This window comes from Nicotiana tomentosiformis, chromosome 10 (assembly GCF_000390325.3).
Source record: "Nicotiana tomentosiformis chromosome 10, ASM39032v3, whole genome shotgun sequence".
Lineage (NCBI taxonomy): Eukaryota > Viridiplantae > Streptophyta > Magnoliopsida > Solanales > Solanaceae > Nicotiana > Nicotiana tomentosiformis.
This window is the reverse complement of record NC_090821.1, coordinates 68871690-68943778: the sequence shown is the minus strand read 5'-3', so window position 1 is coordinate 68943778 and position 72089 is coordinate 68871690. Positions and strand designations below refer to the sequence as shown.

The window sequence follows — 72089 nt, the reverse complement described above, 5'->3', positions numbered from 1 at the left end:
TTTCCCTAAAAAGCGCCTCTAGAAAATTAAAACCATATTTTCAGTGTCACCCAATTTGTGAGGTGACTACTTATCCCCTTCGCAATATTTTGCATAAGCCCGAACTTTCGGGCAGATTGGACAAATGGGCCGTCAATATTAGTGGGTATGATATCAAGTATCGACCCCGAACGACCATCAAATCTCAAATCTTAGCGGACTTCGTGGCCGACTTTACGCCAGCCCTCGTACCCGAGGTCGAAAAGGAACTATTATTAAAGTCGGGTACATCATCGAGGGTGTGGACCCTCTTCACAGACGGTGCTTCGAACGTGAAGTGATCCGGGCTAGGCATCATTTTGAAGCCGCCCACAGGTAGTACAATTAGACAAGCTGTCAAAACTTCCAAGTTAACTAACAATGAGGCCGAGTATAAGGCCATGATTGCAGGTCTCGAGCTAGCTAAATGTTTGGGAGCAGAGTTCATCGAGGCGAAATGTGATTCCCTACTTGTGGTAAACCAAGTCAACAGAACCTTCGAGGTTCGAGAAGATTGAACGCAGAGATACTTGGACAAATTACAGGTGACTCTACATCGGTTTAAAGAATGGAACCTACAGCATGTGCCTCGAGAACAAAACAGCGAGGCAGATGCCCTTGCAAATTTGGGCTCATCAGTCAAAGACGACGATATTAGCTCGGGGACTGTCGTACAACTTTCAAGGTCAGTAATCAAAGAAGGCCATCAATTCCACAAGTCTGACCTGATATTGGAGGAACAAATATAGCGAGTACATAAACAATGGGAAGCTTCCATTAGATCTTAAGGAATTGAGAACTCTACGTACGAAGGCCGCACGATTCACATTGGCCGAAGATGGAACACTATATAGAAGGATGTACGACGGACCATTGGCAATATGTATGGGACCAGGAGATACCAACTACGTCCTACGAGAAATCCACGAAGGCACCTGCGAAAATCATTCTGGTATCGAATCATTGGTTCAAAAAGTCATTAGAGCAGGATACTATTGGGCAGATATGGAAAATGATACAAAAACGTTTGTTCGAAAGTGTGACAAATGCCAAAGGTATGCGCCGATGATTCACCAACCCGTAGAGCAACTCCACTTAGTCTTATCCCCATGGTCAATCATAAAATGGGGAATGGATATCGTCGGTCCTCTACCATCTGCCCCAGTTAAATCTAAATTTATTTTGTTTATGACTGTCTATTTCTCTAAGTAGGTTGAAGCATAGGCCTTCAAGAAAATTAGAGAGAAAGAATTCATAGTCTTCATCTGGGACCACATTATATACCGATTCGGGATGCCTTCCTAGATCGTATGCGACAATGGAAAGAAATTCGTAGGAAGAAAAGTGACAAAGTTTCTCAAAGATCACAAAATAAAAAGGATCATGCCAACGTCATATCATCCTAGTGGAAACGGACAGGCCAAATCGACAAACAAGACCATCATTCAAAATCTAAAGAAAAGATTGAATGACGCTAAGGGAAAATGGAGAGAAATATTACCCGAAGTCCTTTGGGCATATCGAACAATGCCAAAATCCAGTACGGGGGCAACACCGTTCTCTTTAGTATATGGCGCCGAAGCTCTAATCCCGGTTGAAGCCGGGGAACCCATCGTCAGGTTTTGATATACAACAGAAGAGTCAAATCACAAGGCTATGCATACAAGCCTCGAATTGCTAGATGAAAAATGAGAAGCTGCCCTCGTTCGAATGGATGCACATAAAAAGTGGATCAAAAGGTACTACAATCGAAGAGCTAATCTTCGACACTTTAAAATCGGAGACTTGGTTCTGAGGAAGGTCACCCTCAATACTCGAGACCCAAATGAAAGAAAACTTGGCCCGAACTGGGAGGGACCATATCAGGTCCTCGTTATCATCGAAAAAGGATCCTACAAACATTGGCATGATGCACGACAAACAATTACCAAATAATTGGAACATATCACTCCTCAAACAATATTACTGCTAAGGTACGACCTTCTCCACTTTCGTTTACATTTTATACTAACCATTTGCATGTGTTTAATCGAAGACATCAAAGGATTCTTCAAACACAAAGTCCTTAGGTCTGAAAGCATGCATTGCACTCTTTTTCCCTTAGATCGGTTTTTGTCCCAAATGGGTTTTTCCAGCGAGGTTTTTAACGAGGTAGCCATTATTCGTGCTAACTTAGAGCAATTAAACAGTATCCGAGGCTCCTTTACAATCAACCTTGAATACTGGGGGGCATCACCCTCGGATAGTTACAAGGAAAATACTTCATGCTGACAGGATCTCGATAGGTAAATTTTGTAAGGGTCAAACGGTCGAACGAACCATGCCCACAGATTACTCGAGCCTTAATGGAAAACATGTACACATGTTAATCTATTGAAAAAGTATGTTTCCTTGACAGATATTTCATGCCTTAAAGAAATTTATACTTTACAATGTCGTTCTTGTGATCTATTGTGGAAAGTGTCTTAAGGGACGGTCACAACTAAAATTCGAACAATTGACCCCGCACTAGGGACTGCCATCCAAAAAATCGACATGATCGAATTACTAAAACCTCAAGATCGTAAGACCTTAAAAAGGCAACCCTTGATTTTATTGGCCACGACCACCCCACTCGGGGAATGATACTTTGAACAAGTTCGAATTATAACAGGGGAACAATCCCAAAAGGCGAATCCCAAACTAAAGGTTACGGACAAAAAAAACATGGTTCAAAGACGTCCGATTTTCATTATAAAACAGGCCTTCGAATATTTTTATAAACCGGTTAAAAAGGTTACCCTCGGCTGAATTACTAAGGGAATCGATAATATCAACCCTCGAAAACCCTAATGGGTACAAAGTCGTTCGAACTCTCGAACAAATTCTCTATTTTATGCTAAGGGTCTCGATAATATCGACCCTTGAAAACCCTAATGGGTACGGAATAGTTCAAACTCTTGAGGAAATCCATTATTTCATGCTAAGGTACACCATATTTTATATGATTAAACAATAAACGTTTCAAGCCGAAAAGGGGAAGAAAGCCATTCTTTTTACTATGTCCGTATTAGCCTAATCCAAGAGCCTAAAGGGCCATTTTATTTTTGAGTCCGAGAAATCATCCTCACTCAATTAAAACCTAAGGGTAACCTTATTATGAGTTCGAGCAAGTACTCGCTCAATTAATATTACACTAGTCCGACTACAATCAAGTTGCCTAAGCCTCGAACTTATGAGCAAAATTTTCATAAAGTATTAATGAAATAGAATTTTCACGAGGCAAGAAATAGAATAAAGATAAGTCAAAGAGAAAAAATATATTTTATATATACGAAGATATTTACAAGGACCGATTAGGGTCTCGCACAAAAAATCAAAAAAGAAAAAGCCTAAGATTCCTAATTTTCCTCAGGGGAAACTTCTTCTCCATCAAGGTCCTCCCCATTCTCGGACCCGCTCTTGCTGCCATCATCATCATCATCAGTGGAAGAGGCCAGCGCTCTAGCATCAGCTTCATGCTCTCTAGACTTTATTATTTCATCAGTAAGATCGAAACCTCGAGCGTGGATCTCCTCAAGGTTTTCCATCCGATATTGGAATTTGGCGAGTTCAGCAATCCAATGCTCTCGAGTTTGAGTAGTCTCGGCTGACTCTCTCGCTTAGACATGAGCAGCTTTAGCATCGGCCTGGTAGACGACCACGATCGCATCTACCTCAGCCTTTGCCTTTTCGACTTCAGATTTGGACTTTGCAAGTTCGAACGTTAACCGAGCCTCGAGATGCTGTATTTTCTTTGCCTGAGCTGAGATCTTCTCCTTCATGCCTCAAAGTTGACTTTCGACCGATGACAATTGGGCTCGAGCAGTCTCTTTTTCTGCAGCAATGTGGTCCATACCTTCTTTCCACCCCAATGCCTCCGCCTTGATCATGTTGACCTCCTCGCGAAACTGCTTGATCCTCTCGACCTTTTGCTGCAACTGTGAGATTGAAATGTTAGCCACCGTTCCCGAATCGAGCCCATGAGATTTTATGATTTTCATTACCTGCTCGATCAGGTCGGTATGATATTTGTGAGCCGTGTCCAACTCGGCTTGGAGGTCCTTGATCTTTTCTTCTTTTTGCCCATCGAGAAGGTTGAAGGGCATTCCTCTCCTCGGTAAGCCTTTGAATGTTAGCCTCGTACCGACTTAGCTCAGCTCGAGACCGAGAAAATACTTCCCGATGAAACACTGAGTCCTACTCAGAAAGAAGAAAAGAAGTTAGACAAGAAGATAAAAATGAACACAAAGGCAATACCAACAAGGGGAGTTAAGGCTTACCCGATTCAAAGCTTGTTGCGATTCGTTGAAAAGGCTTGATGCCTCGCCCGAGTCCTTCCTCTAGACCTCCAAGTCGCTCAGACTGGTAGCATCTTTGACCCTAGTAAAGTAATCACGGAAGGTGTCCTCCCTTCCGTGGGCTCCTTCGATGGAGGGGGTCTTCAAGGCCCGATCCTATTGAATCATCTCCTTAGAAAACGAGGGGAGCAACGGGGAGCCTCCAATTTCTATTTCCCCAAGTGGATAACTTGGTGCATTCTCTGCATCTCGAGGGGCCTCGAGACCAGTCCTTATAGACGTACCCACTATTGGCTCATTATGGTGGGAGGCATCTTTAATCCTCGATAACTCGGGGACTTTGCCCAAGTCTCTTCCCTAGACCCCCTCATCTCGAGATGGAGTCTCTGTAGCCTTCACCGATTCAGTGACCTTTGGGGCCTCGGTGCCCATTCCCACTCCAGCCACCAGCCCAGAGTCTTCTTCTTCCTCCCTTAGACGCCAAACAGAGGCTTCGGTCAGAAGGATGATGTTCTTTTTCGGCTTACGAGCCGCATTCTTCTTAGGTTCTGGATCCTCGGAGGTTGAGGTCTTTTTCCTCTTTTTGTCCTCCGCTGGGTTCAGTGCTAAATTTGGATTTGAAGTTAAAAATAGATGGAGATGATAAGATTTAGCAGTGAAAATCGTAGATTTGCAGATGAAGAACTTAGAAAATGTAAAAGGCTTTGGAGATTAGAAAAGGTTGAAGGTAAAGTTTGAAAGAGTGTAAAAAGAAGCATATTTATGGGATTCACGGCGACGGTTCAAAGGCACTAGTGACCGACCACCAACTGATACACATTAATAACTTGGGGAACTGTACCGACGGGACGTTTCGGTCAGTTCCATCGCTTACGTCACGACGATGATGTCATGGCAGGTTGAGGTTAAAATCGAAGGCTCAATTTGTTTCTTGTCATTACACTCCAAACAATGAGGGGACTATCTGTATACGATTAAAACCGAGCCCACCTAATTTTTCTATCTGACCGGGACCAGGGAGCTGCATCGAAGGTCGGCCCCGTAGTGGATTAGACCAAAGTACGAGGACAAGGTACCGAGTTCGGGATTCGAGGTACCTGTCGAGATCGAGTTAAGCAGCGATCGAGACCGAATGAGACATACATTGAGCAAGATCGAAGATAGCATAATAACGGAAAGACAAAATATACGTGACTAATCGAAGATCATGGCAGAGATCTCGGAACGGATCAAATTAGGAATGGTCAACTAGCTAATCATGAGATTTTCTTCTGTAATTAGAGTTATACCATAAGTAGAATTTCTTTACTATATAAAAGGGAGTATTAACCATTTGTAAGGGAGACACGTTTCTCGCATAAAATAGCCAATATAGTGCTCGCTCTTTATCTTATACCATTTTGTTCATCAACTCGCTTTATTTTTAACTGTTTTGGTATCAATCAGTTCGAGGACACCCTAGCTCTAGGGTTAAATTCTATTTCAATACTGGTTCGCTTTACTTTATAGTTCATTTATATTATTAATCTTCACATTTATTAATTGGTATTAGGTGAAATTACAGGTCCTTAAAACCACATTATAAGTTTAATTGTTATCCAATTTTAAGGGTAAACAATTACTTCATTAACTAAGGGAAGAAACAACAAAATTTAAGTTACTTTTAATCTAGTACAGATAATTGAATTTTATATACATGATTCTTATAGGGCTGAGTAGATATAATTTTGGAATTTTGATTAAGAATTTGAAAGATAAAGTTAAGAAAATTTGGAGAAATTCATGAGTCTTTTTCATGAATTAACTGGGTATATCATATGAATAAGTTGTATTTAATAGATTTTGAAGTATTCTAAACTATCAGTAGCATGAGTAAGTATAAATTGACGAATTAAGAGTCAAACATTAACCCAAGGGTTGGGTATTCTAAATTATCTATGAATTCGATAAAACAAAAAAATTAACACGAGAGCGATTTATGTTTTCATAACTTGCATGATTTATACATGATTTTTAATATGAATATGTTACCGATTATTTTGAGTTGTATGTGGACAAGTATTTTACTCGATATGATACCGAAATAGTTATTTGAGATGATTACCATTGTTTTAACTATTTCCATTGCCATTAGAAATGTTTTACTGTTACTCGAATATACTCTTATCGAAACGAAATTTCATGATTTGATAAGAACCGATATGCCCTACAGTATTTTAGAATATTTTCCTACGAGTATATATGGATTACATAGACAAGTATAAATGAGAGTAGACTTTGAAGGATCCCGTAGCTAATGGCAGGTTCGTTAGAACTGGTGCACCTTGTAATTACCGATTACCGTTATAGCTTTCGCTAGTGGGAAGGTAGAACTAGCATACCGTTATCGATTTCCCTCGAGTTGGGAATACCGTTATATTTAACTTCTTGCGAAGAAGTCCACAGTTATACCGATTACATGATCCATTCATTGAAATCTCCCAAACATGAATATTGATATTACATAGTATTTACCGAGCTTATTACCGAATTGTCAATTGATTTGTATTACATGAAAAACATGATGGTATTGATTATTCTTTATTGTTTCTGAAAGGGCATTCTTATGATATTTTCTGTTTAATATATATACTAGCGACTCATTCTCCGCTAATAATTTTTACAGAGACAACAATTGACGTGGGCGAAGATTTCGTTAATTAGAGCGCACATGTTGATAGTTCTTGGTGATCTTCGCATTTGTTCGCGTGGGCGAAGATTTTATTTATTGTTATGATCTTTTCTTTGAACTCTTAGAGTTGCTCCATAGTCATTCTTTTAGTATCATGAGTACTCTTTTGTTATTATAGAGTTATGTTGAGTATCGCTCTTTATTATCTAAGTTGGAGATAAATTAGTATTTCTAATTGTTAGTGGGGGGACTATTAATGGTAGCTATAGGTTTGAGTTAATTGATAAAGTTATTATTGTTTGGATTGATATTAGGATGTTTGGTTGTTCATTTGAGATAGGAAAAGTTTTGGGATAGTCCAAAAACAGGGGAAACTCTGTCCGATTTTCTGTAAAATACCGACGAGGCTTACTTGGGGGCACTTGCTCCTAAATGCCAGTCATGATCCTAAATTGGGTCGTGACACCTTCCTTGATTAAATTTCTATGGAACCATTGTTATTGTTTATTAGGATTCTAACCAGAGAAAAAGAAGTACAAAATTTTGATGATTACAGTTCATTATTCTAAATATTATACATGCAAGAGATATTGGGTTTTAACTCTAGGCATCAATGTATCTGTCACGATCTAAAATCTAACTAGTCGTGATGGCAACTAACCTCACCCGCTAGGTAAGCCAAATAACAACAATCCGATTCAATTAATATTTAACTCACTCTAATACACTCCCCAAGGACTAGTAGTAAAAATCATGAGCTTCTAAAATTAGAATTTACAAAGCTGATGTGAAATAATAATACGTCATCTGTTTGAAGTATACATGAATAGATTTAAAAATTCTAAAGCTACCGAGAACAAGAGGTAGTTGTGACTGGATCGCAGGTACATCTTCAATGCTAGCTCTCATCATGTACATCAGCATCAACATCCAAAATCTCTACGCAAGGTGCAGAAGTATAGTATGAGTACAACCGACCCCATGTACTCAATAAGTAACAAACCTAACCTTAGGTTGAAAGTAGTGACGAGCTTGTACTAAGGACAAAATTCACACCAATAACCAATAACATCTCATAACAATACAATTTAAAGCCGCACAAATAATAACTCCATAATAAAATGCTCAGCTCGTATACAATTCCGGAAAATAAACATTCTTTTTCAAGTATAACACTAAAACTCAATTTTTTTGCTGAAAATCACCAAAAATATGAGTAAGTCTGAAATCTGTAATATTTCTCAAAAACATTAACCATAGATAAGAAATTTTATTATCAGATGGCAAGAGGAAAAATACTTCTCTATGCTTACATATCAAGTATGCATGTCTAATGCAATGCAGCACGGTGATGAACTCATGTACTCACACTCTCAGAGTACTCAATCTCACTATCTCGCATTTCCACTCATCACGCTCAATATTCTGTACACTCAGTCACTCGACACTGTACATGGTAGATCCAACCCAAATATAACTGTCAATTCTCACACAGTCACTCAGTACTATATATGGCCAATCCATCCTAGGAAAGATCCATCCCAAATATATATACACAATAACTGTCATTCAGTCACTCAATACTGTACATGGCCAATCCAGCCCAGGGAAGATCCATCCCAAATATATATATACATAATAACTAGCATTCAGTCACTCAGTACTGTACATGGCCAATCCAGCCCAGGGAACTCTATCCCAAATATAAATGTATTGTCACGCCCCTAACACAGGAAGCACGATCGATGCTCAACCGAGTGAACCCAGTCAAGCAAGCATGTAAGATACTTTCTACCCAGACTCACTTATGAATAAAGATAATACATATTTTCGTCAATTAGACAATAAAGAGATCACGTGTACAATACCAATTCATTACCATTAGTTACTTCATTTTAAATTCCTCAAAATATTACATTGCACATCCATAGTTTAGAAGTGGAACATGTGATACATTTACAACATCATTAGTTTGACCTTCCCAATACCAATGTACAATCCACACCATGTCTATGGAGCCTCTAACGGGTACAAAAGAGTACAAGGATAATGCCGGGGCACCCCGGCTATACCTCAAACACAATACATGAGAAAACAAAGATACATGGCCCCAGTATGAAATGGGGCTCACCAAGAAACCAAGCATAAGGTATACTGATGTCACTGATCGATGTCGCATGCTATGGAACCACCAACATCCATTAAAAGATGCAGTGCCCCCAGCAAAAAAGGACGTGAGTACATGTAGAATAGTACCCATATGCAAGGCAAACAGAACAACATATGAAAATACGGTAACTCAAATAAGAGGCATTTAAAGTGCACCAATAGACTACGAAACGTCCCATAAAATCAAATATCAAGCCTTATTATACTTGCATCATTCTAAACTTCTTTTAGGATCAACTGAGCCATATGAACCATACGTGGAATACATAGTATAATGTAATTGAAAAAACATGTACAAACAAGGCCAACGAAAGTGGCACCTATTGTATGCATTAATAATGCGTCTCCCTAGACCATCCATATCCCTCTTTTATTTTACGTCCATACATTTCATACACCGTCCTTAGTGTTCACATATCATATTATACACCTATGAGTTTCATAGACCATCCATGGTGTTTATTCATACCGTACACCTATACATTTCATACACAATACACCTATGTATTCATAGACTGTCCATAGGATTCCATATACAATGCACCTATGCATTTCATAGACCGTTCACAGGATTTCGTATCACAATATACCTATGCATTTCATAGACCGTCCATAGAATTCATAACACAATATACCTATGTGTTTCATAGATCGTTCATAAGGTTCATAACACAATATACCTATGCATTTCATAGATTTTCCATAGGGTTCCATATACAATGCACCTATGCGTTTCATAGACCATCCACAAGATTTCATATCACAATATACATATGCATTTCATAGACCGTCCATATGATTCGTAACAAAATATACCTATGTGTTTCATTGTCCGTCCATAGGGTTTCCACAACACATCACTATGCATATAATCATATATAAACTCAAGCGACATGACTAACGCTACTTTTAAGGTCGTAAGTTCCCAGATCATTGTAACACTTCATGTTTATGCTCATCATGGAGAAACATAGTTCTTTACATTAACACATGCATGGAAAATCACTAAGTAGATTTCAATGGTGCATGGACCCAATTTATTTTCTTATGGTTCATCATCATTAAGCATAGGGCGTCTCTTTTACACCACATTGTATACCTTTTTGTCATTTTGGGTCACTAGTTAAGTTCATGATTCTCGTTTTGGCAATGACCACAGCTCACGTTCATACTACCACTTACTTGTTTTAGTCACAATTAATCATAGGAAACTAATGACATTATTATATAAAGGACTTTCAGCTCATTTCATAATCTTTTACGCATCTTTTCATTTTATTAGCACTAGTGGCCACAAATGTAATATCATTCATGGCACGTCGGCCGTATTTCATATTTCATGTTCACCCCTTTCACTTTCATGCTTCATCATGGATTATAAACAACAAAGCATCTCTAAATCATGACTTTTAGTTCACATATGAGCAAATAAGAAATCTTAGGCACATTGCGCTTTCTTCAACAATTGGCGTGATAGCTAGCAATTGAGACATAATTGAATTCATAATATTTCGACACATGGTCACATTTAAATACAAACTAAAAGGATAAGAGCATTCAGAACATATTTTGAGCATATATCTTTCGGTACAGAGTTTGTTTGGAATAGTCAAGCATATAAAGAACAACTCGGTACATGAGATATAAGAGCTTGAGCTAATCATAATTACAACTTACGAGGACATCATGGAATCGATTCTACAAGAGAAATTTAGCCAACATACCTTGCTTCGATCCTTTTAATTTACTACAACGTTCCAGAAATCTTAGCCAATTCAATCTATTTAGAGATATAGCAAAATTGAACACAAATTAGGAAGGAGTTCATAGTTCCAGCTCACTCGATCATTTTATCAAACACTAGATGTGCAAATTACACTACAAGGTTCATCCACAAAATTTCCTTCGCACCACAACTAATTCAACATCAAAACCACCCAAGATTGTTCAACAACTTTACCACAATCCCTACTAGCTCATGCAGATGATAAATAACAATTCCCATACACAAAAATCATATTCCCAAATTACTCATCTCATACCCAAACTCGAAATTGAAGACTAGGGTTTGAATCTTACCTCTTAGATGAAGATCTTGTGGTTGACTCCCTTGATTCTTGAAGATTGGGACAAAAATAGATGATTAGAATATTAGGTTTCCTCTTTCTCTCTATAAATGCTCTTACCTATCTCTAAAATCACAAGATGGATGCCCCAAAATAATCCCCAAAGGCTATTTATCAAAATGGGGTGGGGTATGAAAATCAGAAAAATGAAGCTCTAAAACACAACGGTCGCATAATGCACCACAGACCTATTCTGCAGTCGCACAATGCACGCAGACCTATTATGCGGTCGCATAATGCACCGCAGACTTTCCTCCAAACTTGCCCAATTACTGCTTCACTCTGCGGCCATTATGCGGCCCGCAGAGTGATTCTGCGACCGCATAGTGGGCCGCAAAAATGTCTTTTTCTGTCAAAACATTTTCCTTTACGTAAACCCACCACGATACCTCGAAACCTTAAATTCCTTTACGAAATTTTACGGGGCCTTACATGTATAAAGCAACTCCATGCCCAGGGAACTCCATCCCAAATATAATATATAGGGAAACTCCATACCCAGGGAACTCCATCCCAAATATGAATATATATGGCAACTCCATGCCCAGGGAACTCCATCCCAAATATAATATTCACTGCGCTCAATGTGTGGGGTGCACACTCCAGAGGGACTCCTTCAGCCCAAGCGCTATAATAAGCCAATCTAGCATGTTGCGGCGTGCAGCCCGATCCCATAATCATCACTCACAATCAGGCCCTCGGACTCACTCAGTCATCAAGCTCTCCAGTCTCTTGGGCTCATAATGTCATGAAAATCATCCCAAAATGATGATATGAGGTATCAATAAATAGAAATAGAGATTGAGATATGATATGAAACGAATGAATATGTATGAGTACGAAATTTCAATTTAAACATATATTTCAATAACATAAATGACATCAATGGGTACCAATAATACCAACATATGCCTAAGCGTGATTCTAACATGCGTCACAATTCAGTTTCTCTAACACATAGCAAATATATGGAAAATAACAAGTCATTTCACTTCACAGCTCCACAGAATCAATTGAGTCACAATTTCTACGGTGCATGCCCATATGCCCGTCAACTAGCATGTGTGTCACCTCCAAACCAATCATATAATACGTATAATCAGGGTTCATACCCTCAGCTCCAAGTTTAGAAATGTTGCTTTCCTCGAACAAGCTGAATCTGATGCCGAGCAAGCTAAACAATACTTCAAAAATTCTATTCCGTGCGTATCAACCTCCGAACGCCTTCCTATCTCCTCAATTCCAATCCAAACGATTCGAAACAAGTCAAACAACGTGCAAATTAATCAAAATAAACTCCAATGCTTACAATTAACAATTTATAAAAATTCCCAACACCGCTCGAAAAGTTGACAGTGGGGCCCATATCTCGGAACCCGATGAAATTCACAAAATCCAACAACCCATTCAATTACGAGTCCAACCATACTACTTTCATTCAAATCCGACTCCGAATCGGTATTCAAAACTTGAAAATTCATTTTGTGGAATTATAGAAATTCCTCAGATTTCTCTTGAAAATTCAATAATCATATGCCAAAAATGAAGATTAATCCATGAAATATAATCACAAGTCAGTCAAGAATACTTACCCCAAGTCGTGTGTAAATATTCCTCTCCAAAGTCGCCCAAATTGAGCTCCAAAATCCGAAAATGTGTATAAAACGAACAAAACCTCAATTATAGCTTTTGCCGAGGTCTGCTTACACGTGCGATCCCATTAGATGCTTCTGTGGTGTCGCATTTGCCACTGGAACCTCACATCTGTGAAGTCCACTGCCCACCTGACCCCCTTGCACCTGTAAAAAAAATTGCTTTTGCAACATCGCAGGTGCGATGCAAAACTTCGCGCCTGTGCATACAGTCGCTTCTGCGCTTCATGGCACTGCTTCTGCGATCAGCATCACCGCATTTTCGGCTCCTTCCTAGAAGTGACTATTTCACTTCTGCAGTCGCGTACCAGTGACCAAACCCATCGCAGGTGCAATCGCACCAAAACTGCCAAACCAGACTTAGCCAATAAAATCCGAAACCATCTGAACCTCGTATGAAACCCATCCGAGCCCCCGGAACCTCAACCAAATATACAATACATCCTAAACATGATACGAACAAAGTTGAGACTTCGAATTGCATCAAACAACGTCAAAATTATGAATTGTACCTCGAATCAAACTTATGAATTTTTAAATCTTCCAACTTCTATAATTTTCTCCGAAACATATCAAATCAATCCGGAATAACTTCAAATTTTGCACACGAGTCATAAATGACATAATGGAGCTATTTTAATTTTTGTAATCACATTCCGACCCCGATATTAATAAATTCAATTCCCTGTCAAACTTCCAATTCTTCAATTTTTTTACTTTTGCCATTTCAAGCCAAATTGAAATATGTACTTCAAAATAAATATCCAGACACACTCCTAAGTCCTAAATCATCATACGGAGTTATTGGAACCATCAAAACTATATTCTGAAGTCGTTTGCAAAAAATTCAAACTCCGGTCAACCCTTCTATTTAAGCTTCCAACATGAAATTCATTCTTCTGAACTAATCCCGAAACACCTGAAAATCAAAGCCGACAATACACACTGGTCATAATATATGATATGAAGCTACTCAAGACTTCAAATAGTTGAATGGGATGTAAATTCTCAAATCGACAAGTCGGGTCATTACAGTATCATGGAAAGAGATGATGGGTCCATCCCATGTGAAAGGAAGACAACTTCCTTTGGCAGAGCTGGCTGTACCGTCCAAATCCAAGCTTGTTAAATAAATATTTTCTTGGCATGGAAAGTCAAAAAGGGAAGGAAGACAAGTTTGGTTTGCTAGTATTGATGTCACTCTCACATCTTTGAGAGGTTCTTCACCTCTATAAATAAGGAAGTATTCCTTCAGTTGTTGAACACACAAAAACAGATATAGTAAGAGAGAATTCACAGAGTTAGAAGAAAAATACTCTCTGAAGAAAAATATAAAGATTTTGAATGGTATTGTAGTGAGGTGGAAAAATCAAAAGAGGGTAATTTCTTTTGAGTGTTAGTGGTCTTGGAGTATTTTACTCGGCACCACAAATTGTAAAATCCTTGGTATAGTGAAATTAGTTGCTTCTCTTGGACAGTTCTTTTTCCCTTATTCAGAAGGGTTTTCCACATAAAAGTCAGGTGTCCTTGTTTCTCTTATTATTGTCGTTGGTTACTGTATTTTAGTAATCCACTTTTATTACAGTTGTATACCGTGAATAGTATTTCAGTGGAGGTTATTTTTCCCAACAACTGGTATCAGAGCACAAGTTCTGCTCATTCAAAGAAATATTATTTACAATCAATTTTACTTTATGATAAATAAAATGTCAGGAGTAAAATATGAAGTAAAAGATTCAATGGTAATGACGGTTTCTCAATATGGAAAAGAAGGATGAAAGACCTACTCATCCAATAAGGGTTAGACATTGCACTAGATGGAAAAGAGGCAAAGCCGAAAACCATGAAAGCTAAGGATTGGGCAGACATGGATAAGGAGGCGGCTAGTACAATTAGACTACACTTATTCGATGAAGTACTCAATAAAGTCGGGGATGTAAATAGTGCATGTGATATTTGGAAAAGACTAGAAAGTCTATACAAATCCAAATCCTTAACAAACAAGTTATTTTTGAGAAAGTAGCTTTATGCCATCCGTATGAGAGAAGGTACAAATTTCTTGTCTCATTTAAATATGTTCACTAGATTAATCACGCAGTTGGCAAACCTCGGAGAAACAATCACTGAAGTAGATAAGGTTATCATGCTTCTAAACCATCTTCATAATTTGATAATTTGGCAACAACCATCTTGCATGGTAGAGATTCCACCAATTTAAAGGAGGTCACATCATCCATCCCACTCAATAATAAGATGAGGAAGAAGCCTGAAAATCAAGGGGCAGACTCTTATCATGGAAAACAAAAGAAGAAGTTTTTTATAGAGCATCGAGTAGCCGTGATAAATCCAAAGCTCGTGGAAAGTCCAAGAACCGATCAAAGGGAAGGAATTGCTACAGTTGCAGTCAACCCACCCAAAGAAAGGTCGTGGCTAGAGTAGTGACCAGAAGAATGATAATAACACAACTGATGCAGTGCACAACGATGATTCAGTGGTTCTCTTTGTTCACGAGGAGGAAGAATGCATGCACTTAGAAAGCCAAGAGTCAGAATGGGTGGTTGCCACACCAACATCCTACCATGGAAACCGGTAAGAGAATTCTTCTATAGGTATAAAGCAGGAGACTTTGGGATGATCAATATGGGAAATACCAGTCACTCAAAGATTGTGGGGATTGACGACATTTGTATCAAGACAAATGTCGAATGCACATTAGTTTTAAAAGATGTGTGGCACGTACCAGATCTACGAATAAATTTGATTTCAGGAATCGCTCTAGATCGAGACGGGTACAAGACTCACTTCGCCAATAGGAAATAGAGACTCACCAAGGGATCATTGGTGATTGCTAAAGGAGTTTCTCCATACACGTACAAGATAACTACTGAGATATCTTAAGGTGGATTACATGCGGCTCTAGATGATATGCCTTGGCATTGGATATTGGGCCATATGAGTGAGTAGGGACTGCAGATCCTATCCAAGAAGTTACTCATCTCATTTGCAAAAGGTACAACTGTGAAATGTTGTGATTATTGTTTATTTGGAAAACAACATATGGTATCGTTTCAAGCTACTCTTGGAAGAAAATCGAATATACTTGATTTAGTATATTATGATATTTGTGGTCCAATGGATGTAGAATCAATGAGAGGTAACAAATATTTTCTCACATTTATTGATGATGCTTCATGGAAATTGTGGGTTTATTTCTTGAGAACAAAAGACCAGGTATTTCAAGTTTTTCAGAAATTCCATGCTCTAGTGGAAAGGGAGACATGTCAAAATTAAAGCGTCTCAGGACAGACAATGGAGGAGAGTATACTTCAAAGGAGTTTGAAGACTACTGCTCAAGCCATGGAATCAGACATGAGAAGACAGTTCCTGGAACCCTACAATACAATGGTGTAGCTGAAAGGATAAATCGCACTATTGTCGAAAAAGTGAGAAATACGCTCAAAATGGAAAAACTATCTAAGTCATTTTGGGGGTGAAGAAGCTCGCACAACTTGTTACTTTATTAACTGATGTCCATTAGTTTCATTGGAGTTTGACATTCTAGAGAAAGTCTGGACCAACAAAGAGGTGTCCTACTCCTATTTGAAAGTGTTTGGATGTAATGCTTTTGCACATGTGCCGAAGGAGCAGAGAACGAAGCTGGATGGCAAAGTTATTACCTGCATCTTTATCAGTTATGGAGATGAAGAGTTCTTCTAAAGATTTTGGGGCCCAGAAATGAAAAATATCATTAGAAGCATAGATGTGATCTTCAGAGAAGATGTGGTCAGGATTGATAGTGATCAATCAACAATGACAAAAAATGATAATGGTACAGTTACTAACTTTGTTAGTGCTCCTACTGTACATGTATGTAATCCTTCCACAGGCGAAGAATGGCACACAGAAGGCGTAGTTGAATAGGTTACTGAGTAGGGGGAGCACCCTAGTTCACAAGAGGAAGAAGAAAAGCAACAACAACAAGAATAAGGACAATAACCTTTGAGAATATATGAAAGAGAGAAGGTAGAGTCCATGAGGTATCCTTGTTCAGAGTATATCCTCACCACTGATGAGGGGGAGTAAGAGAATTTCAAGGAGGTGCTATCTCATTCGGAACAAATCCAGTGGATGGAAGCCATACAAGAAGAGATGATATCTCTACAGAAGAATGGCACGTACGAACTGGTTGAACTTCCAAAAGGCAAAAGACCACTTAAGTGAAAGTGGGCCTTTGAGCTCAAGAAAGATGGAAATGGCAAGCTGGTCAGATACAAAGCTCGATTGGTTGTAAAAGGTTTTGAACAGAAGAAATGTATTGATTTTGATGAAATTTTCTCACCTATTGCCAAAATGACTTCTATTAGAACTATCTTGAGCTTGGCAGCTAGCCTAAATCTTGAAGTGGAGTAGTTAGATGTGAAAACTGTGTTTCTGCATGAAGATTTGAAAGAAGAGATCTATATAGAGCAACCAGAAGGCTTTGAAGTAAAGGCGAAGAAACACATGGTGTGCAAGTTAAAAAAGAGTGTTTATGGGTTGAAACAAGCTAAGGCAATAGTACAAGAAATTTGACTCATTCATGAGAAGTCAAACATACACAAAGACTTTTTCAGATCCCTCATTCATGAGAAGTCAAACATACACAAAGACTTTTTCAGATCCATGTGTATACTATAAGAAATTATCTAACAATAAATTTATCATCTTGTTATTATATGTGGATGACATGCTAATTGTAGGACAATACAAGAAGTTGATTGCCACGTTGAAGGAAGATTTGCCCAAGTCATTTGACATGAAAGACTTGGGTCCAGTATGACAAATTATAGGAATGGAGATTGTCTGAGATAGGACAAATTGTAAGTTATTGTTGTCACAACAGAAGTACATTAAACGTGTACTTAAACGATTCAACATGATGAGTGCTACACCAGCTAGCACGTCTCTTGCTGGTTATATGAAGTTGAACAAGACAATGTGTCCTACAATAAAGGAGGATAAAGAAATTATGGCTAAAGTTCCATTTTTCTCTGCCGTCGGGAGCTTGATATATGTAATGGTATATACCAAACCTGATATTGCTCATGCTGTCGGTATTGTTAGGAGGTTTCTTGACAATCACGGTAAAGAACATTGGAAAGTTGTGAAGTGGATACTCAGGTATCTAAAAGGAACCTCGGATGAATGCTTGTGTTTTAGGGGGATCAGATCCAGTCTTGAAGGGCTATACATATGCTGATATGGCCGGTGATACTGATAATAGAAAATCCACTACTGGATATCTATTTACCTTTTCAGGGAGAGTAATATTATGGTAGTCTAAATTGCAGAAGTGTGTTGCACTTTCAATAACTAAAGCAGAGTACATTTCTGCTACAGAAGTCGACAAGGAGATGGTATGGCTCAAGCAGTTTCTTCAAGAGCTTGAATTGCATCAAAAGAAGTATGTTGTATATTGTGACAGTCATAGTGCAATAGACTTGAGCAAGAACTCCATATACCATGCAAGAACAAAATATATCAATGTGAGATATCATTGGATTCGTGAGCAAATGGAGAACGAAACCTTGCATGTCAAAATGATTTACACGAGTGAAAATCTCGCGGATATGCTGAATAAGGTGATACCATGAGACAAGTTCAACCTATGTAAAGAACTTGTTGGCATGAGTTCTATATGAAAAACTGGAGATACCTCTTACAGGTGCATGGGGTTGGAGGGGGAGATTTGATGGGTCCATCCCATGTGAAAGGAAGACAACTTTCTTAGGCAAAGGCTGCACCGTCAAAATCCAAGCTTGTCAAATAAATATTTGTCTAGCAAGGAAAAATCAAAAAGGAAAGGAAGACAAGTTTGGTTTACTATTATTGATGTTACCTCTGACATCTTTAAGGGGTTATTCACCTCTATAAATAAGGAAGTATTCTTTCAGTTGTTGGACACAAAAAAAACCCAGATAGAGTAAGAGAGAATTCACAGAGTAAGAAGAAAAATACTCCGTGAGAAAAAATATAAAAAGTTTGAGCGGTATTATAGTGAGGTGGAAAAATTAAAAGATGATTATTTATTTTGAGTGTTAGTGGTCTTGAAGTATTCTACTTGGTACCATAAATTATAAAATTCTTGCTATAGTGAAATCAATTGCTCCTCTTGGGCCGTGATGTTTTCCTTATTCAGAAGGGTTTTCACGTAAAAAATTGGTGTCCTTGTTTCTCCTATTATTGTCGTTGGTTACTGTATTTTAGTAATCCGTATTTATTACTGTCGTATACCGTGAATATTATTTTTGTGGGGGTTATTTTTCCCATAAGAAATGGAACGTGCACCCTCTTAAAATTCCATTACTAAAGGGAGGAGTTTCCCTGATGGAGCTATATATCTCTGCGGGTACAACTACGAAAAAACATAATGGAATTTAATGTTTGAACCGAAAATTTCAAAATTATCTCGTTGTGGGAGGATCTAGAGTATATTTCCGCAAAATATTCTTATATAGATTTTAGAGAGGAAAAATTAGCAACCATATGTATTGATCGGCCGGAGATGGGAGATATGGGATTATGGATTTTAGAGAGGTCGGAAAGTAGTTAAGAATAGGTGAATCATACTACTGCCTTTCCCCGGACTCTTTGTTCAAGCATGGAATATTTAAAGTTTTGCTATTGTAGTAGTACTCCTGATGGTGAGATCATATTGATTACTAACTCCACGCTCACTACAAATAGGATATTCTATTATAATTGGAAGAAAAAGAGTTGGAGATCAACTTTTATGAGTTTATCTATCCTTCATTGTGATCCTGCCTAAGCCCAAAAAACCAACTGCATTTTTATGTAATTCACTTCTGATGACAAGTAAGAGTCCACTAAATTATATAGAGAAACTGGTTCTCTATCAGTACCCCCAGAACACACACACAATGGTAAGTAAATAACACAACAATATTTTACGTGGAAAAATCCCAACTCACGGGATTAAAAACCACGACCTACGCTCGTAGGATTTCAACTTCACAAACCGAGCAACTTTAGATTACAACCTATTGTAACCTAGGAATTAAAATCTTCATTCCTCACCTACTTGCAATAACTATATTCCAAGCCTCTTTGTAATAACTCTATTTCAAAGCAACAAATATTGACTAATTCTGGTCAAGAAACTAAACCAAACAGTGGTTTAAATCTGTCCTACAAAGACACTTCTTGAAAGTAGTGTAGGATTACAAATGAAGAACAAATAACAAAGACTCAACAAACCTAAGGACTTAAGATATCCTCAATCTTTCAATCTGGTCCTTGAGGTTGCAACTGCTTTGTTCTTGAGAGAGATGGTGGCTAGCACTTGAGAGAATATGATTTTTGGATTTGCAAGTGTTAGGCAATGAAATCTCTTGCCTCATGTTGATAATATGTGTGTGTGAGGTCATTGGGATGATGTAAACAAAAATTTGGAACAAGGCATGCTTCATAAAGTGAATGATGCACTATTGTGTGTGCAGTGCAATAGTGCAGTGACTTTAACAGTTGTAAGGAGTTGAATTGTAATGTGATCGGAGGAACAGATCTCTATATGTTCCCTCTATAGTTCCCTCTACTGTTCCCTTAACTGATTTCATTGAGAGTTGAACCAGACATCTGACTAGTTACTCTGAATGCAAAGGAACTAATTGTGTTAGGTTCCTTATCTAGTTCTCTCATGAAGTTTGTCAAATCATCAAAATAAAAGACACATAACTTATCAATTTCCCACTTTTTTATGATGACATACTTAGAGTTGATATTCCCCCTGAGAACCAGATCTGCACATTATCTCCCATACGAATCATCCATATTCCCCTTGATAGCTTGTTTCCTCTCTTTTAATTTTCAAGTAACATATATGTTGTCAATTGATACAGTGCAACGACTTTTACAACTGTAGAGTTGACTGTACGACGATCAAGGGAACTGATCACATCTGGTCCATATGTGGTTCCTCGAGAGCGTTTGGCAAATCATCAAAACATGAAATAGCATAACTAATCAATTTTTCCTTTTTTGATGATGACAAACTAAGAATTGTTATTCTCATTGTTCAAACCAGATCTCCCATATTGTTCCCCCTGCAGAATAGCAATATTCCCCTTGAGAATTTTTCCCTATCTGGTTCTCATATGAAGTTTGTTAAATCATCAAAACACAAAGGCACATAACTTATCAATTTTCTACTTTTTGATGATGACAAACTTAGAATTGAAGTTCCCCTTGAGAACCAGATTTTCATATTGTTCCCCCTGCAGAATAGCCATATTCCTCTTGAGAACATGTTTCTCCCCTTCAATTCCCCCCCCCCCTTTTTGGCATCATAAAAAAGGAATTAGCCAAGTAAATGCAAAAGGAACTCCAGCAAAGTTAACTCATGCCATTTGTGTGCACACAACATAGCTAAAAACAGAACGCAAGAGTATAACATACAATAATAGACGACGATGCTCATTAAGTTAGGGAAAATATTTTGTAGCAGTACCATAATTACAAACATACAGAAGTCAGACAAAACTAGAGTACCACAGTCGAAAGGGAAGGACAACAAAAATACACAGTAATATTAAACAGGAGCTGACAAAGGGTTTGATAGGGGACACTTGATGGAGAAGGGAAGTATTAGGAAGCTCTGGATTTTCTGTAGGTACGGTGTCGAAGGTACACCCCAGGACCCACAGAAGCGAAAATCGTTAGGGCAATGGGGTTCATTTAATGTCGAGACTTAGGCTATTTTGGTTCATTTCTTTCACTTCTTGGACGATTTTGGAGCTCTTGAAGAGGGGTTTTCACCTAGGACTTTGAGGTAAGTAATTTCTATACAAGATGAGTTTAATACATGCACTTTTGGGGAGACTCTTAACACATAAATTGTAGAAATTGTGAGTTTAGTTGAAAAACCTAAGTTTTGATAAAAATGGGATTTAACAACGAAAATGATTATGGAATTGGTTGAAAATTATATATTTGAGTTCGTGAGGTTATGGGTAATATTTATCTTCGAAAGTTTTTAGAATTCGGGTACGTGGGTCCGGGGGTAAACTTTATGAATCTGCCAATTTAGGTTGGGTAATTACTCTAATAGCTAAATTACGAACTTGTGAGTGTATATTGATTAATTTATATAATATTTGACTAGATTCGGATTTTTCGGCACCAAGTTAAGACTTTAGAGTGAGTTCGTGGGCCGGAAAGTGAGCTTTGAGACGAGGTAAGTCTCTTGACAAACCTTGTAAGAGGGAATTTACCCCATGGATGTTTTAAATTTCTATCTGCTTATAATTGTGGGGGCTATGCACGCACGAGGTGACGAGAGTCCGTGCGTAGCTACTAATTATGCTTAATTCCAGGTAGTTTTAGGATCCAAATCATGAAATACTTGTATTGTTTGCACTCTACTTGTTAATTTAAGTGCCTAAATTATATTGAAACTTGATAAAGGATTCGTAAAGATCGAATTTCACTTACTTTGAGTTTTGGCGGGTTACTTGACCGTTAATGGAAATTGTGCTTCCTTGTGTATTAGTCTTGTAATAGCTTTTAAATCGGATGTTTATAGAGTATTCTCTCTTCTTGTGGAGCGGGTCGAACACCTCGGCAGTATAATAGATGCATCTATGGTTTGTACCTCTCGACCCTCGGCAGTATACACATTATTATGGATCGGGTCGTACGAACTCAGCATAAATCGTGTGTGTTAATGCTTGGGGCCGAATACACTTGATATTATTTTTTTATGAAATTAGGGGTTATAATTCATTTATTGGACCGAATTTTATCTGGAGTTAGTATTTGTTAGTTGAAGATTTTTGGAATTTACTATCCGTTAAAGAATCATTTATTCAGTGCTTGTTATCGTGTTATTATTATTATTAACATATCTCATGCCTATTTAGAATTCCTGTATTTTATTTTTGTCCCATAGTAAGTATCGATGTCAACCCCTTATCACTACTTCTTCGAGGTTAGACCGGATACTTATTGGATATATGTTGTTTATGTACTCATGCTACACTTTTGCACTAATCGTGCAGGATCTGAGGCAGGTGCATCTAGCAGTCAGTGAGGTGCACAACCCCGTTACCCCGAGGCTTAGTGGTGAGCTAATTTCTGAGTCCGTTCTGCAGCACTTGGAGTCTCTCTTTTGTATTTACGTTTTGTCTACTCTATTTCATACAGTAGCTTAGTATTTTATATATTCTACTAGTTGCTCATTCACTTGTGACACCGGGTCTTGTTTGATAGTTTTTGGATATTTTATATCACTGTACTTGCTCCTTTGTGAGCTTACGCTTAAATTATTAAATTTTTCACTTCTCATTTACTTAATAAATACAAATCCACTACTTTGAAATTTTTAAAAAGAATAAATACATGCCTAGTTCACCGTTGGCTTGCCTAGCGGCGACGTTGGGCGCCATCACGATCTATAGGAGAAATTGGGTCATGACAACATGGTATCAGAGCGCTAGGTTCATGTAGGTCTCACAAGTTATGAGCAGGCCTAATACAGTCTTGCGGATTGGTGCGGAGACGTCCTTACTTATCTTTGAGAGGCTATAGGGTGTTAGTAAACTACTCTTTCTTCATCTCCTATCGTGCAGTTGATGTTGTGTTAAGTATCTTTATCTTATTCGCTCATAGGTGGTGAGAACGCGCGAGACAGATGTACCCGACCATGGAAGAGTTGCTCCCTCTATTGCTAGAGGCCGAGGTAGAAGCCGAGGGAGGGCTCCAGCTCGTGGTAGAGGATGAGGGCGTCCTAGAGTTGCTCCAGTTGTTTCACCAGTGGATCCAATGGAGGATCATGTTATTGAGGAGCAAGGTAAGGTGCCTACAGCGGAGCCAGCCCCAATGGATTTCATGTCCGCACCAGGACTCCAGGAGGTCATGGGTCGTATGCTACGATTCATAGATTCAATGACTCGGGCTGATTTATTTCTAGTAAACCCAGCCACATCTCAAGTGGTAGGGGAAGCACAGACCCCTACCGCTCAAGCTCCAGGGCATGCAGCTTCCGTATATTAGACCCCGGGCGCACTACCCGTGGGCGGAGCTCAGCCAATTGCAGTGGCTATATTATAGCCTAGACCAGCTTTGGATGTTAGGGAAGAAGTGTCACCCTTCTTTTGGTTTTTAGGACTGAATTTCTTGGTCTGCTTGAAACACCATGTTTGTGACTTCTTCTCCCCATACGCCTTATTTTTTATTTCAATAGCCATTGTTGTGGTGCTTGCGCTAGATAAATCCTAAACTGGAAACAGACTTAGTTAAGCCCGAATCCGCTCATGTAAACCAGATAGATACTTTATGCAGGTTAACGCGTCATTCAAGGATACTCCCAAGGTTAGTGCGTGTCATCTAAACTCAGTGGTGTAGTCATGTACTGTTTGATCTTTCTTTGTTCGTAGTCGATGCCACATGTTCCACCGCTTGTAACACCCCATACATTCAGACTAGGTGTGGATATGTTAAATGGGTATTAATTTTATATTTTAGACATGTTAAGTCCTATCAGGATGAGTATGGGTGGAAATAGTCGATTGGAATCAAGAAGGAGAGTAAGGTGCATAAGATTCGATAAAATCAACTAAGTTTATGGAAAGTCTGTCTTTCAGCCTTCTTTCATGAAATTGTATTAGGAATTGGACAAACCTCAAAACATAAAAGTTGTAGCCCTCTGAAATATCTTTCCAACGATATATTGTGGAGCCCGAACGGAAATCAAGTTAAAATGTTATGTGCGTTTTGCAGATCAATGTGCAATATGTGCGCAGGTGCGCGATTAGGACCTTCAAGTGCGCGAGCGCGCACCTGGCCATTTTTAAAGCCCTACTTAGTCCCCCACACCCCAAAATACAAAAACATGCTCTAGAAAGGGAAGCTCTCAAGAACCTAACTCCTCAAAGGTCCCTCCACCATCCAAGGTAAGTTCTAATGGTGATTCTAAATTAATTTTAATTCTTTAACACCTTATTAACATGTATAAACCCTTCAAATCATTAGATATTGGATTGGGATATCATTGTTGAGAGAAGAAAGCCTAGAACTCAAATTCAATAGGATTGAACGTCAAAAAAGTAATATCTTCGCCCTCTAATTGATTATAGCATTGGCTAAATGATTATAGACTCTAAGTTCATGAGATATGAGTTGATGGGTTTTATAGAAAAGCATGAACGGTTATGGATTTGGGTTGTTGGTTGTTGATTATTGATTAAGGGTGTTGTTTATCTTATGGGTGATGAACAATGATATTGATTATAACAATTTGAAGTTTTAGAATTTATCTAGGAGCAAGAGAATGGGTTGTTGGGTGTAGAAACACCATTAATGAGGGCTATGAAGCTTTATATCCACAGAGGGTTTGATAAAATACCTAAGTGACCAAAACATGAGTATTATTGCTAATATGGAATCCCTTTGACTTGTATTGATATAAATTAAAGTTGAAAAGGTTGGCGAATGTTGTATTATGCTCAAGAGCAGGAAGTTAAGGTATGTGAGGCTAACTCTCTATGTTTGAGAATGTTAATGACTCTCCCTACACTACGTTTCTTTTACGTCGTTAGTAATTGCCTCAGAAATATTGTTAAGCCTAGTTCCTTGAATAGTTGCAGAACTTCTATTCTCTAGCTTCATAATTCGTTCATGACTTTTATTCCGAATGTTGTGAGATCAGTGCGTAATCAATATAGACTTATGTTTAATTCACATGAGTCTCGATCTAGATTACCAGCATGTCATAAATAGTTGAAGCATAAGTTCTCATAATCAGTTCATGAATACATGTCTAAGTTCAGTTCTATTCAGCATTCAAGTATCATGTAACTTAATATAGTTCAGTATTTTAGTATCATGTATTATAGTATGATTCTCAGTTCCTGTTTTTAAATCCCTGGATGTTGAACACTTGTATTTGGGGCCGAGGCCGCAGTATATGCTTTATGCATGTTTGGGCCTGAGGCCGTAGTTAATATTTTATGCATCTTTGGGCCTGAGGCCGCAGTTATATATATGTATACTTAGGCCCGAGGCCACAGTTTGTGCACATATATATTGGGCCTTAAGCCGCAGTTTATTTATTAAGATAAACAGGTTCTTCATCATTCAGAAGAGGGAGTATTCATATCCTTACTTCCTTTGTTCAGTTCAGTTATCAGTTATCATTTCAGTTTCAGTTTTCAGTTTCAATAGTTATCATTTCAGTTATCGATTATCAGCTTAGTTTCAGTTTCAGCATTTATAATTCTTTCTTTCAGTTTCTTTACATACCAGTGCAATTCAAATGTACTGACGTCCTTTTTTCCTGAGGCTTGTATCTCACGATGTAGGTAATAATTTACAGGTTGACGATTCAGAGCGCTAGGATTCTCGTACCAGCTATTTGGTGATCCCCAGTTCTTTCGGGACATTATCATTACCTTATAGTCTTCAGTATTTTCAGACAGTTAGTGTTTTCAGTACTTCATTAGAGGCTTTATAGACTAGAGTAACAGTTAGACAGGGTCACAGGCTTTTCATGTTAAGCAATGTTTGATACAAATATACTTCAGACTTATGTTAGTGTTCCCACACATTAATTTATATCATTCAGACTTTCAGTGTATCAACATGTGTTAGTTTATCTTCCGTTTTCATTATGTTATGATATCACATGTTGATTCAGCTAGCTAGTTGGTTCGCTCGGTCACAGTAGTCAGGCACCGGGTGTCGTGTTATATCCAGGCCCAGGTTCGGGGCGTGACACCTCTCCTCTAAGTACCCCATAGGATAGAATTCCTTTCGTACTAGGTGCTTGAATTGACTCTATGTAAGGTCATCAACTTCTCTCGTTTTAGTAATAGCCTTCCACCAAGTTTTTGTATGTCTCGTTATTTTTAACGGTGTGTAGGTGACCTTTTGGGCATTGCTAAACCTCTGAAGAGTGAAATATGTCTCCAACTGGTCTAGCCATGGATCTAGTTTCTCTGGATCAACCACTCTGTCATACACAGGGATTTCAACCTTATCTTCCCCCTTAAAGATTTCTGGGACTAAGGTGGCTGTGTTTGTACCAGCATTACTAGCATCAGCAACGTCGCCAAGTTCTCGCCTTCCCAGGGTGCTGGCCACTTCCCTAGAAGTAGAATTGACATTCTCTCCTTCTCTTAGAGGCATGGATGTTTGATTTTTTATCCAATTAAGGACAATATCCATATCATATGTAAGCTTTGAAACTTTCTCAGGTAGATTAGAAGATGGAGCCTCGTCGTCACTGGCCATTGGAGGGACTGGTTGCTGCACTGAACGTCGATGTATGTGCAATTCAGAAAGTTGTTCACTTTTTGCTTTGTACGAGGACTTCATTTGCACCATCCACAGGCAGGATCTATTTTCTCTGATACCAAAAGTGAGCTGCTTACTACAGAGTTTACAAAGAGGAAAGACTTTCACACAAATTTTATGTTTCAAAGAAGGAAAGAAGATAAGAAGAGATAGCAGTAAAAACAGAAATTGAAATTCAGTCAACTCTTGGTTCTAGAATTGAAATGAATACATAAGAAATGTCTCCTATCTTCTCTGCCTTTCTCCTGTCAACCCTAAGCCCCATTTATACAAATCATAACTGATTCTGTTCCTAAAAACCTGCAAGTTTGTTGCTGAAAATCAGGACCGCTCAAGGAACTGATTCTGTTCCTAAAAGTGTAGCCATTAACCCTAGTTGTAATTACTTACAAACGATGAAGACTGCTCAAGGAAAATCTTCAATACCTGATGGAATTTCCTACGATATATTATCAAGACTTCCTATCAAGTCTTTAACGCATTTCAAATGCATTTCAAAAAGTTGTAACTCTCTTTTCACGGATCTATACTTAATTTGTAGACATCCATCAAAGCCACTCTATGTGTCGCTCTGATAAAACCAAATTTCTTGTACGATCAAGGGACCAAGAAAATTTTTACACCATGGATCTGAAGTTGGAACTGGCAAAAGCCTATATTTCTCGTATTGAGGAATTGGACGATTTTATAAACTGGGCTAGATTTGTTTACATTAAAGGTTTGATCTGCTTATGGAATACAAAAATATAGCGCGACCCTGTTATTTATAGTCCCAATACAAGAAAAGTAAGATCTCTTCCTCACCCAAAATTATATGCAACCGTTGATTACTGTTCGTTAGGTTTCGACCCAGACAAAAAGTACAATATTTTGATGATTACAGATACTTATGATTATTATCGTAGTCCCAAGAGATACTAGGTTTTAACTCGAGACACTGACGAATTATGGAGAGAGATTAAAGGCGAACCCTTTTTAGATTTCTTTACTATAGGGAGGAGTTGCACAAACGGAGCTATATATCTCCTAGGTAAAAACTGTAAAGACATAATAAAATTTCAGAAATATCTCGTTTCGGAAAGATATACCATATATTTCCTTAGGAAAGTTTTTTAACTTGATAGAAGTGGAGGAAAAATTGGTAGCCATACATATTAGTACTTGGAAGATGGGAGAGATGAATTTATGGATTTTAGAGAGGTCGGAAAGTAGTGAAGAATCCACGATTAAGCTATATTGGATATTCTTTTATAATTGGAAGAAAAAGAGTTGGAGATCAGAAATATTGGAGCTTAAAGAAAAAGTTACAATTACTGGTATCTATAGTTATGTAGATAGCCTCTTGCACTTGGGATGTATCTGATGTTAGTTTCTAACTCCAACGCTTTATTATGTAGTTATGAGCATAGCCTTTATTTCTTAGGACAAATTAGATTTTAAGATTAATTGAACTTTGAAGAAGATCAGATGCATTAAACTCTGTGAAGTCTTGTATATGCATTAGTCTTGTTTTCGTGGATTCATGCACCTTTTCTTACCCAAAAAAAAAAAGGTATGTGAATTTTCGACGTTTTTTATCTTTAACATTTTGTGCTTATGCTTCACTGAACCGAAAATTAATTGGAAACAGTCTCTCTAACTCCACGAGATAGGGATAAGTTATGCGTACACACTACCCTCCTCAGACCTCATTATGTGGTCAAATAATTGTGGCTTTTTATAAACTTGTTTTTAGTTTTATAACCCTACCTCTTTTTTTACACATAGGAGATTTACTTTACATATAATAGATTTGTATTTTACAAATAAGAGATCTAAAAAGGTTATTTTTTAAATTTTAAAATTATAAAGGGGCATAATACTCCATTTCCTCTTGAATTACATTGGGATTGTTGTTTTTATTTATGTTGGTGTAACATAATGTAAATTATTTTTGCACATGATCAACGACTTCCTCAACTCCTAGTACGGCAGAAAGACAAGTATATCACCACCACTTGGTGTTATATCTGCAAAATAAAGTATACATACATACCAAAATAATTTTGATTTGACTAATTAATTCACTCTTACTAATATGCCTTTTATTTTATTATGTCAAAATCTTTTTTTTTCAAAATAATTCAAATAATCATTATCTAACGACAAACAAGAACAACTAAATTGACCGGAAGAGGAAAGAGCCACAGATTTGGATTAATTGTGGATTATTTAGCCTCGAATATATACATCTAAAGCCTGATCAGTAGATCTGGTCAACAAAGACAGGATGCCTATTTTTTTCACATGGATTGATTTGCACTATTTTTTGTGTTAATTGAGAATGGATGCGAAAATTAATACTCCATCCGTTTCAGAAAGAATGAACCTATTACTATTTGGGAGTCAAACACGGTTCTTTGACCATAATTTTACAAATAGTTTTTAAATATTTTTAATTATTAACTATTGTGGCTTAGAGCTTGTTTGCACGGTGTTACATATTGTATCGTATTGTATTGTTACTTTAAATATAATTTTTGTTTTGATTGTTACTTAAATTATATTGTATTGTATCGTTAAATTTGTCGTTACGTAACGACGAAAAGTGTCACTTTATTTAACGACCGATTTAGTGTGATCGTGTCGTTACCTTATTTTTCTCTCTCATCTCGCCCTTCATTATTAATAAATAATCTTATTTTATCATTTCCCCTATCTTTTTATATAATGATTTTACCTCGTATCCTAATTTTGCTTTATAATATTGCAAGTTTATTCTTCATATTGTTGGTACGTGATATCATGAAACGATGGCAAACGATACAGCCTATACAAATATTGTATTCATCAAACGATATACTACAATACAATACGATACATATGAAATGATATGCAACAACCATCCAAACAAGTTGTTATAGTACTTTTTATGCTGTTCTAAACATGAAAATGTTATTTCAAAAACCTTAAAGATTCTAGGTTCAAATTCACACCAAAGATTAGTCAATTTGACCCTTATATCCCGAAAAATTTCAAACAAATTGATGTAGACGGAGTAGGAAAACTTCTGCAAATGGGGAAAAATGGAAGTGAGAAGAAAAATCGTCTCTCTCAGTTTTCACCTCTATCTCAATTTTCATCCTCAATTTACCAAAAAAACAAGTTTCCAGTATTCTTAGGTCTGTCTACTTGTGTTGAATTGTTTTTTTTTTCAAGGTGAATTCAATGGTTAGATAACGAATTTTTGAAAGTTTCTTTAAAAAAATGTTTACAAAAATAATTTTAAAAAATTATATTAGAAGAGAAAAATTAGTCAGATCACAATCTTTTTACACTAATGTTAAATAGGTTACAAGAATTATAACAAATATAAGGTATTTATACTCTTATACATCCTAATTAAATTTAAAAAATTTAAAAACAAAGTTTTTACTCCCCCTGTTTTAATTAATTTGTACCTTTTCGGAGTACAAAGGTTAAATTGATTAATTTTCTGTGCAAATTCAGACATAGATTCTTTAAGTTTTTTGAAATAAATTTTACATATTTTGAAACTATATTAAAAAGTAGGATAAACCACAATAGTTAACAATTCAAAAAAATCAATCATTTGCAATAAAGAGATTATTCATGATATATTCTCCAGGCTTCCTATCAAGTCTTTAATGTGTTATAAGTGCGTCTCTAATATTGTAATTGTCTTTTATTAGTACTCTAAATGGGGAGATAGTACTAATTAACTACACAATCAACACAAATTGGATATTCTTATAATTTGAAGAAAAATAGTTGGAGAGAATTGAAAGAGAAAAGGATAAGATTGCTGGTATTGTAGATATGAGGATAATAGCCTCTACTCCTTAGGACAAATTTGATGTTAATTTTGAACTTTAATAATTAAGTTTCCTAATCTAAACAACAATGGAGTATTATTTAGGTTCTTTACTTCCAAACGAATAATAGCAGTTCTCTATATAATCATATGTCTTCATTTTAATTAACGCTAACATCTTGTTTTATAAGGATATAAAAACATGAATTTTCTAAACTGCAAAATAACAATCATTTCACATTTCCAGTATTTTCAAAATATTCAGAAAAAGTCATTACGAGTTTCATCACAAATCAATGTTGACGTTCATTCAAACGCTTCAAAATAAAACATAAGTTTCTAAACTGCAAGTTGTTTTGTAGGCAATAACAACCACTAAAATTACTCTCTTAGCAAACCTATAATACTAACAAATCAATATGTTCAGGTTGAAAGAACAACAGCAGCAACAACAACAACAACATACCCACTATTATCCCACACCGTGGGGTCTGGGAGGGTAGTGTGTACGCAAACCTTACCCCTACCTTGTGAGGATGTTCAGGTTGAAAGAAGAATGAATAAGTAAAAATGTACTCGGGGCAAGAAAATACCAGATAAAATTAGAGTCAAGGAGATGATCTTGTAGCTCAATGTGGAGGCTGTATAGTAACTGTCAACGCATTATTTCCCATGGTATCATGATGCGTTGTTCGAATTTCCACGGCCGATTTGGCAACAGACCAGCAACACCTGTTTACCTCAATGCTTTTTAGAGATATAGCATCACCAAAATGAGAAGGGATTTCCTCAAGCCGCTCACACTTGGTTAAAACCAAATGTTCAATCATAGGAAAAGCATCATCGTAGACAGACCACTGTGAAATGTTGATATTGTCCAAATTTAAGTATTTGAGTTTAGGGAACTCTGAATCTTTCACTTCCCATTGATTCCCTTCAAAATCTCTGAAAAGTAAATTCAGAATCTCCAAGTTAGGCAATTCTCCAATGGTAGAAATTGCGGACCAAGGTAGACGAAACTTGGACAAAGTCAATTCCCTTAGTTTTGAGGGGAAACTAAACTCATGAGGAAGTTTAGCTGGATAGCTATTGGAAACCAGCTTGAGGGATTCAAGATGAATTAGAAACTCTAGTCTGGGAAAAAGAACACACCTTCCTTTCACTTTATCTGAATAACCAAATGTCCCCGAAAATATACAGCTCAACTTTCTCAAATTTGGCATCTGTCTCAAAATCATCTCTGCCTCTTCACCATAAGAGAGACGTGGAGTGGAAAAGGTTTCCAGGTCATTTAATTGACAGTTAGAAAGTGATTCCCTCATGTTCTCGTGCAAACTAAATGAAACACGACGCTTTACAAGAATATGCCTCAATTTGACCATCTTCAGAAGAGAATAAGGTAATATCACCTCTCCTCCCAATCCCCTTACCACAAAAGTTTCAAGATTCCATAGCTTAGCAATAAATGAAGGAATTGAATTTGCATCAGTTTGAACAGCAAAGTACCTCAAATGAATTAGAAACTGTACTTCACTGGGAAATGTACCACCAATGTTGAGGGAATCCAAATCCAACACCTTAACAAGCTTGAAGCTTTCAAAGATGAAGGAGATGTCACGTGGCCATAACAAGTTATCTGGATCTGTCACTTTGAACTGTAAAGAGCGGGCGTTCGAGCGACATGGCCGCCATAAATCAATCTCATCCTGGTAAGAATGAATGAACAACCGGTAGTCCTCGGGCTTTTCAGGAAGAATATCCTCTCGTCTGAATTAGATACAAAGGAACGAAACAAAAAAACATGTGACAATGAGAGTTGGTATAAGCATAATAAGATGAAATCAGTATAATTCTATGTACCTATTTATTTGGTTGAGGAAATTTTCTTGTTTGGCCTTTTCCAAGCAGAAATTGTGCAAGAGATCATGAATGCGGCACTTTTTCACCTTGTCGTTGGGTCTCTTCTCCATGGCAATTATTAGATTTCTACTAATAAGATCTTCAAAAAAATATTGTGCGGCATCTTCTGTTCTTTTTTCCTTGTTTGCTTGTACAAACCCTTCAGCTTGCCACAGCCGAGTCAACTTGGAGGCATGAATATCCTTGCCCTTCAAAAATCCTCCAAAATAGAGAAAACAGGGCTTTAGGTGTTGTGGTAAATTCTTATAACTGAATCCAATTAAAGACATGCTCTCTTCCGAGCTACCACTGTTATGTGAACCTAGAGTTTTCTCTACTTCTTTCCACATATCTTGTTTGTTCTCTTTCTCTTTCAGAACACCAGCAACTATCACAATGAAGAGAGGCAACCCTCCACAACATTTTGATATTCGAGATCCCACATCTACAAGTTCAGGTGGACAGCTCTCCCCTTGAAACACCTCTTCCTGTAATAATGTCCAACTCTCGTCATCTCTGAATAAACGAAGATGATGGGGATTGCTTTGACATTTAGCATAATTGGCAATCTCAGTCAGCCGGGTCGTTAGAATAATTCTACTCCCACTATGAGCATCTCTAAAGCACATGTATAAATTGTCCCATGCGGTTTTATCCCACACATCGTCAATGAGAATTAAGAATCTCTTGGTTAACAAAACTTGACGCAGCTCGGTAGCTAATTCACTGTCTTCTTTTTCAGAACGATCAGCAGGGTGAAGAACATCACTCAAGATGGTAAGCAGCAATTCTTTCCATGAATATACCTGAGTCACACGACACTTACCGTGAACATCAAAGTGAGAGGTAACTATGAGATCATGGTAAATCTTCTCGGCAAGTGTGGTCTTCCCAATTCCAGCCATACCAACTATGGAGATAATATCTAGCTGAGATGATCCTCCAAGAAGCTGCTTCTTTATTTTGTCCATTGCCTCCTGAAAACCTTCCATTTCTTCATTTGTTCTTGGGGTATTAGCTGATAAAGATGGTGTAAGATTTATGGGGCTCTTTGCAACTTTGTGCATTGTCACATCTATCTTATTTCTTCCACAAGTCTCACTAACAACTTGATATTCAAGCTTAATATTCTCAGCAACTTCAGAAATCCAAAGAACTTTGTACCAGAGTGGATGAGAACAGGCCAAGCATGAGTCAATGACATACTCTGCCATGTATGCCATTTCAGTAACGCTTGTTATAAGACCACAACGTTCATAACGCTCATCTAAGCTTTCTACAAGATGGTCAGTCAATGATCTTAGACACAATAAACCCTCCTGGACTGATTCAATCTGACGCTTTAAGTCGATAACTGAATCAAGCTTAGAACGTAGCAAATCCTCCAATTTTCCCAAGAAACAATTGACAAATCCTAACTCATTTGTCTTTGGGAAGCTATAACCTAACGAATATGGAACTTTTAGACAAATCGTTTTGACCTCTACATCAATATACTTAAGCAATTGCTTGACATCAGAGGTATATAACATGTAATACCAAGTGGGTCTATGACCCTTGACGGGGAAGAAACAGACATACTTTATATCTAGAACACGTTTCATGAGGTCTTTGAGTTCTTGATGCATATCGCGGTACTGTACAATATCGGCAAGAAAAGAGCCCAAGTGCTCTGATTTGTCTTTGACTACTAGGATCTGGTTCTTGAGAAAAGAGATTGAACAAGCATCATAGTTGAGAAACATGTCCTGGTGATTTAATAAGAAATTAATAAGGCCTTCTCCATCTGTCATGTTGCAAGGTGATGTATCCAGAAGATGAAAGCATATTTTTCTGAATTCTACCTTGACAGACTCAATCTCTTGTAGCGAATCAGATAATGAAAAGCTCATTTTCTGAGTGCTGCTCCCATCCTTGAAACTTTCATAACAAGAACCAATGATTTGTCCTAACTTGTGGGCAGTCCCTTCAGCATGCATTAAGAGATCATGCAATTCATTAAGCTCTGTGTGTTGCGTGAGAACATCCATGAGAAAAGCTCTGAGGAAAATATGCTCTTCATGAGCACTTTCAATCAGATCAAGAATTTCAGCTTTCAAAGTGGCTTTGTGCTTTAGTAAATCCATCAACCTTCCCTCCGACTTGATAAGCTTTAAAGTTAGCGTCAAAAACTGAAGAACAAGATTGACCTTCCTACTTTTGTTGTTGTCCACAGCATCCTCATAAATTAAACAGATAGCAGATTCAGCATCAATTGCAGTAGTTCCAAATCCTGTCAAGAAATCATTCTGCTTCATGCATCCAATGCTCTGAACTGGAGGGTCAACAAGATACATTACCAGGAGCAACAACCCATAGTAATATTTTTTAATCTTATTTGCAACAGTAAACGTCAAATAAGTTTCATCCTTCAGTAGTAGAGTATCAAGAATATATTCACGAAACCCCATCAAAATCTCATCCATCTTGGGGCTCTGAGAGGATGGTGCCTTTGAGGATTTTAGCATGCTGAAATAAGTATCAATGACCTCAAAGTTAAGAGGAAGAAAGTTCAGCAGATTTATTGTAGGATGGTTCAGTGTCGACGATGCAGAAATGTCGAGACACATCTGCCTACTCGCTGCCCTAATAAACTTGAACTTAAGAAGCAATTCAAAATGCAGGCGATTAATTTTCCAGGCCAAGTCTTCTTGCATCGAGTAATGAGAAAGAGAATCAACGACTGACCATGCTTGGTCAGTCACAGACTGAATGAGGGTCAAAAAATCAGTTATCTTAGGTTGCTCTTTGCACTGGTCCAATAAAACCATGAGAAAAGTTCCCAAGAGTGCCAGCTCTTCTCGAACATAGTCAATCAAATTTCCCAGAGGAGCTATTATGGCAGCTTCACTGTTTAGTAGCTTAATCAGATGGACATCTACTGTGACATGGTTAAACTTCAGTTGCAAAAGAAAAAGCACATGGTCTATTTCAGTAGTTTTCAGGTCCATATCCTCATTGTAGCAGGAGGAGTAGATCACAATTGCTGCCTCAATGGCCAGAGCTTCGATATGTGGTTGAAGAGAATTGAATTCCCCGAGTGGAATGCGTTCTGATACAATGTCGAGGAGAAATCGAAAAAGGTAAGAAAGTCCTTGTTGGAGCCATGGAATTCGATCATCAAAGGTAACTTTTAAGCTGGCATCACGGCTTAGCAGCTCTTCCAGATCCTCTTTGAGACCATAAACAAAATCAGATATAAAATTGACACTCATTGTAGTCTCGGATTGTGATGACTTTGACCCTATCAAGAGGCTCAGATAAATCTGCCTCAGTTCAGGCCTAAAAGGACTTATCCTTTCCCGCAATTTAGAGAACTCACAATCTAACACACGTGCCTGCAGGTCATCATCCTCCTCCATATTGTAGGCTGCCACAAAGAAACATAGGTGTAGGGCACTGTAAGCTACATCCTCAGCATGAGTGAAGAGATCCTTCATCCTCTCATGCTCAATGCACCGCTTTGCAGCTAACGTGACGAAAGCTTTTAGATAACTCAGCTTCTTTTGAAGCACAAATGTGGAAGGAGCATTATGATGCTTTAAAAGAAGTAAGCACAGTATAATACCAAAACAATCAAGCAAAGCTACGACAGACCCCACCATTTCGATTATGATTAGGCTAGATGATCTTGATGGCTTTGAAGCTTTAATTCGTTCAGCAATATTCTCCAGTTGAATCATGTTCAGCAACTTTGAAATCATTCCAATGGTGTCACTTGTCTCGCCAGCTTGATCATTCATGTGAGAACATATTGTACCAATTTCATGAAGAGCCTCCATAAATAGGGCCCTAAGTTGTACAGATATCCCATTTTCAGGGTGAGCCTTCTCCACAGCTACAAGAGAGGGAAATACATGTTTTAGCTGATCCGCAACATTTTTAAATTGATTATCCGTCGAACTATCTAAATGCTTGTCCCTCACAAGGTCTAAGGCAACTTGCACATAGAAACACTCCTTGGCCATCTATTTTCCACCTTTTTAGTTTTCTCTAACTGTTGACTCCTGATAAAATCCAAGTAATAAAATCAATATCTTCAGATAGCTTGACACAAACATATTCATGCATATTAAAAAGAGCCCATGATTTACGATTACTAGGCTTTGCTTATATTAAAATGACCCCCCCCCCCACCCACACACACACACACAAAAAAACAAAAAAAAAAACCTCCTCTCTCCGAAGAATGCATGCAAAGGCAAATGATCTTAATGTAGATATACATATATTTATGAGTGTGATATTTTAACTTTTATTTTTCTTCTAAGGCTGCGGTACATAAGACTCAGTGTAGTCCAACTCTTCCTCGGACCTCGCCACAGCAGAAGATTAGTGCATTAGACTGACCTGTTATTCTTCTTCTAAAACCCCTCCTTTTAGTTCCAGTATCAAGACTCAAAATCATGCATGTGCGATCATATTCTTTTTTTTAAAAACGAATTGGTAAAACCATTTTGCATCCAGTACCCAGTGTTCCGATTAATCCAGGTTCGCCAAGTAAGGCTCATTACATAAAGAAAAACTTCCTATTAGGAATTTTCCATTTCAAATACTCGAACCCGTAACCTCTAGTTAAGGATTGAGGGATCAGTCCGTCTCACCACACCTCTCGGTGTTTCTCTTTTGGTCCTTAACCCATTTGTCCATAGATTTATTTTTTATTTTTTCCAAATTTTTTTTAAACAACGTGTTTGTCCATGAAATTTAGTAAGATTTTTGAAATTTTTCGAAAAATGAGTTTTAAAAAAAAAATATCATTCAAATTCCAAATATCACTCCAAATACTACTTCTTTTCAAAAATTACAATTTTTATATCCAAACGCCTACTTAATTAATGCACTTCTACACACCTGTTTGATAGTAATTGTTGTTAACTAGTTCTAACTGATTAATAACATGAATTTCTTTTTAGAATAGCCACAGCTTAACTAGGTTCACCCGGATTTAAATATTCTTTTTTAACGATATGCAGTCGCATTTAAAATAATAATTTTCAATCTGGAAGAATTTTTTATGACTTCATAGCAGATGAAATTTCCTCACAGAGACTTTTCTTTAAGCTAACAAAAAGAAAAGATAAGATTTTGAGTAAAAAAGAAAGATCAATTGACTTGTATTCAACACTCAAGCTGTTGATTCAAACACCCTTTTCAGTTTCAAGCTTTGGACCAAGAAAAAAGAAATAAAATAAACAAAAAAATTAAAGAAAGACAGTAAGTACAACTTACTTTCGTACTGGTGGAAATTTAACTTCAAAACCCCAACAGAAAATACCTTTTGTAAAGTGATTGAAGTACTCAAACGTACAAGAAATAAAAATCAGCTAGCGTCCCAGCAACTAAAAAGCAAAAATTAATTGATTTCAATTTGCTGTTTTCTTTCTTTCTTTTTCTTCAAAAATAGAAGAAAAAGGCTCACCTCTTAGCAGAGCTCATCCACTGTTTAATTTGAAGGAAGAAAGTTGATCTGTTTGGCTTCTGCCTAGTTTCTTGTGAATTACTAAATGGTTTTATTCATTTCTAAGTGCATTCCTTTCAATGTGAAAGATAATAAAGTGGAGTAATAAACAATAATGATTAATTGATTAGTAATATTATCTTACTACCTCTAATAATGGTCTTTTATTCATTTTTAATTGCACTTCTTTTCATGTGAAAGATAAAAGTAGGTATAGGTAGTATAAACAATGATTATAGGGCGCCAAAATACATAAACAAAAATTCAAACTTCGCCCCAACTGTCAGTTTCACAATTAAATTTACTCAATAATCAAGTAGACATTGCACATGTGTCTCGTAGACACTCGGATCTAACCTGGCACAGTGCGTATGATGTCTTCACGTTTGAGCGCGTGAGATGTTATTCCAAAACTTTTTCCAGTTGAAAGAGTTAGTGATATTTCATTTTTACCCTTATAATCTACCTCAATTTCATTCCTAATGTCCCTCTCCCATCCTTCTACATTTTTTATTATTTTCTCTCGACACCCTCTTCCTTTTAAAGATTTCCACTTCTTAGACTCGTTTGGTACAAGAGACTAGATATAATTAATTTCGTAATTAAATTTGAGATGAGTTTATTTTATATTTGGTTGAGATAAAATTATGTTATAACTAATTTTGGGATTAGTTATTCCGAGATTATAGTGTTTTATCTCAATAGTGTGAGATAACTAATACCGAAATAATTAATTATGAGATAACTTATTTCTCAACCAAACGATATCTTAGATTCTTCATCACCATTAAACTCCTCTTTAACCAGACAAAGGCAAAATTTCTTCACTTTCTGATAATTGCTTCTTCTTTTTTCTGCTTAACCCACTATTATTCTATCTCCCTCCATTTATTTATATTTGTTACATCATTGATCGGAATAAAGAACTGAAAAAATTCATTAGTTAATTTTAAAAAGCAAATTATATAAGACGCGGAAAGCTGGAATCTGTGGGGGTGGGCATCCTATGTAGTATGTACCACAAACTTGGAGCAAAATCAGCCTGGGAAGAAATTTGAGGTTGAATTTAGGTAATCTATTTGCTAAGAATCATGAGCGAAAATACATAGGAGGGTGCGGGGGTAGGGTTTCTGATCGGAGTAAATGGGAAAATCAGAAATGTTAGGCAAATAATAAGTAGTATTCAACAGCGCTTATAAGTCGGATTTACTAATTACGATTATAGATCGCTTTACTAATTACGATTTATAAGTCGTATTCTAGGATTGCGATTATAAGTCGCATACTATAATTGCGATTATTTTGCTGCCCACTCTACTCCCTTAAGTGGCATGCTGCCAATGCATTTTGCATATTTTATGTTATTTTTATCTAGACAAGAGTGAGTTGCTCTAGTGGTGAGCATCCCAATTTCCAATCAAGATGTTGTGAGTTCGAGTCACCCCAAGAGCAAGGCGGAGAGTCCTTGGAGAGAGAGAGCCGAGGGTCTATCGAGAACAGTCTCTCTACCACAAGGTAGGTGTAAGGTCTGCGTACACACTACCCTACACAGGTTTCACTAGTGAAATTATACTGAGTTGTTGTTGTTGTTTGTATGTTATTTCTATCTATTATTATTTATTATATAGAAAAGCCAAAGAGGTCGACCAAGTGTAAAAGAGCAATTTAGATATTTCTATTAAAACTAGATGAGTGTTTGCACGGGCCCAATAATTTCTGTCAACCTCTAGTTGCATCCACAGAAGACATAGAGAAATCTAAACTTAAAACAGCAATAAATATTTCAGAATAACCATAATATTACACACACATAAGCACAGTTCTAATTTTTATAGATTATGACATAGAAGACTACATATTACATCTGAGTATATAATACAACTTCACAATCTGTGAATTTAAGAACAATGAATTTTGCTCCCATCTTCAAATCACATTCCCTAAGATAACCGTACAAATGACATTCCTATCGAATTGTTCATACGCACCTTCTCCAAAAGAGTTCCATTTTCAAATTACTCCAACAAAATTAGGATTGAGACATGCTCCAGTGTGTTAAATTTTAACACATCTACCTGAGATGTATAAATGAGACGTGTAAATAACAATAATTCGTTGAAGAGAAAGTCTAGTAATATACAGGCACAAAAGTGAAGCACAGTCCCATCACTAAATAGCCAATTTAACATATAGAAACAAAAGAAGTAATTTCATAACATATGAATTCAAGCATAGAAAAATTTGCTCCCTTCTATAAAACTATTCCTTGAATACTTATTCATCCACACTATCCCGGAAAAGCTACATCCTGAAATCAATCTACAACAATTTAAGGATGAGACATATCATATCAAAAGTGGAAACTTGAGAAAACCTGTTAGAGTTGATCCAAAAATTCACTGACCATGAGTCCCGGATTTCTGACATGACTAAAAGCTGTTACCTATAGACATGACTTGATTTTCCATTTCTGTTGTGTCTACCTCTCTGTTTCTCTGCCATGTAACACAAAATGTAAGTAATTACAGGCCGGCATTCAAATCAAACATATACCAAAAATATATATAAGCCCTTAGATTCTTTTGCAGTACGTCAATAGATATCCATCGTCTCTTTAATAATGCATATCTGAACCCCTATGAGCAGATAGTAACACAAACAATACATTAGAAAGTTCATCTAACTTAAGGACATAATCAAGACCTGTAAGTTCTTTTGAGTTAACGGCTCACAAGGCTTGTATGAACAAATACAAAAGGCTTTTTAGCACTAATGGTCAAAGCATTTGCATCTGGTACAAGACTTTGACATGCATAACTCAGGAGCTTCAACATGAAATATTTTAGCGCCCTCAACTATGAGCTAAAAAATGCTAAATCAGTTATAGATTCGAGAACAATCGTCACCTTTTAATCTTTAATGCAAAGTACATTCTAAAATAGTAGCAAGTCCATGTACTAATAAACATAAGATGCTAGTCCCAACGAGTAATGCAAGCTCAAAGTAGAATTCAAAGTAACTGAGAGCGATAATTTAAAATGGGAAATCCCCTTAGAAATACATCTCGAAGAACAAATTCTCTTCCTTCCAAATGCATATCTAATACTGTTTTTTTATTTAAAAAGGAATTAGAGATACATATGAGGGAAGAGCATTGTATTCCTCAAGGCCATACTATTTATTTATCTAGGAAGTACGTAAGAAGCCAAACTATCAAAACCTTTATAACAAACCAATTACAAGCATATGAGCAACCGAAGAAAAAAAAAAGGAATAGTCACTTGAATAAACATAACTTGGCATGTTAATCAGTATATAAAAGGGTGGAGACACAAGTCATTTAAAAGATAATAAAACCAATATGTTGCCTAGATTACCTGTCAGCGATTTATCATCGTCTATAAAAGCAGTCCTATCAATTCTTATTTCATAGAACTTGATGCTGAAAGTTTGATAGAAAACAAAGCCATCATGCACATGAAAAAGGATGCAGCAAATATAAGGAGAGATAAAAAGTTCACATTAGGAAGTTAATGAAAATGGCATTCAATTTGGGCAAGAGACAAAGTATATCTAAGTATTTAATGAGAACTCCCCCCATGAATACATTACAATGTGAAAGGATTTAATAACTTACAAATTTCAATCAGGCTCTATGTAAAAACCATCAAGTAGATTTATAAAGCAGTTCAAGTAGCAGCTCTCTGTAATTCCTTCAACCTATTAGCCTACAACCGAGCTCTCATTTTTCTGAGATTTGAATAACCAAGAACTTATTGTTGCGTTAGCTGGAATTTGATTTGTTTTCTCTCTTCCTCCAAAAGACATATCAACTGCAACAAACTTTTGATGGGATAGTTGGTAGGTCCTGCCAAATATGCAACATAATATGGTCAAAGATATGGTGTAGTAGGTAAGTAAAGATGCTAATATTCAATCCAGTTGAAGTTGCATGCAAATATTTTTACCAGTGTGGCACATGAGACAAAAAGTTATCAGTTTGATTAAAAGTTCATCTAACAGATAGGTCGCATTTTAGTTTTTCTGCTCTTAAATAATCCTATCCAATCAAATACATTTAGTTTTTCAAAAGTAATTTTACAATAACAATCCTCCAAACAAGAATTGTTTTCAGAAACATTCTTACAAAACTTTTCCACAAACTTCTCCAAGAATTATTTTCGAAAAACTCTTCAAACGCTGAATATAGAAAGCAGTATCTTTTTCCATTGCAAATCTCTAAGATCCTAAGAGTAAAGTAAGAATATCAAGTTCTAACAGCACTCCCTTGGATGCATTGCAGAGATTTAATTATTCTCCATAAGTTTAAAGGAAATCACTTTTAAAAGAGAACCTTAAAAGTATTGTCTCAAATCCACCAATCAATCAATATTACACAAAAGTAGTTATCAGTTATATCAGAGTCTACTGTCCACACCCTCAAATATAGGAAGTAGCACGCTATCATCATTCACTCATATTAAAGGAGATGCAAAATTCAATACATCTAAGGTGCAAGCTTGATGGGAATAAATTCTCTCTTATTTTTTTTCTTCTTCTTCTTGTCCGTTAAGCTGTAAAACGATTAAATAATAAAGCCACCTATTTGTCACCTTAATGATCTTAAAACCTCATACTACTCATTAACAACCAATTAAGCACATTATGCAACTCCTGAGAATGTTTTAATAGTTGAATATTAAAATTTACTAAATAAGATCGGTGAGAGAAAGAAGAGGACTTCAAGAGCATAGATGAGGAATCTAATGCGCGGAGCAGTCAGGCAATGTAAACAAAAAATTCAAAGGGGTTATGCCTCAAAACAAAGGGTTAATACCTAAAAATTAGGAGAGAATCGGCCTTTAACTTAATAATAAATAAATAAATAAATAAATAAATAAAGGAAATAAAAATACAAAACTTTTCAAAAAAATAGTAATTTCAAGGGGTAATACCTCAATACTCCCATTCAGCAACTTTCAAGAGTGCTTACATTCTGCAGGAACAGTTTGAGGATTTTCTCTGTTTGAATAGGAAACTGAAAGATAACAATCAAAATCTAGAAATGTATCCGACAATCTACAATGAAAAACCAAAGAACAAAGCATAACCTTAGAAACAAAGAAAACCTTATATTAAAGAATTAATTGTAAGAGAGAGAAAAGAATATATCACAAGATCTAGACGGAAAGATGAGTAGCTAACCTGAAGATTGTATCAATCCGAGTAGAAGGATAAGAACAAAAAGTATAGAATTGGGAAAAGTATCTAAAGCAAAGGAAGATGGAGAACCCCATGCAGTGGAATTAAACTACACTAATATGCTACATCAGCTAAATCAGATGACCAAACTGCCCTCAATTTGAATCTTAGTGCCAAAAAACAAACTGGTCAAACGGAATAAAGTAGTTGAAGCACAATAACCTGACAGACTTTTCTCTATGACTCGACAATAAGACATTGCTCCAGTTGAGCCTTATCACAAATGTTGTCTTCTAAACTACACAAAAATATTTGAAACGACAAACCAAGCCAGCTCTTAGTAGTTCCAACAACTAACCTCAATTACATGGAGAATTATTGACGATCACAAGATTATCGGTCTCATAATAACGACACACAATATAGTTTTAAATGGTGGTATACAAACACATATATTAAAATAAAAATGAGAAGTATTATTGTCTTTAAAGGTTACATTAGTAATAAGAAGGTAAATTGCACTGCTTTTCTACGGTCTATTTAAATTAAAAGGAATTGTAAGCCTCATAAATAAGAGGTGAAAGTCACAAAGGATTAGTAGGTAGATTCCTTTTTTCTATAAATTTTTATCTAAAAGTAAATTCGCAATAGCTTAAAATAATAGAAGTCAAAGAGCCATTCATACAAATTCAAGAAAATGATAGGTATGCATGATATTCTCACTCTGATATTCTTTCTTGAAAAGCAAGAAGAGATTCAATTTAATGCTTTTGGCAAGTCATAATAATACCAGTTTATAATAATTTGACACAAATGGGGCAAGAAAAAAGGTGAAAAACTTTGTCACCTATATCATAAATTTATCATATCAGAAGAGATCACCAACCCAGAAACAGTAATCCATGATTCACTCAGCACCCAAAAATTCACAATAACAACCAAATTATTTTTTGAAAAGTTAAACTAATTAAGTAATGCACAAAGTTTTCAATGAAACTTCCTCAATTATGTTTCTTGAAGAAAACATCAGTTGTGATGAGGTAAAATTCAAACTTATATGTAACTGCAAATACTTCATTATCAACTGACTGTGTGAAAGTATACAATCAGAGTTCCCAACTGAGACTTAGAGTAAGCTCCATCGGAGTTCTCAATCGACACTTAGAGTAAGCTCCATTAGAAAATCTGTAAGATTGAAAGCAAAGCATTTTGAGGTTGGTGCAACTTGTTGAGTATGGAAATGCATTACGAACCCAAATTTCTTTCTTATCGTGTAAAAAAGGGAGATGAAGCACATTGACTCCTCTCTCTACCTAGATGATTACTCTTAGGTCAAAGAATACTGAAGTAACATCAACTAAAATGCACTCATTTGAAAAGAACTAATGTGATCATAAGAAATAGAATATTTTAAAAATATGCTCATCTATAATTACAAAATTTTCGATCAATCCATAGAAGCTTTTATGAAATATAGTAACAGAGAAGAGGACACCGAAGAATTGACGGGAGATGGAAACAGAAAGTTACCTTTTTAATCAATGGAAACAAAAAATTAAAATTAAAAAAGAAGTCAAAAGCAAATGAAATTACTACTATAATCTTTTTTGTCCATCGTTTCTACCCCAATCTCCCAACTACATTTTACGCATAGCAAACCTTCCGAAACTCTACCTCTTTCTCTATTAAAGACATCAACCACGAATTCCAGTTATGAAATTTGGAAGTTTGAAGAGAAATTAGAAGAAAGTGGGCAAAAATTGAGACAAATCATAGCTGAATTTAGAACAGCCCATCTGAAAAGATGTAAAGAACTGAAAAAAAGTAGTCTGAAGAAAAATAAAGAAATCATGCAAAAGGAACATTTTAATAATGAAAGAGAAAAATAAAAGGAAGGAGATGAACAGATGAAATTGAGAAATTTGAAAAGAATTGGAAGAAGATTAAAGCAAAAATTGAGATATGAAATTGAAAGACCACGAAGAGAATTCAAATGAAACAACCGAGGGTAAATTCTTCTAGAATTGTTTGGGTATGTGCTGAACCAGATTACTACTCCTATTAAAGATTTACCCTTGATCAACCAATAGAAATAAAAATAGGAAAAATAAAATAAAATGGCAAGGCAAAATGCCCTTGGTCGACCAATTTCTCTTTTCTATATAATAAAAATAATCACTTTTATCGTTAGGTGTTTATTTCTTGTAGTTTTCGGGTTTGGCTCTAGAAGCATCCTTGTTCAATCTTTCTCATCCCCAAAATCAGACGTAAAACTACTCTTTTTCCAACATCAATTTCATTTTATTCTTTCACTTCTCTTCATCTTCGCATCTGGCGTTGTCGTTTCAGGTATGCTTTTCTGTTAGTAATTTTTTGCCCAAATCTTCTTCTAATTCTCTTAGAATTTTCCAAATTCATGGCTAATGTTGTTATTTTTCTGCCTCTCTTTTCAATGTTCTTCGGCATTTCATTTTCTTTTTGTTTCTCTTTTCACCCTTAATCTGTTATTTTTGCATGATTTTTTATTTTTTCTTTAGTTTTTCAAAGACTACACTTTCAGTTCGTTTCGTCTACTCGGCTTGGGGATATAATTAATTTCAGGTATGATTTTCTTATTTTTTGCCAAAATTTCGTCCATTTCTCTTTTGTCTTCCCAGTTTTATGGCTGGAATTAGTAACAATCTCTTCGATCTTCCCCATTTTTATTAATTCATATTCTTGGAAGATAATATGAATTTTCAAGTTGGTAATTAGTTGAATTTGTCATCAGCTAAAACGATCTCTTGATTTTAGCACATTTCTGACACAGGATCTATGCATGTTATGTGTCAAGACAACAACTTAAATTAATTCGCAGACTTTTGAGTATAATTCTTCTTTTGCTACTTGAAATTATTGTACGGGTCCTCATTTTTTTTGTTTTTTTTATTCGGTGTATTCTGTATTTTGGAAATTTATGCATTGCTACTGTGAAGGATTACCTACAAAATGTCATCATTGGAATTTGATTTCTTTTTTTATGATGCCCCTCTTTTGGAACTCCGAGCTTAGGCCTTTAGATATATAGCAGAGTACACATTAAAAAGGAGATAGAATGGATGTCGAATTGTCGATGTCAATTTGTTGTGTATTTCTCTCTTTATTATTTGTCGATCAAATGGACTGCTGTGACAGAATCATATTCCTGGGTAATGTACTTTTTCTGAGTGTTTAATAAATTAATAAAAGGTGATTGTATGTGCTTTGTCGTATAGAGATGAAATGTTGTTGCATTCAATGTTTTATGAACTACTAAGTTGTATTGATTAAAATTAACCGTTTATTACACCTAGCTTTGTAACTTCCTATCTGAACATGTTACTGCAAATTTTTTTATTCATGATTACAGATAAACTGTTGTCAAAATAAAATTATTTGTTGTCGTTATTTTCAGGAACTCTGAATTATAGTCAGAGGCATCGTCATCCTAAAAAGGTAAGTTTATGCTATTTTACTTGACGTATACATAACTGATAGAAACTATTATTTTGTATGTCTCATTAGAATGAATGAAGTGTACTTTGTGTTATTGTTAAGAAATTTATGCTCTTCGTATTAGTAATACCATAATATAATTTATTTCGTTTATGTTTACTTTGTCGTTCAAAGAGACTGTACTTTTCATTGTCTCTATCTGGTGTTAGAATTAAATAAACAATAAACAAAACTTCCTTGTGAAAAGTTTGTAAACCATACTAGCTCTTTGAGCTTAGCATTATTAAGGTCAAAGTATATATGAATTCTGGGATGAATTTAAGACAATGTGAGACATCTATATCGTCGTCTTTTTGAACATTCTATTGTTAATAAATTCAAGTGGTATTTCATCGTCATTTTATTGTCATAAGAGACTCATCTTTCTCTCTTCAAAGAGGTTATAAAGTATCGTTTCTTATTTTCAATATAGTCTATAGCACTATGTTTAATCGTGACTATGCGAACATTTGCCTAGGCTTCTGGCTCATCTCAGTTGGTAATTAATTTAGTTAGACAAATTTGTCAAATACATAAGAGCTTGAATTTATAATGCAATAATAGATACCAACTATCATTAATCTACTTGAGTACAACTTCTTATAATTGAAAATTGGATAATCGCATTAGAGAAACTACTGCCATGTACTAAATTTAGGGCAAACAAACTACTTTTTCTTGGCCATATTGATGTATTCCTCTGTCGCCTTTACAAGTATACAAGGCATCGCTATTAGTAGCAGGCCTTGAAAGAATTCGTTTCTTGACTAAGAAGTGAAAATGACAAGGACCAGATACTTTTAGCAGTTGGAATAAGTTCACTTAATAATTTTTAGTTTAGTTTTTTTAAGGGTAAATTTCCTTCTTTTTCTTGCCTCTTTTCAGTTTACCGCACTTACAACTAAATCTTATCTTTTTCATTTACCTTGTGTGATTTTTAAGAACCTACTTTGTGCTTAAACTTTTTCAAATTAGACCCTTACTCCGTTTAAAGAAGGTTAAATAATACTCCCCTGAGATATCATATGATGTCGGAAATATTTGTGGTACTACCTTAATAGGAATTTTGATATGCTCTTGGGTTACTTTAATTATATTGGTCAATTTAGCCGTTTGAAACTTTAGATTGTGATTTCGAGTATATCATTCGAACAGAATAAATGCAAGAGTTCCATTTTGTTTTGCTGTAGAGTTTTTAAGTATCAGTATAGTATGTAAAATACTGAAGGAAGATCATGATTCAACCTTATCATGACAGATTAGTTTGTGTGAATGAGATTCTATATAGTATAAGATTTCACCATCCATTTGCTATATGAATTCCCTTCTACCAAAAGATCTTCAGTACAAAAACAAAACTTTTATATCTATTCTCTTAAATTATACTATAAAAGTAATCTAGGTGAAATAGATATGGTTTGCTTAAAAACCTCCAACATGTATTTAAAGTTGCATATGATTTTGCTAGAAATTATAGAGTATTGTTTAGGGTGCTCAAAGCGGAGGCGTGTTATAGTGAATACTGAGACTTTTCATGATGGGATTTCTCTGTCGTCCAATATGGGACAATATCTCATTGTCAAGAGGGAAAAACTTAAAATTTTACTAAAAAATTTCATTTTTCCTCCATTTTCCATTCACCCTCATTTTAAGATTATTTCGTCTTAAAAACAAAAAATCTCAACAATTTGTCCTCAAGATAATCTCATCTAGTAGTGATATTATGACAATTTATTTGATTACATCAGAAAAGTAATTGCACGAAAATAATAGTGACAGTTGCTACCATTAAGTGAACATCTCTGGATCAATTTGATAAAACAAGAATTTTACTTTCTCTAAGAAAATTAATAATAAATTACTTTGCAAATTGGAGTGTTGGGTAGCACGGGCTTGCATCATCTGTTATTCCTTAAAAACAACAAACCCCTTTACAACAGTGTCATGTAAATTTAAGGTTACACCAACGTGAGCACCTAATTTTTTACCGTGCTTGAATATTTATCGCTTCCCAGACATGTCCCCACTCAACTTTTCTTTGTCCCACATACTTGTCCTCCATGCTTTGTTCCCCCATGCTTGTCCCACATGCTTTGTCCCCCCCACACTTTGCTCCCTACTCTCTCCATTGTTCCCCACTCCTTGTCCCCCATGCTTGTCTCCTATCACAAATCTCATACCCCATTTTCAGCTATAAAACACACACATAACACACATAAAAAAAAAAAGAAAACCCAAAAAAAAGCTCTAAGAGTAGGAGAAAAATCAGCTACCTTCCGCTTCTTCTTCTTGCTCATCACATATTCATCTTCTTCCTAAACATTACCTCCATTAAACCACCCTTAACACCCCCCAAAGAGCTCATATTTCAACCATGAAAGTCAGTCCCTAAAGCTCCTTTAATCAATTGAAAATCAGCTGCAACATATATAAAAACGCAGGAGCAGTTCGGCTATAAAACCAGTTCAAATTCCAGCCCGAAATTACCCCAAAACAGCTGCGAAAATGACCCCAAAACAGCTCTTTATCACACAAAAAACCGCAACAAAAACGCAGCAGCAATAGTAGCGAGAAACCACCAAAATTGCTGCCCGTTTTGACCCTCGAAATCAGCACTAAACAGTTTTGAAACCTCCATTGGAATCATCTTGAACCACCGTTTAAAACCCGGCAGGTGTTGACCTCGTCCGTTCATTGTTGGCTGAGTTCGAAGAGGTTGGGTTCAAAGTTTGTTGTGAGGTCGAGGTCTGCACCTTGTCCGACGAAGTTTCTAGTTCGTCAAGGTCATGTTTGGAGTTATTATTTACTTTTGGAGTCCCCTGCTGTAAACCTCTCAAAGTCAGATTCTTCTTAAGATTCATCTCTTAATTGCATCACTATTTTTAATATATACACCATGAATGATCTTTATATATTTTAAGTTTTGAGCATCCTATTTTAGTTGGCTTTGAATCGTTCCTTGAAGAATATTAGCATGTTGGCTTCGTTTTAGTGTGATTAATTATCCATTTGATATAATTAACTAATTGATGGCTAGCGTGATAATTGAAATTCAAGTGAGTAAGAAGTGAAATGCATAGTGCTTTAAAATTTTGACATCTTCAAATTTTAAGTCTTAAGTATCTGCTTATTTGTTCTTAAATGGGATAAATGTTGGCTCATAAATCTAATCAAGAAATAAAAGCGTACATAGATAAAACATGAAAATCAATAAATCACAGTTTGTCCAAAATTAATTCAAGCCAATTTTAGTCAATAAAGCGACCGTGCTAGAACCACGGGACTCGGGGAATGCCTTACACTTTCTCCCCGGTCAACGGAATTCCTTACCCGGATTTTGTTTTGCAGACTAATAATAAAAGAGTCAAATCTTCCTTTGACTAGGGATTCAAATAAAAGGTGACTTGGAACACCCAAAAATCAATTCCAAGTGGCGACTCTGTAAATAAAATAATCCATATTTAAGTTTGTCATTTTAATTTGAGAAACTCTTTAACCCACCATCCACAATCAATAACACATTTATCTTTTGGGGGTAAAAAATGGGTGTGACAACCAAAATACCACATTTGCTAAGCATCTAGCCTACAGCACAATCAGGCTAGAGCTTCAACTTGAAAAGTTAGAGCATAACCAAGAAAAGAATGGGGGCCGGGGTTGTTTCCTTGTTGACATAATAGTCAAAAGATTTAATTTAGTGTAATAAAAGTGCAGCTGCAGGTCAAAATACATAGGGGTATGCTCTAATTATTATAAGTTATAATTAATATCTTACTCCAAAAAAAAAAAAAAAAACTACTAGGAGGGGTTCATAGGAAGAGCAATATTATTAGCAAAAGTAAAACAGTCATGACGCTGTTTTTAAACAACAGAATAAATAATGTTGTTACTCAAATCCTGAAGTTAACAAATTAAATCCTAAAGTTAACAATAATTTTTAAAAAAATCAAATATACAATCAAACTAATGAGTTAACACTCCCCACAAGACATAGTACAACATTATTCCGCTCTTCAAAACTTGGACCATAAACTCCACTTATCTCAAATATTTCCCATTTTTAAATACCTGGTACATGGAATCAATACAATGTTAAATGTTTCCCTTAGGGTTGGAAGTGAATAGGAGTTTACGACATATATTTACTAAATGTTTGAACTGTGATGATAGCTCAATTGTATGCTTCACCCATGTCTGAGTACATTCATTGGAAGTGAGAATATACATAAAAACCTTGCCACTATCGTCTCGAAAAGTTGTATGATCTAGAAGTGCAACTTGTCCCTTTATATCTACTATTGTTGGTGAACAATGTCGAATGCTCGACGATACTCCACGAGGGAATGCGATCATTCTAAAACTTTCATCTCCAACGTTGAATGCAGCCATCTCACTTCCTAATGTATATACATTTACGAAATAAATGACCCCGTTAATATAAATACAAATGTTCTTATCAGGAAAAACAAGTTATCCCAACCTTGAGAGATATAGATTTCAGGATTGTGGTCGGTTTATCAATCCTATTGAGTTCGTAATTACACATGTTAATTCGAATTATATATGGTTGCTAGTTGACCATATTGTTTATATACATAGCATGTTTTCACAATATTATCTGTCTATCCACAATATATCAATCATATATTCCTATGATATTGAATCTATCATAAACGAATATAATACAATATTCAACTAAGCAAGACTGTTAGGTATATTCCTATCCTAACCGCGAATTCTTTCCTCGAGCTACGGGTTAAGAAACAAGTTCTCTCTAATTCTACTCTAATCTAAACATGGATTTTCCGGGCATAACATAGATATTATCCCAACCACGAATTTTTCTCCATGATTTGTCTATGCCGAGAGTGAAAATCCAATGTCTCACATTATAATTTCCCTTTTTATCCGAAACATAGTGTGCCTTCAAAACTTTATGTTTCTTGGTCGTGGGATAAAAACCTAAGGAGCATCGAATATACGTAGTGCAACTAGGAAATTTTATAGTGGATTTAGGAAGGAAGACATATTGTTTTGTGAAAGGATTGCAAATTGCAACATCTTCATTATTGTTCCATAGGCAAACTAGGCCGTTGATAGATTCCAGAGAGTCAAATTTAGAGAAACATGGCTCATTCAAGTACTGGAAGGGTAAAGCTTGGAATCGGCCATCTTCTATTTTCTGTACTAACTTATAAATAATAGTTGTGATATAAGGGAACGAAAAGATTTAGAAACGCACCTAAAACGTAGCAGAGACTTGGCGGAAACCCTTATGAGAATATCAAACACAATCTCTTGGGGGATATGTGATTTATTACTAATGGTAACAATCTTGTTCTCCTCCATTGTGTACTTGGTTGTGCAATTCCAAGTAAGAGACAATGGAATAAATAACAAGTGTAATAGAGAGGTGTGTTTGAGTCGGACTGGGTTTTGCCGCAACTATAACAGTATAGGGCTTGAAAATTCGTTAGGTTATCCTCTTTTCTTTTTTTCGTATTAATACTTAGTTGTGGGGAGTTCTTAGAGGGAAGGATGCCGATGGTCTATTAGAAACAGTCTCTCTATCCCAGGGTAGGGGTAAGGTCTGCGTACACACTACCCTTCCCAAACTTCACTAGTGAATTATACTGGGTTGTTGTTGTTGTTGTAATACTTAGTTCATAAGTTCTAAATATTGAAAAATATTTCTAAATGTTGAAACTAATTCCTTTTATAAGATAACCAATTATATATTTGAATAGAAACACTGAAAACGATAATAAGCAATTAATATATCTACTAAAAAAAGTATTATTCCTTTGGACTATTGACTAATTGGTAGTATTTGTGATTTAGTTGAATACTCTTTCTTTTATATAAAAATGTTCCTATTATGGTGTAGGGTAAGGTCGAAATTGCGATTGATTATGTCGCACAATTACGCGAAAAATACCTTGAAAATATTTTTTATGGTTTGCGACTGAATCAATCGCAAAAATTAAAATTAAAAAAAATTAAATTAAATGCTTCGACCGATTTGGTCGGAATTTGCAATGAAAAAGAGGTCTGACTGGTCAACGGAATTTGCGATCGATTCGGTCGCAAATCTATTTTTAATTATAGCCCTAACTCGTTTTTTCTTCTTTCTTCTCTAGTTTTTCCCCTCTCCTCCCATCTCCTTTTCCCGCTATATTTCTTGATTCTTCCCTCTAATTCTTCCCTCTAATCTAAACATATAAGGTATGATTTCCTCCCTCTCACTCTCCCTCTCCCTCTCTCTCTCCGTCCCCCCCTCCCCCCCCCCCAACTAGGAATTGGTGTAGGAATCTGGCGGCTCATCTCCCCTCCGGTGGTGATTCGGCAGCAAATCCGTTGGTCATTTTTCAAGTATTTCTTTTGCATTAATTTAGCAAAATAGTATGTAGCTATATAATTTTCAATATAGTATAGATAAATTAGCAATAATATTTGTAATATAATATGTATATCGTGACTGTAAGCACGTAATTTTTGACCCGTCACATTTTTGAGCTATTTTTAGTGTTTAAAATATTTATTTAACTTAACTTTTATTTTTTATGGAGTTTTAGTCAATTTTTACTTCAAATTACAATTTTAAAACACAAAAATATCTTCTTTAGTTTAAGGTCAATTAGTATATTTATGTTTATAGTATTTTAATTTTACCATGACTTTAGCCTATTTTCTCTACTTTTTTACTTTATTATAACATTTAAAAATAAAAAAATAGTTTCACTTTTAATATTTAGTTTTATTTTAGTCGTTTATTTTAATTAACGTCCCTTTTGGCACATACAACTTTGGCACATTTAGCGTGACTTTCCTCTACTCAAATCTTTTGGGAGTGTTCAACATGGAAAACGGAGGTGTGACAGTGACTTGTTAAAAATTTACTTGTTTAGATTAATTAGCTGTTTTTTTCTTTTTAGTTAGATGTTCTTGTGAAAATGGCTAGTATACTTGTATGTATCTAATAGTAAATCAAGAAAAATTTAAAATAATTTGGGTATGTTCTATAAGTATGGAATTCTTCTTGTTTATATAAAAAATAACTAAAGAACACAAGTTAAGTTCTAATACTTTTCTGTTTCGGTTTTTCGTTTGGAAATTCTCCATGCCCTATCTATGTGTTAATTATATTATTTATTATTGGAAAGAAATGAAGAAAATGCAATCAATTAAGTATTAGAGCACATTATGTGCTAATTTGAAATAAATTAAATTAATTTAATGACATCATTATTTTTTATGTTTATATTGTTATATTTATTATGTATACTTAATGTTTATATTTGTTATGTTAAATATTTTTAAGGTATAAATATTATGTAATTATCTATTTTGATATTAATTTGAAAGTTGCTTGTTTGTTTTCTTACTTCTTTTACTTTCTTTTCTTTATTTCTCGTAAAAATAATAAATAAAAGTCGAGTCTACGGGATTAGAGTACAACCATCCTTCAGTCATCCACCAACAATATTATTCATTGGGGCATCAGTTTCCCAAGGAGACATAGAAGCTATGTGTCAAAAGGTAGATCAAATGTCGCAAGAATTTCAAGCAACTCAGGCTTTGGTCCAAAAATTGTTTAAAAAGCAAGAAAGGAGCTGCAATGGAGTCTGAGAAAGAGACTGATTCTGAATAGGCTATTTGAATGTTTTAGAGTTGAAGTTAGAAACATGTTTAATTTATGTTGTTTGATAGTTGGTTGTTTGATTAATTGGTTGAATTGTCGCAAATTTACTGTTTTTTTAGTAGTGGTCTAAAGCTTGGAAATTGAAACGTGTCTCCGTAATGAACCAAGTATTTTATAGCTCCTTCTCTAACCAAGAAATCTGCGATGTGATGCATCATTAATTAACCAAATATTTCATAACTTCTGAAATTATTATTGTGGCTTTCCCATTATTAAGTGAAGCAACTACAACTAATCATGACAAGTTATCCTTTAATTTGATGTGCAATTACTTAATCGGATTAAAAAATGGATAGCGGGCATCGAGTAAGAAAAAAAAATCATATTTCATGCCGAAACAAATTTAAGATTTAAATTCTGTGAGTTCAATCTTTAAATTTTTTTAATATTGAACACATCCTACTTTTAGAATAATTGGCTCATATATACTCTTTGTTGCAAATTTAATAATTTTTACATATAAATGCATGTTCCGTGTTAAAAGTTATAGGTTCAATTGAATCTGATACTATTATGTTGGATTCACCCCTAATTTCAAAACTCACTATATTCACTATATTATTATTATTATTATTAGGATTATTTTCTTATTATTTCTCTGTAATTGGATTAATGATTGATGCAATAAATACTGTATTATTAGATAATTTCTTGTAAGAGTAATTATTGAACACTTGGGTGGTGTTGTCCTCAGTGATAATGCTATTTGGTTGAGTTGGTATTATAATTCAAAACAGTACCCTAAAACTCAATCATGGGTTCCTTTGTATATTCCACTAATTACATCAATCATCCTCCATCAGATACAGATTTATATGGGCTGAAACATTACACCCCAAAGAAATGGGAAGTCATAAGGGCAAACAAAGAAATTTTGAAGTGTGACCAATGGTAAAAGCTAAAGCCTTTATAATACTGTCTATTTGCAAAAGTATTTGTGTTAATTAGTGTTACATATCTTTCTTTTCCTTTTGTTTTTTTCTATTTGTTTTGGTTCGAGAAGCTATCTCGATAAAAGATAATCGCATTATCACAATTTGAGTCCTTCGCATTTTGCACCCCTAATGTGTATTCTTTTTTTGTGATTTGCACCCTGTTCTATTTTGTTTTACGATTTCAACCCTAATCTCTTTATCCGTCGCATTTTGCACCCCTAATGTGTATTCTTTTTTGTGATTTGCATCCTGTCCTTTTTTTGTTTTTACGATTTCAACCCTAACCTCTTCATTCCCTTGCAAAACAATAAAAACACCATTTATATAAATTTTTCATGAGGGCAAAAGAGGAAGGCGATACTTATCCCAGGATACCATTTATATAATTCTGAGATAACTTATCTCTGGATTAATAACCAACCAAGGGATAAAGCGATACTAAATTTTTATCTCATGATTATTTTTTCTTATCCATCATACCAAACAACCCCTAAGAGATAACGCTATAGAAAAGGGGAAAAATCTATTAAGAAACAATTTTTTAATTAATTTTACGTGGTGCGAATAATTAGTCAGGGTTCAATATAAGAATCAAGCATGGGTGAAAAACAAACAATAATTTAATATAAGATAGAACGTATTTAGAGAGAAAAAAATAAATATGTAATCAATTTCAAATAAAAAATCTTAAATTTATTTTTGGTTTATTTGGTTTTTAAAAGAATACGAAAATTGTCATTTACTTAATTTATTAACTCGACTTATTATGAAGTTAAGAGTATATCTCTCTTTTATTTTTCTACTAAGACCAATTCTTATTGTTTCTCGTTCTCTTTATTTGTCGCTTAAGGTTTTGGCATACTTATTAAAATATTATTTAATAACATCAATTATAAGAAGTTTTTAACTAAATCGTTTCCTTTATCTCTTTTTTAAATGGATAATTAATGACTATATGCCTTGTTTAAGCAGTAAGGGTGAAAGTAAAAATGAAATTAATATCTCCTTAATTATTTAGAGCGAGAAATATTTTGGATTAACATTTTTCGCTAAAAGTAAAAGGTGACCATGGATAAAGAAATCTGGTTCTAAGGTTTGTATTTCCTTTTTTTCCCTCATGAAAAATTTATATAAATGGTGGTTTTATTGTTTTGCAAGGGAATAAAAAGGTTAGGGTTGAAATCGTAAAAAATAAAAATAGGACAGGGTGCAAATCACAAAAAAAGGATACACATTAGGGGTGCAAAATGCGACGGATAAAGAGGTTAGGGTTGAAATCTGTCACGACCCTAAATTTTTCTTTGTAGGGTGTCGTGATGGCACCTAATCTCTAAGACTAGGTAAGCCTATCAATGCAGAATAATCATAAATATCTGAAAATAAGTAATCTACAATTCAAATGATTACAACTCCCAAAACCCGATAGAAATAAGTCACAAGCTTCTAAGAATTTATTCTTAATGTCTCTATATGTCAAGGTCTAAATAAAATATAAGGAAGCAACATTAAATGATAGAAGGGGACTTCGGAGTCTACGGACGCTAGCAGATATACCTCGAATTCTCCGTGCGCAGGTAACTCACTGATGTCTAGGCTGGTAAAATGTACCTGGATCTGTACAAAAAGATATGCAGAAGTGTAGTATGAGTACACCACAGCGGTACCCAGTAAGTGCCAAGCCTAACCTCGGCAGAGTAGTGACGAGGTCAGGTAAGGCCCTACTGAAATATAATAATGGCATGGTAAAATGTTTATCAATGTAGTAAAATAAAATGACATTGGAAATAAATCAAATAGTATGTCACATTTAATGACACCAAATAATTGTAAAATAATATCTCGTGGAATCAAAACAGAATTTCTTTCAACTTTATGAAAATCACAACAATTAATCAAAAGCAACTATGGCCATAAATCAATATCAACAAGGGCACTACCGAGGTACCGCCTCGTAGTCCCAAGTTATAAATAATTTCATAATATCTCATTTCCTTATATCACCGCGGGAGCCTTCACAATTTATTTTTAAAAAAATATTTTTTACCGAAATAGCATCCCGCGTTTTAGCCACCCTTATCACACCGCATGACTTCTAGTAGTCACCCCTACTAGCCACGTGTATCAAGCCACCCTTATCTCACCGCATGCGTTTCAACACCCATATCTTATACCACCGCATGCGTATCAATATCACAATATATCACAATTTGCACCTCAAGTGCTCAAATAATTTAACTTGCCAAAATAATTCAACAACAATATTTTTCCACAATAAAGAGCTCACGGTTCATGCCAAAATAAATCATCAATAATAGTTTGCCACAATAAAGAGCTCACGGCTCATGTCAAAATAATTCATCAATAATATTTTTTCTAAATAAAGAGCTCACGGCTCATGTCAAAATAATTCAACAATAATATTCTAGAGTAGATAATTTAGGAAAATAATATTTCAAAATCTTTACTACGTTCCTTCAATATCAAGTTTTAAAATGTCAAATACTTCATATTAATAATATTTAATTTAAAGAAAATCAACCTTCAAATAATGCACAGAATAAAAAAAACCAAGTTTCAACTAAACAGGTAAAACAATTAGTAAGAAAAGATCAAACAAATTTGAAGTATATATCTAAGATCAATGATCAAGAATATAACAAGATAAAATAATTTAAAAAAGGCGCAACAATGATCTACACAATTTAAAAATATAATCTTTCACAATTTAGCCCGTGTACACACTCGTCACCTCGTGCACACGACTTTCAACACATTTCAATAATCATATCGCAACAGAAATTTCCAGCACTCTTTGTCCGAAATCCATTCCGTTTACCTTCCGAAATCCACCCGAGACCCTCGGGACCTTAACCAATTATTCCAACATGTCCCAAAATACCATACGAACTTAGTCGAGGCTTCAAACTACATCAAACAACATCAAAACAACGAATCGCACCTCAAATCAAAATCAATGAACTTGGAACTTTCAAATTCTATATCTTGTGTCGAAACACATCAAATCTATTCGGAATGACTTCAAATTTTTCACACAAGTCATAAATGACATAACTGAGCTATGAAAACTTTCAGAATCGGATTTCCACCCCGATATCAAAAAGTCAACCCCTCGGTCAAACTTCCCAAAAATTCAACTTTCGGCATTTCAAGCCTAATTCACTACGGACTTCCAAATAACATTCCGATCACGCTCCTAAGTCCAAAATCACCATACGGAGCTGTTGGAATCATCAAAATTCTATTTTGGGGTCGTTTGCACATAATTTGACATCCGGTCACTATTTAAATATAAACTTTTAATTTTTCATCAAAATTCCATATCTCGGGCTAAGGACCTCGAAAATTTGATTCCGGGCATACGCCTAAGTCCCAAATCACGATACAGACCTACCAAAATTGTCAAAACACAGATCCAAGTCTGTTTGCTCAAAATGTTGACCAAAGTCAACTTAGTTGAGTTTTAAAGCTCTAATTCACATTTAAATTCATTTTTCACCTGAAAACTTTCCGAAATTTTTTTACGGACTGCACACGCAAGTCGAGTAATGGTAAATAGTGCTTAGATCATATAATTAATTATTAAATTTAAAGATGACATTTTGGGTCATCACATTCTCCACCGCTAAAACAAACATTCGTCCTCGAACGGAGTTAAAAAAAGTACCTGAGCTGGTGAATAAGTGTGGATAACAGCTGCGTAAATCATTCTCGACCTCCCAAGTCGCCTCCTCGACCGGATGACCCCTTCACTGAACCTTTATGGAAGCAATGTTCTTTGACCTCAGCTTTCGAACCTGCCTATCTAAAATAGCCACTGGTTCCTCAACATAAGATAGATCCTTGTCCAACTGAACTGAACTGAAGTCTAACACATGAGACAAATCGCCGTGATATTTTCGAAGCATAGAAACATGGAATACTGGATGAACCGTAGAAAGACTAGGTGGTAGTGCAAGTCTGTAAGCCACCTCTCCAACTCTCTCAAAAATCTCAAAAGGCCCAATATACCTAGGGCTCAACTTGACCTTCTTCCCGAACCTCATCACACCCTTCATAGGCGAAACCCGGAGCAATACCCGCTCACCAACCATGAATGCAACATCACGAACCTTCTAATCCGCATAACTCTTCTGTCTAGATTGGGTTGTACGAAGTCGATCCTGAATCAACTTAACCTTTTCCAAGGCATCCTGAACCATGTTTGTACCCAAAAGTCTAGCCTCGCCTGGTTTGAACCAACCCATTGGAGACCGGCACCGCCTACCATACAAAGCCTCATACGGAGCCATCTGGATGCTTGACTGGTAACTGTTATTGTAAGCAAACTCCGCAAGTGGTAAGAACTGATCCCAACCACCCCCAAAATCTATCACGCACGCACGAAACATATCCTCTAGTATCTGAATAGTGCGTTCGGACTGCCCGTCCGTCTGAGGGTGAAATGTTGTACTCAACTCTACCCGAGTACCCAATTCACGTTGAACTGCCCTCCAAAACCGTGAGGTAAACTGTGTACCCCGGTCAGAGATGATAGATACTGGTACACCGTGAAGTCTGACAATCTCGCGAATATATACTTGAGCCAGCTGCTCTGAGGAGTAAGTAGTAATCACAGGAATGAAATGAGCTGATTTGGTCAGCCTATCCACAATCACCCAAACTGCGTCAAACTTCCGCTGAGCCCGTGGGAGCCCAACAACGAAATCCATAGTGATCCGCTTCTATTTCCATTCTGGAATCTCTAACTTTTAAAGTAATCGACCCAGTCGTTGATGCTCATATTTTACCTGTTGACAATTTAAACACTGGGATACATACCCCACTATGTCCTTATTCATCCGCCTCCACCAATAGTGTTGTCTCAAGTCTTGATAGATCTTCGCAGCATCTGGATAAATCGAGTACCGCGAACTGTGAGCCTCCTGGAGAATCAACTCACGCAAGTCGTCCACATTAGGTACACATATCCTGCCCTACATCCGTAGTACATCGTATTCTCCAATAGTGACTTCCTTGGCATCACCGTGCTGAACTGTATCCTTAAGGACAAGCAGATGAGGGTCATCATATTGACGTTCCCTGATACGATCATAAAGTGAAGACTGGGAAACCACGCAAACCAAAATCCAACTCGGCTCGGAAACATCAAATCTAACAAATTGGTTGGCCAAGGCCTAAACATCCATGGCTAAAGGCATCTCTGCTACCGGTAAATATGCTAAGCTGCCCAAACTCTCCGCCTTACGACTCAAGGTATCGGCCACCACATTGGCCTTCCCCAGGATGAAAGAGAATGGTGATATCATAATCCTTAAGCAACTCAAACCATCTCCGCTGCCGCAAATTAAGATCCTTCTGTTTAAACAGATGCTGTAGACTCCGGTGATCGGTGTAGATTTCATAATGGACACCATACAAATAATGCCGCCAAATTTTTAAGGCATGAACAATAGCTGCTAATTCCAGGTCATGTACATGATAATTCTTTTCATGCACCTTTAACTGTCTGGACGCGTAAGTAATCACCCTACCGTCTTACATCAACACTGCGCCGAGACCAATACGCGACGCGTCACAATACATAGTATAAGATCCTGTACCTGTAGGTAATACCAATACTGGGGCTATAGTCAAAGCTGTCTTGAGCTTTTGGAAGCTTTCCTCACATTCCTCGGTCCACCTGAACGGAGCACCCTTCTGGGTCAATTTGGTCATAGATGCAGTAATAGAAGAGAAACCCTTTACAAATCGGCGATAATACCCAGCCAAACCAAGGAAATTCCGGATTTCCGTAACTGAGGACGGTCTAGACCAACTCTGCACTGCTTCAATTTTCTTTGGATCTACCTTGATCCCCTCGCATGAAACTATATGACCCAAAAATCCCACTGAATCAAGCCAGAATTCACACTTTGAAAATTTTGCATATAACTTTTTTTCTCTCAAAATCTGAAGCACAGTCCTCAGGTGCTGTTCATGATCTTCCTGACTCCGGGAGTATACCAGAATGTCGTCTATAAATACAATGACGAAGGAATCAAGATAGGGTTGAAATACACTATTCATTAAGTGCATAAATGCTTCTCGGGCATTGGTTAGCCCAAAAGAGATCACAAATTTAGGAAAATGTCAAGTTTCAATATCAAGTTTAAAAATGTCAAATACTTCATATTAATAATATTTAATTTAAAGAAAATCAACCTTCAAATAATTCACAGAATAAAAGAAACCAAGTTTCAACTAAACAGGTAAAACAATTAGTAAGAAAAGATCAAACAAATTTGAAGTATATATCTCAGATTAATGATGAAGAATATAACAAGATAAAATAATTTAATAAATGCTCAACAGTGATCTACACAATTTAAAAATATAATCTTTCGCAATTTAGCCCGTGTACACACTCGTCATCTCGTGCACACGACTTTCAACACATTTTAATAATCACATCAATACCAATCCTAGGGGAAATTTTTCCCACACAAGGTTAGACAAGTCACTTACCTCGACTTGCTCCAATTTAATAAAGTATTATGTTTTTTCCTCGATTTTCCGACTCCAATAGACTCGTATCTAGTCATAATTAATTCGATACATTCAACAAAAATTATAGTAATCAATTTCATAAGAAAATATTACATTTTCATTAAAACCCGAAATTAGCTCAAAATTTGCATGTGGGGCCCACATCTCGGAATCCGGCGAAACTTATAAAATCCGACAACCCATTCAATTACGAGTCCACCTATACCAATTTTATCAAAATCCGATAACAATTCGACCTCTAAATCTTAAATTTTTGTTTTTGGAAGATTTTGCAAAAATCTTGATTTTTCTTCCATAAATTCACGGATTCATGATGTAAATGAGTATGGAATAATGAAATATAATCAATATAGGATAAGGAACACTTACCCCAATGTTTTCCCGTAAAAATCGCCCAAAAATCGCCCAAGAACCGTGCTTCAAAAATCCAAAATGAAATGAATGAAATGATCATTTTTGGTCCTTAAGTTTCTGCCAATCCGTCATTAAAAGTCTATTTTTCGTCACTAAAAGTCCACCAAAAACTGCTCTACCAGCCTTTCTTCAATTGATCATAACTTAATGTACAAATGTCCAAATGATATATGGTTTAACTTTCTGGAAACTATAATCCAACGACTACAACTTTTATGTTTCGAAAATATTCTGATTCCTTATGAATTGCGAGATATAAGCTTCCAAAGTCGGCTCCACGCATCAGAAATTTCTGACGAAACTGCTCTACCGGCCTTCATTCAATCCGTCATAACTTTCTGTATAAATGTCCAAATAATGAATGGTTTGATTTTCTAAAAACTATAATCAAACGACTACAATACGAACTTCCTTATGCATTGCGAGATATAAGATTCCAAAGTTGGCTCCACGCACGAAATATTTGCAACAGAAATTTCCAGCACTCTTTGTCTGAAATCCATTCCATTTACCTTCCGAAATCCACCCTAGACCCTCGGGACCTTATCCAATTATTCCAACATGTCCCAAAATTCCATACGAACTTAGTCGAGGCTTAAAAGTACATCAAACAATATCAAAACAACGAATCGCACCTTAAATCAAAATCAATGAACTTTGAACTTTCAAATTCTATATCTTATGTCGAAACACATCAAATCAATTCGGAATGACTTCAAATTTTTTACACAAGTCATAAATGACATAACTGAGCTATAAAAAATTTCAGAATCTGATTTCAACCCCGATATCCAAAAGTCAACCCCTCGGTCAAACTTCCCAAAAATTCAACTTTCAGCATTTCAAGCCTAATTCACTACGGACTTCCAAATAAAATTTCGATCACGCTCCTAAGTCCAAAATTACCATACGGAGCTGTTGGAATCATCAAAATTCTATTCCGGTGTCATTTGCACATAATTTGACATTCGATCACTATTTAAACTTAAACTTTTAATTTTTCATCAAAATTTCATATCTCGAGCTAGGGACCTCAAAATTTTGATTCGGGGCATACGCCTAAGTCCCAAATCACGACACAGACCTACCAAATTTATCAAAACACTGATCCGAGTCTGTTTGCTCAAAATGTTGAGCAAAGTAAACTCAGTTGAGTTTTAAAGTTCTAATTCACATTTAAATTCATTTTTCACCTGAAAACTTTCCGAAAAGTTTTTACGGACTGCACACGCAAGTCGAGTAATGGTAAATAGTGCTTAGATCACATAATTAATCATTGAATTTAAAGATGACATTTTGGGTCATCACAAAATAGTAAAAAGAAATAGGACATGATGCAAATCACAAAAAAGATACATATTAGGGGTGCAATTACATAGTGTTAGTGAATTAATAATTAGAGTTTGCCGACTTAAAATTCAGAGTTCACCTCTGGATAGTACTTGGGCCATTCTGAATGTGATCATTATTTTTATGAAAGTTCGAATACTCCTTTTTTTTTTTCTTTATGAAAGAAATATTGAAGTGACCTAAGACATTAATTCGCATTTTACTGATTTAAAATATGTGCTAGATGAAGTTGTTTGTTCCTTTTTTTTTCAATTTATTTTTATGTGGTAGGCAATTCACACCCCACTGCAGAGGGATTATACTGGGTTTTTGGTTATTTTTTTGTTTTTTTAGAACCCCAGGAAAATCCGCAGTCGCTACAACCTTTGTCACAGCCTCTGCCCTTCGGATGAACATTCTGTACGCACTAGGTAAACCTCCAACTGTGTAATAGCATGTAAATCATACTGGGAAGGTAAACAACACTAGACAAATCCTGTGCGACAAGCTCAGACCGGAAGGCATTGAGGATGAAATTAAGTGAATCGAACTCCGAACGCCCGTATGGACAACAGTCAACACCCTTCCAAACCAAACGGGCCATCCCATCGGGACTGATTATTGTTGTTGTGGTAGCAATTTTACGAGGGTCGCATAATTTATTTGAATTTCACTCTTAGTCATATTCAAGATTAATATAATATGCAGGGATTATTTTGGGTATTTGCATAAGTAAATTTGAATCAAATCAGTTACACTATGAGTTTGGAACTTCATTACTACTAGTATAAATAGATGAAAGTATTCCAATAAATATTAATTGACCAATGTTCAATTGAACTTTATGCAATTCATTTAAGCATTTTGAAACGAAATTTCAAGAATTCTAATTAGTGCATCAAGAAGTAATAACTCCTTGTAGCACTTGAAAAGTGTCAAGAAATCACAAAATATTTAGTAGAAATTTCTAACAAGGACTAATTCATCTCTTATTTACCTTTTTTTATTTTTTTACAGTTCTTTTCTATTACATTGAGCATCTGGCAAGAAGAAGTGAAAGGAGAATTGAGGTAATATAATCAAAACTCATACTGTGCGGAAACTCCCACTGATATCACTAGATTATTAAGCTTAGGCTATAAAGCTTGGTGCTAAGCCTTATTTAGTTACTTACTGATTTGATTATTTAGTAATTAACTTATTCTAAGTTGGATTACGGATGATGTTAGTACAATCGACTGCCAGTGGAGAGATCACGATCAACAGATATCTACAAATCTAATACGTAATATAATTTTAAATCAAAGATTTACTAACTATGTACTCTATATATGTAATGCATTTGGATAAAAAGTGTGTGAGTAAATAGAGTAGTAAAATTTAATAAAACTATGACCTCATACCCTTGTCAATTTAAAAAATTGATATGTCACAGTCACAAATATATTTTAGTTTCTACTATCAGCATGCACTAACCAATATAATTCCTTAAACATTTTAGAAGATTTAACGAATCGGAACTACATTCCTTTAACTATATGAATCATCTTCCACTTCGTAAGGCAGTGATTCTTGTCCCTCTTCTTTCTACTTTCCCTATTATTTTTAGGGCGCAGAGGAGTTGATCAATTAGGAGCAAGAAAAATAGATCACGTTTGGTGAAAATCAAACATTAAACCTCTGAAATCTAGGATAATACCTCTATCATAAATCTATATAGTCGATTCTCTTAATTTATTCGTTCTTTTCTAAGTTTTTTTTTTCATATTGTTTTGCTGATCTAAAAGGATATATATGTAAAATAGAAGCTCTAGTGAAAATCGAACCATAAACTTCTGAAATCTTGTTGGATAATACCTCGAGCGTCAAATTACTAGTCAATTCTCATAATTTCGGGGGAGAAAGGAATAAATAGATAAATAAATAATTAAACCATTTTCAAAATCTTATTTCGTTTAGAAGTACAATAGTTTGCACCCTATGTTGTCAAAACAATGATTGGCTAAACCACTCAAGTTAATTAACCATTAATTTATTGGAATTAATTCTATTTAATCAATGAATCATTAATAATAGGTTAATCAAAGATATTCTACAAGTCTAGTCCTATTATTGGATAATTAACAGTATAATTATTTTCCGTGTGACACATAGGTAACATGTTCAAGATGTAGAAGTAGCCACTATATTTATACTAGGATAAACTGTCTACATCAATACCTCTCGGGTGTGACCCTTCCTCGTATGGAGTCAATTGGTTTTTTGGTTGTTTACAAAGTAAATATTGCATGGGGCACCCTATTTGTTCGCCCTTTTTTAACTTATACTCGTTTTATTTTTTCATTTGCATCCGTACCCATTCTTTTGTTAAAAGCGTTTTAAAAAGATAATTTTGCCCTTTTTTTAATAAAAGACTATTGACAAACTGCACGACAAAAACTTAAGCATGTTTAGGCTGAAGTTTTAGTAAGTAAACTAAAAAACTTCAGCTTGTTTAGACTGAAGTTTCGGATAAAACTCAGGACAAAACTGTAGACTGCGTTACAAAACTTCAGCATGTTTTAGTATGAAGGTTTAGCAAATAAACTAAATAATTTCAATAAAAACTCTTTAAAAAATTACATATTGCAAGACAAAAACTTAAGCATGTTTAGTCTGAAATTTTAGTAAATGAACTAAAAAACTTCAGCATGTTTAGTTTGAAGTTTTAGCAAATGAACTAAATAACTTCAGCATGTTTTGTTTGAAGTTTTAGCAAATAAACTAAATAATTTCAGCATGCGTTTAGCAAAAACTCATTAAAACTTACATACTACAAGACAAAAACTTAAGCATGTTTAGTCTGAAGTTTTAGCAAATGAACTAAAAAACTTAAGCATGTTTAGTTTGAAATTTTAACAAATGAACTAAATAACTTAAGCATGTTTAGTCTGAAGTTTTAGTAAATAAACTAAATAACTTCAACATGTTTAGTATGAAGTTTTAGCAAATGAACTAAATAACTTCATCATGTTTAGTCTGAAGTTTTAGCAAATAAACTAAATAATTTCAGCATGTTTAGACTGAAGTTTCAGATAAAATTCATGACAAACTGTAGACAGATGAAACAACTTCATGCTACATTAGCATGAAGTTTTAGCTTCAAGGTGAAACAACTTCATGCAAGTGTGATTCTGAAGATGAATCTGGACAAATTTCTGATTTTTTATAAAGTTACTGAGAGGAGAGGATGAGATCGTTTTATATCTTTTGTCACGGGTGTAATTGTCATACTATTACGGATTTTTCGTGAGATGGCTAGCAAATCAATAATTTTAAAAAATAGGGTACATGTTAAAAGGTGGCACAAATATAAGTACGGTTAGGGGTGTTCAAAACCGAACCGAAATCGAAAACCGAAACGAAATCGAAGCTTAATGGCTTATTGGTATCGGGTTAACGGCTTAACGGACGGGGAACAGATTGAAATTATTTTATTAACGGCTTATCGGTTTGGGGGTGGATTATTCAATTTTCTTAACGGATAATCCGTTAACCCGTTAAGAATATATATATAATTCATTTTTATCCATATATATATATATTAAATATCAAAAACCCTTCCACTTCTTCGAGTACTCCATCTCTAAGTTCTAATGCCTTATTCCTAAATAATCAGAACCCTTACGTACTATGCATCAGAAGATCCCAGGCTTGGCTTAGCTTAGCTTATTCTCCCACCCTACAACAAGATTGTTTAAGCTGTTGTCTATGGTTCACCTCTGCTTTTGTTTTTTTAAAACTAATGCCTGATGTTTATGTTTAATAGAAGAACAATAGTGTTGTGCCACAACTTTTTTCACTCTACAACACATGACACACTATATCATTCTTATGTAGGCGTTAACAGACATGTGTGTATGGACTCAATGTGTAATTTTCTATTCTGAATTTGTATGCTAGGCGGTCAACAAACAATTAATGAACGCAATATAGATTGAATTAGGCCGATAAACCGCCCAATAACCGCCCGATAAGAGCTAAACCGTTACCAATCCGCCCGATATCTTATCGGGTGGCTAACAGATTAATATATTTAAAAGCCGATAACCGTTAAGCCAAACCGTTAAGAGTAATTAACCGCCCAATCCGCCCGATAAGCAGCCCTAAGTACGGTTGCAAATCCCCCATTTACACACTTATTTTTAGTTTTATGACCATACCTATTTTTTATACATAAAATATTTACTTTTACACGTAAGAAATCTATCTTTTACACATAAGAGATCTGAAAAGCTCATATTTTTAAATTCAAATTTATAAAAAGACATGATATACAAATAACATTCCTGGAACTGTGCATGAACGCCGGATGCATTGTACGTTAAGCTGTTTTTTAGGATGGGGATAGAAAACTCAAAACCAAAAACCATTAGTGTGCTTAGCTAGTGGCACACTAACAAAAACATTTACTTTAGTTTACATCAGCAAATCCCATAAACATAAAAAAAATCTAACTGTTTATTTATGGTAACAACGATAATACTACTATTGAAAGTCCGATGTATGACACCATAATTCCGACCGATCACCGGTGTCGGAATGCCGCATTTTGGAATGACGATAGCCTGATGGGGTCCATGTTAAAAAGAGGACCCCACCACCAACTCCCATTTGATCAATGTAGCATCAGCATAGCACTAAATTTACCTTTCTTTCATTTTGGTAGCTCTCAAATCACTTTACCACTTGGGGGATTGAGGAAAAAACAAGAATTTCTTTAGCAGATTCCCCTAGTGGGATTCTCTCAACATGATTAATGTGTTTCATCATAGACAGTAATATATATTAAAAATATAAAGAATTTTTATATCATAAATATTATTCCATCAAATAAATTGATGCTTCGGTTACCTTATTAATTTGTTGTTACTAATGCCTTTTCTTATTGCTTCTTTTCCATTATTGTATTCGTTAATGTATCTCTTTTTAATAATACTATGACTATATATTCTTACTGAGATGAGATCTATTGAAAATAATTTTTCTATCTTCATAAGGTAGGGATAACGTCTGCGTATACACTACTCTCCCCAGAGTCCACTTGTGGGATCACACTGATTTTTTTGTTGTTATTGTTATAAATCGATGGTAGCAAATTACTTATCTTTTAAATTCTTATTTAATATAGATATTTACTTGCAGTTGACATAGTTACGGGACATTGTGTTGAAAATTTTGTTTAGTATGTAAAACTTAAATTCTATGGATATATATCTATATCTATACTATATTAAAAGCACGAAGGCCCTTAACGAAATGTCGTTCGTCTTTTTTACCCTTTTAAAATATAGTTCACAATAGACAAAATAATCATTAGATTATTTTTCTAATATTTAGGAATAGACATTTAATTATTTTCCTAATATGTAGGAGTATTTATTTAATTATTTCTATAATATTTAGGAGTAGTCATTTAATTATTTTCCTAATATTTAGGAGTTTAATTTTTTACTTCTAGAATTCCTGCGCTTTTCAATCCAAGTTAGGACAGTTTCGTCCACTTTTTAAGGGTTTGTTTTCTTAATAAAGTTTTTTGCTTTTAGCTCCATTCAAATTTAGGAGTATTATATTAAAGGGAAAAAAATTTATAAAAAAAAGGAAAAGAAAAATTGAAAGGAAACATGTGAAAGATCTCATGTATGTCAACGACGGAAGTTTGTTCTTATTTTCAGCTTTTGTTTTATTCACTTATTTATTTTAGTGTTTGTACAATTCGTATATCATTAGAAAACATCCAATTAAGAATTTAAATAATTTTGTAATTTATTTACTTCAAAATATTAAATATCAATAATAATAAAACTAGGATTGAAATAGCTCTTAAAAATAGTACCTGTATATATGATACAAAAATAAATGTTATTTATTTTTACTAAAAGTAATAATAGTAATAATGTATTAATAAATACGTATAGAATATAAAAATATTGTATTTGATATTATATATTACTTTCTAGAAGCATCTATACTATATTAAAAGTACGAAGACCATTAACGAAATATCGTTCGTTTCTTTTTACCTTTTTAAAATAGTCTTCACAATAGACAAAATTGTAATTTAATTTTTTATTTTTCTAATATTTAAGACTTTAAAATCAACTAAAATTTTCGTTATTAAATCTTTACTTATTTTGAATTAAAATTATTGTCTTAATTTTATTTGAACTACTATCCTTTTCTGTATGAACTATGTATTATGTAAGACTTTCGTTTCCTTATAGTTTCTCACGGCAATTTCTATATAAAATATGTTTAGACATTCATTCTTCTTATAGGGAACTTATTCTTATAAGGAGAAACTTCTATAGATTGTAACTATTAAAAGCAAGAGATATGTACTCAATTAAATATTTTTTTAATTAATGAATGTAATTTTGAAATATTATTCAAAAATTAATTAAGAGAAAAATAATTGTTTGAGAAGTAATGGAGTTAAAATATTATCTATATTTTCTAAGTTATTTTAACAGTACAAAGCCCCAATGCAAAAACAAAAAAATAGAATTAACTAATTAGAAAAAATCTTATTCAATTCTTTTCAAAATCTTCATGTAAGTAAAATTCTTTTTTAAGTTGATAACTCCTAAGTTACATAAATTTATTTTCACAAGAAGAGCATTAGCGGTGAAAGAAATTAAAAAATAGAGCAAAATTAGCTATATCATAGTATTATTTGTTACTTGTTTTCAGTATTAGGTAACAAAAACAACAATACTTTTCATCATATATTCCTACATAAGTCATCAAAAATCACAATAAAGCATATAAGAATTTTTACAGGGTAATATTCTTTATTTATTGAACTAGCTAAATTAGATCGGCATTTATCAATTTTAGGAACTTATATTTTCTTTTAATTTTTTTTAATAGCTCAAACATATTATTTAATAATAACTACTTAATTTTGTAAGATCGTATATTCACTTATATAGGGTACATGTGCAAAGCGTGTACCCTAAAACTAGTATATATATATATATATATATATATATATATATATATATATATATTGGTAAAAGGTAAAAGAATTACGTACTTCTAGCTTCCTAGTATTTATACCAAACTAATGAATACATAAGATGAGATAGTGACAGGGAGAGTGCAAACTACATTTATTGATTCTCAGACGCGTAAAACTCATAATTTATTTATTTATTTAATTTAATCCAATATTTGGATAACAGAAATGTCCTTGGCCTTTTGTTTTGCCTTTGCTAGTGTTGTCTATAAATAGGTAATTGGTCTCTCTTCATTTCCTTAGGAAAAACACAAGATCCTCTAAGAGTACTTCAAGTGTTCTCCTGTTTTCACCTTTGAGTTCTTCTTAATTCTCCTCTCTTTGAGAGTACAATATATATATATATATATATATATATATATATATATATATATATTTTAGCTGAAAGAAAACATAACAAAAAAAAGATGGAGAACAAAGCAGGATGTTTAAGTAGTTTCTTCCAAAGGGCAAAGCCTTACATAGCAATGATCTCTTTGCAATTTGGTTATGCAGGAATGAATGTTATTACTAAAGTTTCCCTTAATGGAGGAATGAGTCATTATGTTTTGGTTGTTTATAGACATGCCTTTGCTACTGCAGCTATTGCTCCTTTTGCTCTTGTTCTTGAAAGGTAATATATAATTAATTGCCTACAAGAAAATGTCCTTAGCTTAGTTAAAACTTCTCTTACATTATCAAGCTGTGAAGTAATTCAAAATGAAAATGCTAAGTCTTTAAGTTATCTTTGTTTTGTACAGAAAACTCAGACCAAAGATGACTTTCATGATGTTCTTGCAAATTTTTGTATTGGGCCTTCTAGGGTGAGTGTCTCTCTATGTCCTATTTATGAAACTCCAATCTCGGATAA

The 72089-nt window shown here is 35.2% G+C and overlaps 2 protein-coding genes and 2 long non-coding RNA genes across 7 annotated transcripts in view; 2 read left to right on the top strand and 2 right to left on the bottom strand.

The window, feature by feature from the left end:
• Positions 1 to 31378: 31378 nt before the first annotated feature.
• LOC104105361 (putative late blight resistance protein homolog R1A-4) lies at positions 31379 to 38583 on the bottom strand. 3 transcript variants are annotated; one of them, XM_009613622.4, is made up of 4 exons: positions 38479 to 38577; positions 38289 to 38398; positions 32979 to 37063; positions 31379 to 32885 (listed from the first exon to the last, which is right to left on the bottom strand). In XM_009613622.4, exons 3-4 carry the CDS (start codon positions 37022 to 37024, stop codon positions 31748 to 31750), a joined length of 5184 nt encoding a protein of 1727 aa, XP_009611917.1. In that variant the 5' UTR covers positions 37025 to 37063; positions 38289 to 38398; positions 38479 to 38577; the 3' UTR covers positions 31379 to 31747. The 3 variants fall into 3 exon arrangements, with proteins under 3 accessions (XP_009611917.1, XP_009611918.1, XP_009611920.1); XM_009613623.4 differs by lacking the exon at positions 38289 to 38398 and having other exon boundaries at positions 38479 to 38583; XM_009613625.4 differs by lacking the exon at positions 38289 to 38398 and having other exon boundaries at positions 32979 to 36894; positions 38479 to 38580.
• A 1749-nt stretch (positions 38584 to 40332) lies between these two features.
• LOC104105363 (uncharacterized) lies at positions 40333 to 43855 on the bottom strand. The gene is made up of 4 exons (XR_011411678.1): positions 43723 to 43855; positions 43473 to 43596; positions 42155 to 42385; positions 40333 to 40592 (listed from the first exon to the last, which is right to left on the bottom strand). It is a non-coding gene; the product is annotated as an uncharacterized lncRNA (long non-coding RNA).
• Positions 43856 to 45909: 2054 nt separating this feature from the next.
• LOC104105364 (uncharacterized) lies at positions 45910 to 52459 on the top strand. Its single transcript, XR_688347.3, has 3 exons — positions 45910 to 46068; positions 46257 to 46320; positions 47153 to 52459. It is a non-coding gene; the product is annotated as an uncharacterized lncRNA (long non-coding RNA).
• Positions 52460 to 71600: 19141 nt separating this feature from the next.
• Positions 71601 to 72089, top strand: part of LOC104113101 (WAT1-related protein At5g07050-like) — a 2779-nt gene continuing 2290 nt past the window's right edge. Inside the window, exons 1-2 of one of the 2 annotated variants that reach the window (XM_009623195.3) lie at positions 71601 to 71852; positions 71980 to 72042. In XM_009623195.3, coding sequence (XP_009621490.1) covers positions 71647 to 71852; positions 71980 to 72042 — 269 coding nt within the window. In that variant the 5' untranslated portion in view covers positions 71601 to 71646. The remainder of the gene's footprint in view (positions 71853 to 71979; positions 72043 to 72089) is intronic. The other variant, XM_009623194.4, reaches the window with a different exon arrangement.

What these genes read in the sequence shown, in the direction of transcription:
- LOC104105361 (XM_009613623.4), bottom strand. Translation starts at nt 37,024, where the DNA reads ATGGCCAAGGAGTGTTTCTATGTGCAAGTTGCCTTAGACCTTGTGAGG. An exon ending in TTCCTCAACCAAATAAATAG is followed by an intron (nt 32,886 to 32,978) that starts GTACATAGAATT and finishes TATCTAATTCAG; the next exon opens with ACGAGAGGATATTCTTCCTG.